Here is a 62852-nt window from a genome sequence, read left to right as displayed (position 1 = left end):
ACTCATTTTGTACCCTGAAGGTCCTTTCCTCGGTGTCCTCACCTGCAGAATGAGGGAGGTTGGACCTCTCTGAGGCACCAGGTGGATCTTCATCTGTACCTGGAGGTCGGGGGGGCAGGGGGAGAGGGAACTACTCCAGCCATGGACTTGTTTGGGGAGGAGGGACATGAACAAGGGCAGGGCGGGGGGGGGTTGTTGGCAAGGGTGGAGGAGGAGGTCTCTGAATGGCTGATGGAGAGCACCCCAGTTTGCAGAGAAGTAGGGGGTGATACTGGGACTAGACTATCCCCATCCCACCCTCGCCCCATGCTCTCAGATCCCTGTGACTCCCCCAAAGCCACACCCCTCCATTTGTGCTCAGTGGGCCTGTCCTCTGGAGGAGAATCGCCCTGTCTATGGCGCGCCCCTCTTCTCCCCCCTCCCAATCTCAGATCAGGTCCTAGAAATGTTGGCCAATGCCTGGTCTTCGCTCCCGATCTCCAAGTGTCCGGGAAGAACTGTAGGGGCCTAATTTGAACACCCAGCTGGGGACTCTGGGAAATTAGGGTGCCTCCAAGAGGAATGAAGTGTCCAGAGACTTCCTGAATGAAAGAACCTAGGGGTTGTCAAGCTAAGGCCAGGACCCCACACTTAACACAGGTCATTGAAGACAGGAGGCCAAGGCAGCCCAGCCCTGGAGAGGAAGGGGGAGCAGCAAAGATCTTCCCCAAGACAGGAAAGAATTGACAGAATGAAAGAAATCCCATTGCCATCCCTGTTTGTGGTCAGCAAGCAAAGTGCTGTTACTTTTTGTACCTTATCTAACATCAAGACAAGTCCATGAGGTCGGTATCATTATCTCAGTGTTTGAAACTCTACTTCCTGGGGGATCCGCAGCCAGGACTCATTAGAGCTGGAAATCAGACCCAGGCCCATCCAAGGCTAAAGTCCAACCCTTTACTGACCTCCCTGAAGATCCTTCTCAACTTTGAGGACCGCTTCCTTGATAAGCAGAAGCCACCAGATTCCCCCTGGGATTCAAAGTGAGAGCTTAACCCAGGCTCCAGATCATTGAATTATGCAATTGTGAGTCAAGTCTCATCTGTAAGCCCCGCCTCACAGAGCTCCCCGGTCCAGGGTGGATCCATGAAGGCACTATGGGACCCTGAGAAAATCCCTCTCCCTTCCCTGGACCTCAGTTTCCCCACCTTTATTGGGGAGGGGCTAGAGAGCTAGCTAATTGATTGCCAGGGTAGTGGCTCTGATGGTTCAGGATTCTGTAAGTCTAATGTTGGACCCAGGGCTTGGCCTGCTCAGCACCTAACAAGGCCATTAGCTCTGGGTCTTTCTCTCTGGGGTGTCAGCAGGAACAGAAAACAACAGAGATAAGGTCTCTTGGCAGCACAGTCTTGGCTTCGGGACTCTGGGGATGGACCTTCCCTCCTGCAAGAGAAGCCATCCTGGGAGGCTGACTGCTCAAACCTGGGCAGCATTCCTGGCTTCCTCCCCTCCTGCCTGAGTCCTGGCTCTGTTCACTGTCCCCAAATGCTCCACCAGAATGTCAGTTGCAAAGGACTGTGTCACAGGCTTACATGCAGGGAGCCTGAGGTTGGGTGGGGGCGGGGGGGGGGGGGGTGCTGGCCGAGGTGCTGAATCATTATTGGCCATCAGGGCAAGGTTAATTTTCCCTCCCTCTGGGACACCTACAATTCTAGCCAGTGTCTCTGGGGAAGAGGAGGTGATAGAAAGCAGAACAGAAATGAGGGGGAGTGAGGGAGAGAGGGAAAGCAGAGAGGCCTTCAGGAGGCAGAGCCTTCAAAAAATAGCAATAGCAGGAGATGAGGAAAGACTTTTATTTTTAAATATGCTCATTTTCCTTTGTTTTTCTTCTCCATCTGGATGAAATTATGTGGATTTTTGTTTACCCCAGATAGAGAGTAGAACAGTTTTCCAACTTTCAAAAATTTGACGGTCGGTTCTATCTTATTTCTGACCATTACGAAATGCCCCCGTTCACCCGAGGAATCCAATGAAGTAGGGAAGAGCTGGCATTTTGGACCAGAGGACCGGGAGCTTCCTACTCTGATGTCATGACAGGGAGACCCTTTCAAGAGGCTAGGGCCAGAGGCACAAAGCCCAGGCTCTGGTGAGCTCTCAAAAACTGTGGGCTGCCATGTGACCAAGTCTGAATGCTGGAGGAGCCTAGAGGTTCCTCCGGCCTAATCCTGAGGCCCAGAGAGGGTTTCTAGCTCAAGGTCATAGAACACATGGCAGAGCCAAGGCTGGAACCCAGGTGTCCTGGCTTCTGGTTGCTGAGGAGGGAGAATGGCCTGCTGAGAGGGCCCCTACCCAGGCAAGAAAAAGGAGCACAGAGGGTCAGCTGGAAGGGGTCAGGGCAGGACTGAGGAGGGTGGGGCTTAGAAGAGAAGAGCCCCCATAACTAAAAGGTCAGTGGGGTGTAGGGGTGCCCTCAGAGTTGAGGACTGCAGCTCCTCAGAAGGAAAGAACAAAGCAAAGTCAGGAATTCCTCTCTGGGGTGGAAACAGCCCAGCTGAGCATGCTGGTCAGCATCACAGACTCCAGAACGTGATGCTAAGAGACCACCTGTCTCAACGCCATGATTCCACAGGTAAGAAAACGGAGACCCAGATGTGACGTCACCTAGGAGGCAGAGCCAGATCCAGACTCAGGTCTCCAGACTCACAGCCATCGGCTCTTTTCATGCAACCTTTAATCTCCCCACTGTGGATTCTGATGGCTCCTCCCACCCCCTGGGAACCTGCAGTCTGAACAGAAGGAGAAGGGGAGTGGCCAGGGTCCCGGCAGCCCCAGGCACCGAGAGCTCTGTACCTTTCTCCATCCTCTCCCCAAAGAGAACAGAGAATTGGCTGGGACCCCAATGGCCCCTCCTCCAGGGCAGAGTCAATTGGTGCCTGCTCACACCTGCTACCTCCCTTACTGGCAACAGAATCAGAGCCAGCACCAGCCACAGCAAGGACAAAGCCACCTGGGCAGCTGCTGGAGCCACAGGGAGACAGAGGTAAGCAAGGGCATTGAGAGCAATGGCCCAAGGGGTCCTCTGATCCCATGGCACTAGAGTCAGCCCTGGTACCACAGGTGGTTTGAGGATTTGGAATTTTTATTCCCAGATAAGAGGCTTTGCCCTCTCACTCCCTGTAGGCTGAGCCCCTGGGCTTGCTTCCTCTACCTGCTGCAAACCCCAGACCTTCCATGACCAAGCTGCCAGATCTACAAACCAGGAATGGGGTCCTGGGGGCAGCAGCTCTTCTCCTGCCACTGGGAGAGGGGAGAAGCAGATAAGGTCCCCAGGAGGTCCCAGGAGAAGCAGAGACCAGATGGAGGTGTGTCTGTCTCATAGGTGTGGACTGCGCATCGAGATCTGAGCTAAATCTGGAGTGAGTCCAGTGACCCTGGACAGCTTTCTGCATTGTCACCTGTGGGTGTCCACCCCTCATTGGTTCAGCAAGAGAGATGGGTGGCCCTGGGCTATGGGGCAACCACAGGTTCTAATGTTCTAGCTTGAGGCAGCTTCATGAAATCTGCCCAACAGTGCCCACTCCCTTCACCCTCCCTCTTCTTCTTTTCTTTTTTAATCGGCCGCACCCACAGCATTTGGAAGTTCCCAGGCCAGGGACTGAATCCAAGGCCCAGCTGCAACCTACACCATAGCTGCAGCAACACTGGATCCTTTAACTCACTGCGCCGGGCTGGTGATCAAACCTGCATCTCTGCAGCGACCTGAGTCGCTGCAGTCAGGTTCTTAACCCACTGCACCACAGTGGGAACTCTTACCCTCCCTCTTCTTTCAGGGGTCTCCCTCAGTCACACTCGTGGAAAGTCCTCCTCCACGCCTTTCATTCCTCCATCAAAACTTAGCCTCCTGCATTCCTCACTAACTTATGGTTTGCAGGGCCTCCCCCCAAAACCCATGAACATAGAAACCTCTCTTAAAGAGTAGCTGTGGTGGGGAGTTCCCATGGTGGCGCTGTGGAAGCAACTCCGACTAGGAACCATGAGGATGCAGGTTCAATTCCTGGCCTCGCTCAGTGGGTTAAGGATCCGGTGTTGCCGTGAACTGTGGTGTAGCTCGCAGATGCGGCTCGGATCCCCCGTTGCTGTGGCTGTGGTGTAGGCTGGCAGCTATAGCTCTGATTGGTTCTCCTAGCCTGGGAACCTCCATATGCTGTGGGTACAGCCCTAAAAAAAAAAAAAAAAAAAAAAAAAAGGAAAGAAAAAAGTAGCTGTGGTGGGATTTTAGCACCACACCAACAAGTGGAAGAAAGATAATAATGAGGATGGGAAGGCAGAGGAGACTTCTTATGATTCCATCTGGGCAGCACTACAGCAGCTGTTACTGAATGGGCACAGACCTGGCCAGAAATGATCGTGGCTCCTATGCACTGATCCAAGCCCTGCTCTTGGTCCAGCCTTCAGCCCTCACTCCCCCTCACCAATACCGAAGAGGCTCATGGTGACACAACATTGCCTTTCTGTTTTCAGGGTCTCCCAGTGGAGGAGAAAAAGAGTATGCATATAATGCTAGAATCAGAGCACTCAGAATATTAGGATCCCAAATGGACAGTGTTAAGCATAATTTGGCCCTTAACACAAGCTTTTGTAATACTTGTCCACCTCCTAGAATTCCCTTGCCTTCCTTTATCTTCCTGTTGAGATCTTACTCATCCTTCAAGTCCCATTCAAGGTGAAGCTGTCCTAGGTGTTCAGGTCCAGCAGAACGCAGTGTTCTGGGCTTGTGGCACTTTGGGTCTTCCATTGCCACTAGACCATGAGCATCTTGAAGCAGGACTCGTGTCCCATGGTTCTGCCCACTGGGGGCAGAGAGGGTCTCAGAGAATGTTTGCTGGCTAGAACTGGTGAGTGTCCAAGCTGGAATCAAGAAAGCACTCCATGTCCAAGTTGGGTGGAATCTTAGAGAAGGAGGATGGTTCCTCCTTAAAGATGCTCAGGGTGAGTCCCCTGACCACCCCCAGCCAGATTCTGCACAGAGAGAACCAGCAAGAGTGAGCAAGACAAGGAACATTGTTTGTTTGTCTATTTTTTTTCCCAATTACAAAATAACTTCTGCTCTCTGCAGAAAACATTCAAATAAACCTAAGATCATAAAGCAGAAAGTCCTCTCACCCTGCTCCCAGGAGTAAACAGCTGTTAACAGTTTGGTGAAGATCCTTCCAGGCATTCCTGCTTATGCACGAGCAAAACTAGATTTTTTTTTTTTCTTATAAAAATAAGTTCATTCTTCCTTTCCTATGAGTTCTGTAAATTTCTGAAGTGGAATTTGTTGGTCAAAAGGCTTGCTCACTTAAAATGCGTCGCTTTCCTAAGTAATTTTTTTTTCTTATAACATGTTCATTGCAGAAAATTTGGAAAATACAGTCAAGACACTCAGAGAAAAATTACCCATCAACCATTATTTGGAGATAACCACTGCTAGCATTTTTTTTTTTTTCTGTCTTTTTAGGGCCGCACCCGAAGCATATGGAAGTCTCCAGGCTAGGCATCGAATCAGAACTATAGCCACCGCCTATACCATAGCCACAGCAACACTAGATTGGAGCCATGTCTGTCTGTGACCTACACCATAGCTAATGGCAATGCCAGATCTTTAACCCACTCATCAGGGCCAGGGATCAAGCCCTCATCCTCATGGATACTAGTTGGGTTCATTTCCGCTGAGCCATGATAGGAACTCCCACTGCTAGCAATTTGAGGATAAGGTTTACAGGGTTTTTTTTTTCCATGAGTATATGCGTTTATTTACAAAAATCAGAATACACTCTCCTATTGTTCCATAGCCTATTTTTTTCTCCACTTGGTAACAGATTGTGTGCATTTTTCCATGTTGTTAAATAGTCTTCTACAGCATCTGTTTAATATGATGAGATTGTTTGACCTTGAGGGGTCCCCTAGAGGCCTGCTTTTCCTGACCCCTTCTGAGCAGAGAGCCTGCTACAACAGTTGGCCAGAACCTGTTGCTCCAGGATGTAACCTTGGCCTACCCCCCACTTTCAGGAAACGAAGGCCTGGGAAGCCCTTGAGCACCTGCACCGCCACCCCTCCTGAGTGGAGGCCCCAACGCCCCATTGATAGGCTCAGATCCCTCCTGTAACTTCTCCACTGCTGCCCCCCAATGCAGTAAGTAGACACCTGCCCCTTTCCTCTGCTGCCTTCCTGGACTTTGGGCTCCTCTGATCCTGGGGGTGGGGATTTAAGTGATCCTGACCTTGAGGTGGAGAAAGGCCTCTGGAATCAGGTCGGGGGTAAAGGGAGGAGTTCCACTTGCCCTTGTACTTCAGCCAGTTTCCCTGATACTCTCCAGACTGGAGGAGGAACAGGAGCAAGTCGTCAGGGAGGGGCTGGGGCAGGAAGCTGAGCCACTTGAAAGCTTTCTAGTTCCCAAAGCAAATACTCCATTTCCCAGCCTAAGCCCATGATCTGTCCCAGGAAGTTACCAGCCAAAGAGCATAGAACTAAGTGTGATCTTGGATAAGACCTTTTTCCCCTTGCTGGTGGGGGCTGGGAGGGGAGCAGGGGGGTGTTATCTTCAGTCTTCTCATCAACATAACATGTGGTTCCTAAGGCACTGTCTCAGCTCTGGAATTCTGTAATCCAATCTGAACCCATGCACTCTTTCCTCTCCAAGCCCCTGCACACCCTATGATTTGTTGAACCTAATTGTGCACCAGGCCTTGTTTGAGGGACCTTTAAGATGAGGTGGATTATTCGCTGTCATCTCCTTTAATCCTCACAACAATCCTGAGAGGAGGTATTACTTTTATGCCCATTTTACAGATGAGAACACTAAGTCCAGAGAGTTAAGATGATTTTCCAATTAAGTGGTAATGCTTAGATTTGAACCCAGGGTTGTGTGACTCCCAAACGTGTGACACTGCCTTACTTGTCCTCCTACCTCCGCACCACTGTGATGTGGGCAGGGAATCAATGCTACAGCTGAGGAAACTGAGGTCAGAGAGGGAAGATGAATTCCTCAAGGTCACCCAAAGCGAGATAAATCCAGGCTTTGTGCCTCCCAGCCCATCCTCACCTCCTGCCCAGCACCTGCTAGTTTTCAAAGAGGGAAGCTGGTGAGTCAGAAACAGCCCAGCACTGAATGAGGGTAGGGAGGTCAGGTGGGGAGGCTGTGTTTGTTCAGCCCAGCCTGGTCCACCCCCCCACCTCCCCAGCTCCATCCAGAGAAGTACTGACTTTGGGCAGGTCCCGAAGGAGAAAAGGTGACACTGCCTATGGGTGGGGATGGGCGGGTCAGAGAAGCCCCTTCCCTACTCTCCTCCTAGACGCCCCACTGTGCTCTCCACTCCCTCGCTCTCCCATTCGGTCACTCACCTGACAAATCCCTATCAAGTGCCTGCTACTGCTGGCGCTGGCGCTGAGCTATGCAAGGACGGGTGCATCCCAGGTGTCTATCAAGGAGCTGATAGGCAGACACAGCACATGTGCTGCGGGCTGGGCTGGGACAGGAGGGGAACCCCAGGAACTTGGAGTGGAGGGGCCTGCTGGAGGAGGTACCATGGAAGCCGAGGCCTGCAGCATGAGTGAGACTTGAGCAATGTATTCCAAGAAGAGGGAATAGCATGCGCTAGGGAGAGGAGGCTGGAAATGAGGTTGTGCAGCTAGGGGTTGAATGTAAGGCAGAAGGGCAGAGCAGTGAGGTTGGAGAGGAAGGCTGGACTGGGTCATGCCATCCTTTGAGCCATCTGAGGGCAATGGGGGCCATGACAAGGAATTAAGCAGGGAAGGAAGATGGTCATATTTGCATGGGGTGGGGCACAGCTGGAGGCAGGGAGTCCAGAGAGAAGGCTGAAAGATGGTAAGGCTGAAGGGGGAGGGGTGGTAAAGGAAGAAGTGAAAGATGGGGAGTTCCCATCGTGGCTCAGCAGTAACGAACCCGACTAGTATCCATGAGGACGTGGGTTTGATCCCTGGCCTCACTTGGTGGGTTAAGGATCTGATGTTGCCCTGAGCTGCAGTGTAGGTCGCAACCTACACTGGGACCTCACGTTGCTGTGGCTGTGGCATAGACCAGCAGCTGCAGCCCTGATTTAACTCCTAGCCTGGGAACCCCCATATGCCGCAGTGTGGCCCTAAAAAGACAAAAAAAAAAAAAAAGAAGAAGAAGAAGAGGCGAAAAATGGAAGAAATGACAGTTCTCCTGAGAAATGTCTAGAGCTGGGTTACTTAGCCTTCTTCCCCTATGTCAAGAGCCCCAGAAAGGACAGGCACAGAAAGCTGGCAGTTCTGTAGAACAAAACTCAGAGCCCCCTCATTGGTCCTGGCACCAGCAGAATCCTGAGAATTTGAAGCTTGCAGTTTCCCACACCACAGCATCCCTGGGTAAACCTGCCCAGAGGCAGGATGCTCACTAGCTCCTCCAGTCATGGAGGTCCCTCCTCACATGGGTCCCCTCCTATCCTCACTGGCCCTAGCTCTGTCCTCCTGGCCCCCCTCTCCAAGGCCTCCTCTCCATAGGACAGCCCTTTAAAGGTCCCTCTGTTAACTCCTTTCCCAAGGACACCTTCTCATTCTTCAGCTGAATAAACTGAGGCAGGACTAGGGGATCCCTCTGCTACCTAAGCACCTTAGCTGACACGAGCAAAGGGTAGTCAGCCTGGGTTCAAATCTTGGCCCTGCCACTTACCAGCTGGGTGATCTTGGGCAAGACACCACACCTGGATAGCCTCAGTTTTCCCATCTGAAAAACAGTGATAATAACAGCTACCCTTGCAGAGTTGCTGTGAGGACCAAGGGAGTCAAACCCATCGTAATACCTAAGGAGAGCTAGACTTTCCCGAGGGACTAGCATATGCCGGGTGTTGTTTTACTGAGCTGGGCCACATCCCCGGCCCATTGCAATTGTTCAAGACATGCTTATTGGGAAGCATGTGAATAGCATGAAGGCCTGGCAGCAAGGAGATCTGGGTTCAAATCCTCCCTTTGCCCCTTATTACCTTTTTAACCTCGGACAAACCAGCCCCTGTATCTCAGCCTCTCTATCTGGTGAGTGGGAATAGCAGAGGCATCTGGTCACATTGGATAAGACAGGATATATGAAGCATCAGGTGTTACCAGCATCTTTTCTCCCCCTTTAAGTCCACAAGCACCTTCTAAGTGCCAAACACTGGAGGAAAATAACTATTGGCTCCTCGTCCAAGGTCGTTCAATCTTTGCCTTCAAGCACGTTCTTGCCCTGAACCATGCCTTCTCCAGACCTGGAACCCTAATACTGTGTGGGCCACAGCTACTGAGGGCAGGGACACAGCCTACCCCTGGGGAGAAGTCCACTACCCATGCCTTGATGCCTCTGTCCCTTTGGCCAGACGTGGGTGGCCTGCAGGCTGCGGTGATCATCATCCCAACCCTGCTCTCCTCGTCCTCTCTGCTGGTCATCAGCTGCATCTTATGGAAGACATGCCGTCGGTGGTCTCGGGTCAGCCACTCCAGCCCACCGTCCATGCCCAGGTAAGCGGCTCAAGGACACTAAGGACAGCGAGGTTCCATTTCTGCTTTATTCTTTGTCTCCTTGGGAAAAGCCCTATCGCATCTTTATTGCCCAAAGGTGGCACATGGGACCATTAGGAGGAGAAACTCTCCTTACTCTCCAGAGGCAACAACAGATGATGATGTGCTGAGCTGGACAAAGCCTTGCAGAGGTCACAACCACGTGTGTGGCCTCAGAGTCTCCTATGCCCTTGTGCAGGTTCTGCTGGGTCTTACTAACCGCTCAAGTCAAGGCAGCCCATTGCACAGGCCCTGTAACTGTGGCCTTAGGTGACTATGAGACAAAGGCTGCCTTTGGCCACATGCCACCCCCCTACCTCCCTGTGATGCCCCTAGGGGGGCCCCATAGGGAACCTTACCAAAGAGCAGGAGGTCCTCCTCCAGGGACAGGATGACAGCACTCCTGCTTTCATCCCAGTTGGGGTGTCATTTATCATATTATCCAAGGCTTGCGGGCCTTAGAACTTTCCACTTCTTTTATCCGAAAACACTCGCATCACCAGTGCTTCCCTGAGGTCAGGGAGTTTCAGTTTATTGTATGGCTCTTAGGAAGAACATAGCTCCAAGGCCTCTGACAGGCAAGGCTTGGATGGTATGGAAACTGCCAGGTCCCTAGAGCCCTGCCCAGCCTGCAGCCTCCCTCCCCCTTTTCTACTGCCTGAGCCCTGGCACTCAGAGGGGCAACAAAGTGAGGAAATGGGTCTCTTGCAGCTAAAACAAAAACCCAGAATTCTCACCACTGACCCAAGATCACAGGACGTCTGCTCCCACTGGATGCCGCCAAAGGTTCATGGCTCCTCTCACTCATCCAACGATACTCAGGTGTGTACCTTGTGCTGGGCATGCCAGGCATTGGGTTTATAACAATAAATGAGGCCTGGACTAGTAATGTAGTGGCCAGAACAGAACAATGACAGCAGAATTTGAGAATCACTTGGTGGGGTATAGGATCCTGGGGGAGCATAAAAAAGAGACCACTGGAATTCCCATTGTGGCTCAGCAGTAACAAACCTAACCAGTATCCATGAAGTTGCAGGTTCAATCCCTGGCCCTGCTCAGTGGGTTAAGGATCCAGCATTGCCACAAGCTGTGGTGTAGGTCACAGATGTGGCTCAGATCCCACATTGCTGTAGCTGTGGTATAGGCCAGTAGCTGCAGCATAGGCCAGTAGCTGCAGCTCTGATTCAACCCCTAGCCTGGGAACTTCCATATGCCTCAGGTGCAGCCCTTAAGATATAAATAAATAAATTCGTAAGAGACCATTAACCAGCCAGGGAAGAAGAGATAAGGAAAGCTCCTTAGAAGTGCCATCTAAACTGAGACAAGAAGGATGACTAGGCACTTGCTGGAAGGAAGGTGGGAAAGGACAATACAGGCAGAGGGGCCAGAAAGCACAGTGTAGGGTTTGGCAAACTATGGCCCACTTCCTGCTTTTATAAGTTTTTACTGAGACATGGTCAAGTCCAGTCACTTACATATTGTCTCCAACTCATTTGATCTACACAGCAGAGTGGAATAGTTTGGAAGAGAAGCTGTGGCTCACAAAGCATAAAACATTTACTACCTGGAGTTCCCATCGTGGTTCAAAGGCTGATGAGCCCCACTAGTATCTGTGGGGACTTGGGTTCGATCCCTGGCCTCACTCAGTGGGTTAAGGATCCAGTGTTGCCATGAGCTGTGGTGTAGGTCGCAGACGCAGCTCAGATATGGCGTTGCTATGGCTGTGGTGTAGGCTGGCAGCTGTAGCTCCGATTCGACTCCTACCCTGGGAGCCTCCATGTGCCAAGGGTATGACCCCAAAAAGACCAAAAAAATTTTTTTTTTGCTGACTCCTAGAGATTAGAGGGCTTAGGCTGACTTTTAGGAATATAGTGGCTGGATGGTTGAGAGCTGCAGTAGGCAGCTCGCAGTAAGTCCTTCTTCCCTTGGTCACGGCGGACTGATCGGGTAGACACACCTGATTTAAACTGATTTAATCAGGTTCTCTCCTCCTAGGAATTTGAAATGTGGAATATAAGACCCAGAAATGGAGCTAAGCTACATTAACGTCTGTGAACCTCTGCGGCTGAGGCCCCTAGAGCTGCCCTGCTCCTTCCCAGACCTGTTAATCAACAATGCCTTTGATTCTAAAGACCCTCACAGTCGATTCCCCAAACCTGTAATTTTGGTTTCCTTTCAACGTCAGTTTCTGATACTTTTAATGAAAAAAACTTTAACTAAAATTAACAGAGTGAGGAGAGATGAAGCTGGTGGTATGTATAGATTCAGTCAGCACGGTCCAGTATATGCATAATATGAGCCACATACATAATTCTACATTTTCCAGTAGCCACATTTTAAAAAGTAAAAAGAAATTAGTGATAATAATTTCAATAATATGTTTCATTTCACCCGGTATAGACACATATTATCATTTCAGTATGCAGTCAATATTTTTAAATTGCTAATAAGATGTTTTACATTCTTCTCTTTGACAATGGAATTTAAGCTGGCATGGGAATCTTAATCATGTTATTCATAAATAGTTCAGTTCTCCAACCCCACCACTTGCTTCTGGGCCTTTGGTAGAAACACCCTTTCCCATCCGCTTGTGGCTGGTTTTGGCCATGTGATTAGCTCTGGCTAATTAGATAGCAGATCCTTGATGGAACATTTAATTGCCAACAAGACCCTCCAGAGTTCTCTTTTCACTCTGGCTCAGTGACCAACAATAATGAGATGGTGGCTTTTCCCTCAGCCGGGGCTACAAAAAGCAGAGTCCCCTGTCAAGCCACAGTGTTCAAATTGTGCAAGCAAGAAATTGATCTTTCTTTGTTGTTTCGAAGCTTAAAATGTAAGCCTTAAATATAAGCCTGAGGAGTTCCCGTCGTGGCGCAGTGGTTAACGAATCCGACTAGGAACCATGAGGTTGTGGGTTCGATCCCTGGCCTTGCTCAGTGGGTTAACGATCTGGCGTTGCCGTGAGCTGTGGTGTAGGTTGCAGACGCGGCTCGGATCCCGCGTTGCTGTGGCTCTGGTGTAGGCCGGTGGCTACAGCTCCGATTCAACCCCTAGCCTGGGAACCTCCATATGCCGCGGGAGCGGCCCAAGAAATAGCAACAACAACAACAACAACAACAACAAAAAAAGACAAAAAAAATATATAAGCCTGAAACACTGGGATTGTTTGTTACTGCAGTACCACCTAGCCTATCCTGACTGATACAACTGGAGGAAAGGACAGTAACAGGGAGAGAGATAATGCAAAATGAAGGACTAAGAGATTTCAGTTCCTGGCATTAAAGGATTGATGTGGTCAGAAGAGGAGGGGGAAATAACTGGAAAGACATGATAGGTATTAGATTCATGGCAAGGTCCGGGGTATGACCATGGAGGGCCTGAGGTGGAGAGAGGACAAGATCTTTGAAGCAAGTAACCAAGAGAACAATGCTGATGCATTAACAGTAACTTCAACTTTTGTTAAAACACAAACATTTATTGTCTCACGGTTTCTGTGGGTCAGGATCATCTGTGTATACTGAAATCATCAAAGATTAAGACAGAGACAAGGCTGGAGAGAGCAACAACCAGAAACTTAAAAAATGTATTGAGTGCCATGAAGGCAGGGACTTTTGTGCTCACTTTTATATCCCCAGTGCCTGGGTCAGTGCCTGGCACAAAGAAGGCACTTAATACATAGTTGCTGAATGAATGACCAAATGAAGGGGACACACTTTGACAAGTAAGTTTAGCTCAGTGAAGAGAGTTCCTTCCAGTTTTTACAGCCTTAATCCTATTTTTCTGCAATATCCCACACCCCCAGACCACAGTGACTGGACTGTATCCAACCTAGAGTCTGCTTGTTGATCTATCTTGTTGTTGCCAGAAATCTCAAGGAGCTACTTTTTAAACTCATCCCCAGTGGCCCGCACGCTGGCAACTCTAGCTAATACCATCCCCCATGCTACCAAACAGTGGTGTTGTTCTCTCCTCTGCCTTCTCCCTCATTCCCACATCTAACTCCATTGCCAAATATCTTCCCTTTTTTTCCCCAGACGTATCTCAAATCTGTCCTCTGCTCCTCACCCCCTCTAACCTGCTTCAATCCAGATTCTCATCATCAATTCCTTGGCCTAGAACAAGTGTCCCTTCCAAGTCATCCTGCTTTTTTTCTTTGCTTCTAATGTCTCTCTATTATCCAGTTATCTGCTGATGCATTAACAGTATCTTCAATTTTTGTTAAAACTTACAAAACCCACAAACATTTATTGTCTCACGGTTTCTGTGGGTCAGGAATCTGGATGTGGCTTAGCTGGGTGCCTCTAGCTCAAGGTCCCAACCATCATGGCCATCATGTGTTAGCCAGGGCCACAGTCATGTGAATGCTTACCTGGAGGAGGATCCACATCCAAGCTCACTCATGTGGCTGTTAGACGTCCTCAGCTCCTCGCTGGCTATTTGACAAGGATATCAGTTCCTGGACACATGGTCCTCTCCATAAGGCAGCTTACAACATGGCAGGCGTCTTGCCTAAGAGCAAGTGAGCTAGAGAGAAAGAGGGGATGCTCGAGACCGAAGCTACAGTCTTTGTAATATAATCTCAAAAATGACAACGCATCGCTTCCAATTCCATTCATTATAATGGAATCAGTAAGCCCAGGTCATACTCAAGGTGAGAGAATCATATCAGGGAGTGAATACTGGAGTTTGCAATCACTGGGGACATCTTAGATACTGCCTGCCACAACTACTTCACTATCTCCATAAGGTGCAAAGCTGATCTCCTAAAATAGTCACCTAAAGTGCAATGCTGGGCTCTTCTCTCCCCATCTCAGAAACTTCTGTTGACTTGCTGATACAGGACAGAACCCTTCATGGTATGCCTCAATTGCTACTTCATTCTCATCTTCATCCTGTACTCCAGTTTCTACGAAAGAGCTCTGAATTATCACCTTACTATCCCATTTCCCTGGTTTGGAAGGAATGCGTCCCTCAATTTCCCCAGACTTTTCTACCTGGCCAACTCCTACTCATCCATTAAGGTTTCTACTTCTATTCACTGCTTCTGCAAGTCCATCCTAACTCTGGAGGCAGTTATGTCTATCTCTAATCAGATTTCCCCTGGCACCCTGTGCTTTTCACTAGCACACCACTTACCACACCAAGTCCTAAGTCATAACCTGGATCCCTCACAGGATCTCAGATTGAACATTTTGAGAAGTTTATTTTTCCTGATTTTATATAAATGAGATTTAGCAGGAGAAAGGTCTTGTAGCCTCACTGTCTTCATTGAAAATGTACAGAACAAGTTCTAGAACCTCACCATCTTAATTGGAGTTATTAAAATACCTAGAGAGGAGTTCCCATCATGGCACAGCAGAAACAAATCTGACTAGGAACCATGAGGTTTCGGGTTCTATCCCTTGCCTTGGTCAGTGGGTTAAGGATCCGGCGTTGCCATGAGCTGTGGTGTAGGTTGCAGATGTGGCTCAGATATGGCGTTGCTGTGGCTCTGGCATAGGCCAGCGGCTACAGCTCCAATTAGGCCCCTAGCCTGGAAACCTCCATATGCTGAGGGTGCAGCCCTGAAAAGCAAAAACAAAAACAAACACAAACACAACAACAACAACAACAACAAAAAACTCAGAGAGCAGTCATTTGGTAATATGGTCCTACTAAATAAACACATGTGCTGCTCTAAAGGCAATTATGTTCCCCACAGGCTTCCATAAGAAGAGGGCTGTGTGATCATGACTGAGAAGCTCCTCCAGAGTAGGCAGAGATGGTTCCCAACCTGCCTCCACTAGTGACTATCCATTGTAGGCAAGTTACTTCATATCTAAGCCTCAGTCTCCTAATTTATAATTGGAAATAACTTAAGTGGTTCCTATGGTGACCAGACGTCGGTTGCGTTTTACGCACTTTAAATATATTAATTTATTTAATCCTTAGAATTAGGGTATGAGGTAGGTCTATTACTCCATTTCACAGATGCAGAAACTGGAGCCCAGGAAACACAGGTAATAACTGGCAGAACCAGGATTTCAACACAGGCACTGAGGGTCAGAGTCTGTGTCACAATATCCACTTCACAGGCTTGTGCGGAGTAAGTGAAAAAATGTGAGGGAAGGGCCTGGGCAGGGCATGGCACACAGTAAATACTCTATTATTTTAAAATGTAAAACACCTTGGCCTCCAGGTCGAGAATTCATTCAAAGCCCATGATTTGCGGCTTTCTGTGTGAACTCATCAGGTGTCTCCTCTCGGGGATGCAATGGATGAGATGAGTGGGGTGAACACTGGAGACGAGCCTCCCAAGACCCCTGCAGCTCTCTGGTCTACTCTGGGATTCTCCTCCTCTGTAAGGGGAAGCGGAAGAAGCTGGTGGGCAGAAGGCCACTTCTGGTGTTCCTTTGGGTCTTTCAAGCGGACCAGGGACCCAGACACCCTCTTACCCACGGCCTGCGTCCTAGGATAACCCCTTGCCCTTGGGGGCCCGCCCCCGGCGAAGGTTCGGTTTTCCATTGGTGGAGGCTGCGTGTTGCGTCTGCTCGTTTTTCAACCAATGGGCTCGGCTCTCTCTTCTCGCCATTTGGTAAAGTCAGCCCTCCTCCGCTCAGGCAGGAGCGCCTAGGAGACTCGCTGACGCGGAAGTGACTTCACGCAACCGCCATTTGGTAAAGTCAGCCCTCCTCCGCTCAGGCAGGAGCGCCTAGGAGACTCGCTGACGCGGAAGTGACTTCACGCAACCGGAAACTCGCTCTCGCCGGGACTTGGGGGTGTGACGGGTAGTTCCGGCTGCCGGTGTGTGCAAGCTTCCGCGAAGCGCTGTCTAAGTGCGTGGTTTCCTCGCTGCATCAGCTCGGAAGCTCAGATGAGAAAAGTGAGCTCCTAGAGGCAGGGGCTCGTTCATATTCACCCAGCGAGAACGACTCCCAAGACCAGCACGCTTCCCAAACGACTCCTCGGAGCAGAGGGATGGCCTTGGGAGTGGTTTGCTCTGCCTGAGGAGTCCCTGATGCAAGTGTCACAGGAATAGCTCCGTTCCGGAGATGGGGAAGACCAACCCAGAGAGAGGCAGGGACTTGCGGGGTAGGGATTCCAGAGTTAGCAGAGGAGTTCCCGTCGTGGCGCAGTGGTTAACGAATCCGACTAGGAACCATGAGGTTGCGGGTTCGGTCCCTGGCCTTGCTCAGTGGGTTAAGGATCCGGCGTTGCCATGAGCTGTGGTGTAGGTCGCAGACGCAGCTCGGATCCCGCGTTGCTGTGGCTCTGGCGTAGGCCGGTGGCTACAGCTCTGATTCGACCCCTAGCCTGGGAACCTCCATATGCCAAGGGAGCAGCCCTAGAACAGGCAAAAGGACAAAATAAATAAATAAAAATAAAATTTAGGACAGTTAAAGTTGAAGTTCAGGTAAATAGCAGTATTTTAGTATAAGGATATCCCTGATAGTGCATGGGTCATACGTTTACTGGAAAAGGAGCCGTCATTTTTCTGAATTCAGATTTAACTGGGCATCCTGTATTTTATATGACAGTCCTACCCCAAAATCAAGAGCAGGGTTATTGAGACATCCTATATGCCCGCCTCCTAGCTAAGGTTCACTGGTTTGTGGACCCATACTCCTCTTTGGTGTAACCCTGAAGCATGCGGGCCCCTGGTCCGTCCCAGTCAGTGGTCAGCCCTTCGTGGGATCTAGGCTGCTGTTCAGGAGCTGAGGGGAAGGGGCCAGATATCCTTGCCTCAAGGTACAGGGGTACCCTCCGTCCATTCTCCAAGACTTGTTTATTCAAAAAGACACTAAGCACTTTGTGCCAAGCACAAACCCAGGCTCGAGATGACACAGGGAAGTAGGAAAAACATTCCCTCTCTTTGTGGAATTAACAGGTTTGCAGGAAGACAAGTAGAAAAATTCACAACACATTGTGATCGACAAGTTCTTTAACACGGGTAAACACTTCAGCTGTGAAAGCGCAGAGAAACAATACCTAGGCATAGAGTTTGAGAAAAGGGAGACAGCCAACCTGAGGCTTGAAAGATTGATGTTATTTATTGAACATCTGTGTGTAGAGCAGTGTTTAGGCCCTAGGAACACAGCAGTAAACAAAATAAACCTATCTCCGTCTTTAAGAGCTTAATTCTAAGTAAAATGTATACCAGATGATGAACTGTGGGGGGAAAAGACTACAGAGAGGATCATGAGATGCTGGGGTGGAGGTGGAAGTGTTACAGTTTTAAAGAGTGTGGTCACAGAGTTTCCTGGTGGCCTAGCTGGTTAGGGATCCGTGTTGTCGTTGCTGTGACTTGGGTTCCATCCCTGGCCCCAGAACTTCCGCATGCTGTGGACTTGACTAAAAACAAACAGAAAAAAATGTGTGGTCAGGAAGGCTCCACTGAGAAGTTGACATCTGAGCAAAGATCTGAAGGTGTGAGGGTGCAAGATCACGGAGCTATTTATGGTTATAAGGAAATGTGCCTGGCATGTTAGAGGAACACAAAGAGGAATGATGTATTGCCTGCAATATGATAGCTTTCTCAGGGATTTTTTTTTTTTTTTTTTTTTTTTTTTTTTTTTTTTGCTGTTTTAGCGCCACACCCTCAGCATATGGAGGTTCCCAGGCTAGGGGGTTGAATTGGAGCTGTAGCTGCTGGCCTACACTACAACCACAGCAACTTGGGATCCAAGCCACATCTGCGACCTACACCACAGCTCATGACAACACCGGACACTTAACCCACTGAGCAAGGCCAGGGATCTAACCCACATCCTTATGGATACTCGTCTGGTTTGTTAACCAATGAGCCACAACGGGAACTATCTCAGGGATTTACAACGATGATTTTAACGAAGTGTTTCTTGCCTTAAATACTGCCTTTAATTTTTGTAAAATGGACTCCTTATAACTAGGTTGGGGGCCACTTTAAACACGGTTTTCAGTCCAACCTGAGAACATGACATTTAACATGAGCCCTTTAAGATGGGAATGATCCACCCGGGAGATGCTGAAAGAAGAGCTATTTTGGCAGAGGGAACAGTGAGCGCAAAGGCCTGCAAGCAGCAAAGAACTTGGTAAACGTGAGGAACTGAAAAGAGGCCAGTAGGCTGGTGTGTGGTGAGAAAAAAGTGGCAGATGAGGTTGGAAAGTGTGAAGATCTTGGGCAATTTAACTTTTATTGGCATCACAATGGGAATCCACTCAAGGGTTTTCAGTGAGGAGTGATTATCAGATTCAGAATGATCCCTCTGGCTGCTAGGAGCCTATATCAGATAAGTTTGCTGGTTAAATTTACCCAGGCTTAGCTACTCATCCCATAAGTGCCAGGAAGAGGGTTTAAAATGGAGCAAAGGGGGAGTTGCCGTCGTGGCGCAGTGGTTAATGAATCCGACTAGGAACCATGAGGTTTCGGGTTCGGTCCCTGCCCTTGCTTAGTGGGTTAACGATCCAGTGTTGCTGTGAGCTGTGGTGGTTGCAGACGCGGCTCGGATCCCACGTTGCTGTGGCTCTGGTGTAGGCCAGTGGCTTCAGCTCCGATTCAACCCCTAGCCTGGGAACCTCCATATGCCGCGGGAGCGGCCCAAGAAATAGCAAAAAAATAATAATAATAATAAAATGGAGCAAAGGGTGAGTAGGCGCTCCCATCCTGTTGCCTTCCCTGTGGTCCCTTTATAGCTGGAATGAATTGGCTTGGGCCAGTGGGTTTCCCAGAGGAGGGTGACACCCAGAGAGCCACCATCTCCCTCCTGAGCAGGGATGGACAGAGATGACAAATTTTGTCCCTCGGACTCCTATCAGGCCCCCAGCTGGACCTGCCTTAAACTGGCCGGTGGGTGAAGGAAGAGCACGCCACCAGCAGCCTACCAGGTTTTCTCCTTCTGTCCCTTTTGAATACGCTTTCAGTTATCCTCTCAAAGCTCCTGTCATGCTTCTGCTCCAGAAGCTTATAGGGCTCCCTACTACCTGCAGAATTAAGTTCAGACTCCTTGCTCTGTTGTTCACATTTGTAAGACTGAGCCCTTAACCTGTGGGATGTGATTCTGTCTCCAGGTAGGTAGTGTCAGAATTGAGTTGTGTTGTAGGGCACCTGGCTGGTGTCAGAGAATTGGTTGGTGCTGTGGGGACACACACACACTGTACCCAGTGAGAAGCTCAAGTGAAGATATAAAAACAATCACAGTGAAATGTCTGCACCAGGCAAATCCACCGAGACGGAAAATAGATTACTGGGTGTCGGGAAATGGGGAGCGACTGCTAATGGGTAATATTTGAGGTGATGACCATGTTCTAGAATTAGGTAGTGGTGACAGTTGCACAGACTCTGTGAATATACTCAAAACCACCATTCTACACCTTGCAAGGGTGAACTTTAAGGCCTGAAGATTATATCTCAATTTTTTTTTTATTGCGCAAAAAAAAAAAAAAATCTTTAAGATCACCTGGAGGTAACCCAGTAGCAGCTGGGGGAACTCTAAAATTTGAACTCCTTTGCTAAGCAGCCCACACAGCCCAGGCACGCACAGCTTGAGACCCTAGTGCTGCGAAGTCACCTTTGTCCTGATGCAAACTGCCAGTCTGAGGAGACATGGGCATCGGGGCTTGGCACTGAATGTGGCAACACATTGGCCAACCACGTTCTAACAATTACTGCCTGAATAAGCAAAACCAACCAGCAGGTAGCTGCATTATTCTGATTGCCTTGCTGACCTGCAAGGAGAGGAAGTGTACAGAGTCTCCTCAAAATCTGCCAGATACCTATCTTTTGCTCTTTACTTTTGGTGTAAATTTCCAAAAGCAGTGTCACATAATGGATTGCCCCCACTTTGGGCCAGGCCTCAAGCTGGATGTTGGGTTCACACAGAGGCCCTGATCGCCACCCCAGCTCTCCTTTCCTCATGACGCCAGGCATGGAGCCTTGTGAAGATGAAAGAGATGGTTCCCAAAAGCTGGCCGCCAGTGGGAGATGCCCACACTGTAGCCGGGTCAGGACTGAGTCGGAGGGCGCAGGGTCATCAGTGTGGGTGGGGAAATCTTGGCCCTGGCCTAACCCAGGCTGCTTTGTGAACTGAACTGCTGGAGTCCACTAGAGTATTAAAAAACCTAAATATTTATTTGTTTTATATTTACAAAGAGGGGGAAGGAGACCACGGGAGACCCCCAACTACACCCCCACACCTGGCTGACCAGGCCCCTTGCGCTGCAGAGGAGGCAGACACAGCTGGAAGGGACAGGGTTTATGTTGCATACTTGAACTACAGCGAGTGTAAGACTGGTCCTATTTACAGGGCAGAAACACTACAGGCGGAGCGTGGGGGGTAGCAGAGCGAGCACCAGAGTCCTGGCCAGAGGTTGCCCCTGCTCGCCAACTTCCCCACCTCTCCCAGAGGCATCTCTGCGGCCCCGCTGGGGTTCTCCAGAGGGGAACGGGGCCTGCTCACATGATGCTCGCCGGAGTGAAGACAGGGCCCATGCACAAGGTGTCTGTGATCTCCCAGCCACAGGACAGAGGCTTGCACATGCCCTCGGTGTCCTCGTCCTGTTCTGCAGGCAGCAGCTGCCCTCGCAGGGCTTCCCTGCAAATGAGAGGGGGGTCCCTGGAGGCAGCCAGCATGGGCCCCCAGGCTGGGAAATTCCTGATGGCGCCTGCACCAAAAAACCTGAGCCATGGGCCCTAGAACCCGGGGCAGGGGAGGCCTGGTGACCCCTCTTTCTCCACTGCTCCCTTCTCCCCATAGTCTACCCCGTAAGGGAGAAGAACCCATCATTGTGCCAGGAACTTCACTAACAGGGTCTGACTGTATCTTCCCCAAACCCTGTAAGGGTGACATTACATCCCCATTTTACTATGAGGAAATTGAAGCTCAGGAAAGTTACCTTCCCAAGGTCACATCCCTAGAAAGTGGTAGAAGTGGGATTTAACCCAACACTCACTTCAAAGCCCACATCCTTCATACTCCAAGCTTAGGACTTAAAAAAATCTGATCTGCCCCCCTCAGAAATCCTACAAGCTGTTTCTCCTGCATCCCCACATTAATAAACAACTCAGACTCCAGCCGCAACCTGGAGCTCTTGTATCCACACCCACACCCAGTCGATCCCTGCTAAGCCCAGCCTGGACACCCTGACAGGTACCCATTTCTCTCCATTCCCGCTGACACCACCATCTCCTGGTCTGCTCTTGCCCCCTCCAGACAATTCTGACCAAGGTTCTTTTATTTATTTATTTATTTTTATTTTAAGGCCATACCTGTGGCATGTGGAAGTTCCCAGGCTAGGGACTGAATCAGAGCTGCAGCTGCCAGCCTACACCACAGCCACAGCAACGGTGGGATCCAAGCCACATCTGCAACCTACAGCACAGCTTGTGGCAATACCAGATCTTTAACCCACTGAGAGAGGCCAAGGATCTAACCCGCATCCTCATGGATACTAGTCGGGTTCGTTATTGCTGAGCCACAGCAGGAACTCCCCAGGCTAATCGTTCCAAAAGGCAAATCCTTGCTTGTGAGTTGCCAGTGGTTTCCCCCCTACTCTTAGGCCCCATGAGATTGGTGCCCGCCAGCCTCTCCCACCACGCACGACAGTGTCACCTGCTTGCCATCCACAGCAGCCATCTTCTGAGCTCACACACATCTCATCCCAGGCGTGTGCACATCGGCCTCTGCCTGCACTGTCAACCCTTGGCTGAGTCCCACAGCACAGTGCTCTCCCTGATACTACAAAGGTTCCATGTCTCTGTCTCTGACATTGCTTCAATGACAGCAGCGCAAGGGGTCATCTGAGCTACTGCCTTGTGCCCTCAACAGCAGGCGACACATGGTACACTTGATGGGGGTGGCAGGGGGACGCTGGGTGGGAGGACAGGGAAAAGGCACTGGTTTCGGTGTCAGGAGGCCTGGGGGTGGGGGCAGCATGACAGCCTGTCCTTTACTTCGGCCAAGTTCTGCTTTCCCACAAGAGCCTCCCTCTTCTCTCCTCCCTTCCCTCCTTTCATACTTCAAACCTATTCCAGCCCCCACCTACAGGAAGGCCTCCCTCTTGGCCAGCGTGTGCACTTCAGCCACAAATCAGCAGGCAGTATCTGCACCCAGTCCAGTCAGGCCATCTCCTTTCAGGTGGGAGGCTTTCTGGGCCAAAGCACCCTCTGCCTGAACTCTGTCTTGGAGACAGCTTGTGAAAGCTAAGTTTCACCCCTCACTGGCTCCCTGCTACCTTCAAGATCAAGTCCAACCTGGGCCTCCAAGGTCCTTCTTCATCCAGCTTTTTTCCCCACATGCTGCTCCAGCCAGACAGAGCCGCTTAAAATTCTTTGGATGGGAGTTCCCGTTGTGGTTCGGTGGTTAACGAATCCAACTAGGAACCATAAAGTCTCGGGTTCCATCCCTGGCCTTGCTCAGTGGGTGAAGGATCCAGCGTTGCCGTGAGCTGTGGTGTAGGTCGCAGACGCAGCTCGGATCCTGCCTTGCTGACTATGGTGGAGGCTGGCAGCTGTAGCTCTGATTGGACCCCTAGCCTGGGAACATCCATATGCTGCAGGTGCGGCCCTAAAAAGACCAAAAAAAAAAAAATTTTTGGACGAACTGGACTCTGAAGCCCTCACCCCTTTCAGCCCAGTCCATACTCCTGTCCGCTCACCTGCCCTCCTGTGCCTGGCAAACTCCTCAGCCTCCTGAGAAGCAGCCCTGACCACCCTCCCCAGCCTGCTGGCCCTCCCTCATCACCTTTGCACACTCTGTGCCACCATCTGTGTCTGCAACCTCGGCTCACCACGTTCTCAGATGCTCTTTTACCTCCCAGGACCCAGCCCAGGGCTAGGCTCTAAAGCAGGACATTTCAACGAGGCCTCTTTGATATGAGGAATTTTTTTTTTTTTGTCCTTTGTCTTTTTTTTTAGGGCCACACCTGCAGCACATGGAGATTCCCAGGCTAGGGGTCGAATTGGAGCCACAGCTGCTGTCCTACACCACAGTCACAGCAACGTGGGATCCGAGCCAGGTCTGTGACCTACACCACAGCTCACGGCAACGCCGGATCCTTAACCACCAAGCGAGACCAGGGATCGAACCCATGTCCTCATGGATACTGTCGGGTTCATTCACCACTTAGCCACAAGGGGAACTGTAGATATGGGGAAGTTTTTGACAAGGCCATTTCAATACATCAGATTTTTTTGTTCCTAGTCATGAGTGTATCTGATTCCTTGCACCTCACCCACCTGTGTTTGCTAATGATGAGCCAGGATGGGAGAAGAAAGCCTGTGTGCTTATTGCTTTTTTAAGATTGTCTTTCCGGCCTTGTCAAAACACCTCTGCTGTCAGAATGGCTACATCCGCCTAGCCTGTACCCCTCCCTGCAGAGCGTAGGAAAAACAGAGGTTTGTTGACTGGATAAACGACACTTGACTTTGATCCTGAGCCCCATCAGGCCTGGAGTGTGGTAGCATTGTTCCTGCGGGCCCTCAAGGACCCAGCATGTCCCTGGGGACACAGGTGGCACTCACTCCTGAGGGCCCAGCACAAAAGCTCCTGTCCTCTGCAGCCATCTTCCCAGCCCCCAAAGGGGGGCCTTTTCACCACGGACCTCTGTTTGTGTATGGCACCGACCCCATGGCATTTTGTGTGAGTAAAAGGAAACCGTAAAATGCCTAATGTAGGACCTGACGGAGAGGTTCGACAAACGTGACGTTCTTTTTTTCGCCACACTCAAGGCATGCAGAAATTCCTGGGCCAGGGATTGAAACCCATGCCACAGCAGTAGCAACACCGAATCCCTAACCCACGGAGCCACCAGGCAACTCCCAAATGTGACTTTCTTTCTGTCTTGCCTCACTGGATCCCTATGCTAGCCTGGCGAGGGCAAGCTCAGTGAGCGGGCTAGTCTTTCCTGGGTCACAGAGCAGCCACCCGACGGGTCGGCTCCATCTGCATCTGCTCTCGTCCCTGCTTAGTCCACCCAGTAGTTAGCATGGTCTTTCTAAAATCTTAATCAGGAGTTCCCGTTGTGGCTTAGTGGTTAACAGACCCAGATAGTATCCATGAGGATGCAGGTTCCATCCCTGGCCTCGTTCAGTGGGTTAAGGATCTGGTGCTGCCGTGAGCTGTGGTGTAGGTTGCAGATGCAGCTCGGATCCTGCATTGCTGTGGCTGTGGTGTAGGCCGGCAGTTACAGCTCCAATTCAGCCCGTAGCCTGGGAACCTCCACATACTGTAGGTGTGGCCCTAAAGAGACAAAAGACCAAAAAAATTTTTAATTAATTAAAATCCTAATCAGACCACGTTCCCCGATTTCCAGCCAGTCCCTGCTTGCCAGTGCTCAAACCTCCTCACAAGCCTTCAAGGCCCTTCCAGATCCAGCCCTGCTTCTTCTCCAGCTCTGACCAACCTCATATAGTTTCTTGAGGGCATATTTGCTCCCAGTTCCTTCTGCCTGGAACCCTCCTCCCGCCCCTCCTGCCTCCCACCACCTAGCTCCCACTCCTCCACCTGGCTTTGACCTCATCCTTCCTCAGGGAATCAGATCTGGGCCTTGGGAGTGGGGGTAGGGGTGGGGGTATGGGTTCTAAGCCTCCAGAGCCTGCCCCTCTACCCAGCCCTGTATTATCAAGAGTGCCTTCTGTTTCTGTGTCTCTCATAGGACTCTAAGCTCCTCGTGGAAAGTTCATTCCCATTCAAGGCCATGGCCAGGTGGCCTTATTTGGCACATGTCTCACTTGGAATCAACAGCCAAGAGCTGCTCGTCACATTAGATGACATAGGAGCAGGGTCCCAAGCCTCAGGGTTCCCCACATAGTTTCTGCCCAGCCTGGGCACTTCTCCTCCCCCCACTCCATTTCCCAGCAGGGCCCCCTTACCAGGCCACCCGGGACATGGCATAGGTGATGCGGCAGGTCTGGGCCCCCCCGAGGAGGGAACCCATGCCCACGGTGTAGGCGCCCATGTTCTCAAAGACCAGCCAGTCCCCTACATGTAGTGATGGCAGCCACAGGCCCTCAGCTACGCAGTCACAGCCATCGACCACTGGGCCCCAGAGGCTGCTGCTGTACAGAGGCTGCTCCGGGGATGGTTTCTGCAGGAGAGAGGGATGGCCACGTTCAGCTTCCCTGGGCACAGGTGCACAGCCCGAGCACTCCCTCCCTCCAAAGCCTTCCTGGCTCCCAAAGCCAGTGGGAAAAAGAAAGTGGGCCTCCTGGCCTGACATTAAGGCTCTCCCACTTCTCAGCATCCATTGCCTTGTACATTCTGAAGCCACAGTGCCTGGTTTTCAATCCAGGCTCCAACACTTGCTAGCTGTGTCACCTTGGGCAAGATATGTCATCCCTCTGTGCCTCAGTCTGCTCATGTGTAAAATGGGAATAATATTACCTATCTCCTAGGGTCACTGAAAGGATAACTGAGTACAGGTAGGGCGTTGAGGACATCATCTGTCACATGGCCAGGTCCTAGTAAGTTAGCACTGTCATTATTGTGGGTGTTGCTGTCACCTCCTGGCTTCAGTCTTTTCTGCTGTATCTGCCTCTTTCCAGACCCTAGGGGTGTCCCCACCCTGCAGCCCTTCCTTCTCCCTCAAATAGAGAGGTCCTCCGAGCCCAGCCCTGAGGTCCTTTGACTGTCAAGGCCTCCTGATCCCCTCCTCCCACGCGGGGCCTGGTAACAGAAGCTGGCAGCACCCCAGTGAGCCAGACCCTCCTCCCTCGGGCTCGCAGTCTGATGAGGAAGACCGGCTTCCCACAGTCCCAGGGTGACCTGACAGAGGTCACAGAGGACCTCGCAGGGTAGAGAGAACTACTCCCATTTCAGGGAGACTAAGGTTCTGAGAGGTTGAGTGACTTGCCCAAAGACACAACTCACAGTAACGCAAAATTTTAGTTTTTTTCTTAGGTGACTTCACATCTAGAAAAGAAATCTGTTGACACAGACCATTGGTGGACAACCAAGATATCAATACAGTTTGTCACAGCGTAGGGATCCTGCCAGGCAGATCCTGGAGGAGGAGCCATGACTGAAGGGTGGATGTGAGCCAGTCCTGACTGACTCCTGCCCTGGAAAGCCCCTCCTTCTAGTTAGTCCAGCTGCTCTGGGCTCCCAGGTAAACGCTGCTTCCCTTCCCCAACCCCAGCCGTCCCCATGCTGTTCTCTGTGGCCTCAAACCTGCCAATTCCTAATTTTCCTGTAAATTTCAGCTTCCTCATAGAAACCTTTCCTAAGGCTCCCCAAGCTTTTTTTTTTTTTTTTTTTTAAAGGGCCGCACCCTCAGTATATGGAGGTTCCCAGGCTAGGGGTCTATCCGGAGCCATAGCTGCCAGTCTACGCCCACAGCCACAGCAATGCCAGATCCGAGCCACATCTGCGAGCTACACCACAGTTCATGGCAACGCCGGATCCTTAACCCACTGAGCAAGGCCAGGAATCAAACCCGCAACCTCATGGTTCCTAGTCGGATTTGTTTCTGCTGTGCTACAATGGGAACTCCAAGGCTCCCCAAGCTTAACCTTCACATGTTTACTCCAAATTATAATTGGGGATTTATGGAATGTATCTACCCAGGCCTGCCTTTCCTGTCAGACTGCAAACCCCATGAGTCCAGAGATCACAGCAGTCTTGTTTACCACCCTCTCCTCCATACCTAGCGGTCTGGCATACAGTAGGTGCTTTTGTGAATAACATTTCTTAAATGAAAGGACAGGAAAGGTATGAGTGACAAAAGAAAGAGCAAGAGTAAGGAACAGGAGTTCCCGTCATGGTGCAGTGGTTAACAAATCCGACTAGGAACCATGAGGTTGCGGGTTCGGTCCCTGCCCTTGCTCAGTGGGTTAACGATCCGGCGTTGCCGTGAGCTGTGGTGTAGGTTGCAGATGCGGCTCGGATCCCACGTTGCTGTGGCTCTGGCGTAGGCCGGTGGCTACGGCTCCAATTGGACCCCTAACCTGGGAACCCCCATATGCTGTGGGAGCGGCCCAAGGAATAGCAAAAAGACAAAAAAAAAAAAAGAGTAAGAAACAGAGAAAAAGAAGGTATGAATAGAAGCCATCCAAAGAGCCTAGAAGGAGGCAATGAAGATCAATGGAGGAAGCGGGAAAGGTCTTTCAAAACCTCAGCCAGGAGCAGGGCTGAGTCAAACTGAGAAAGAAGAATCCCAAGTTCCGTAAGCAGAGCTAACACTCGTATTTGACAAAAAGTTAATGAATAAGCCATCGTCTCATTAATCAAGAAAATCATGTACATGCTATTAAAATCAAACATGAAAACTATCCTACGCTCATGAATTCATTTAACAAATACTTATGGAGAACCTACTATGTGCCAGGCTCTGATCTAGGAGCTGAGGATGCATCCGTGAAGACAAAAACAAAGTTCCTGTGCTCGCGAAGCTCATGTTCCAGGAAAGGAAGACAAATATATCCTTGTCCATAGAACTTAATATGCTTGTTCACAGGCTTCTTGTTAATGAGTAATATTCATCTCAGGGGCTCTGAATTATTTCCCTTAGCTCCAATTGCTAAAAACCATTAAGCTGACTTTTAAAGACTTGTGAGGGAAAATGCTGTATAAATGTATCCATGAGGATCCTTGAGAAAACAGGTTTCAAAGGTTCTTCCACAATATACCCTTGAGTTATAGTCAGAGTTCTCTCACTTCTTATTAGTAGTATAAATTAGAGATTGCTGGGTGGGGGAAGATTTTAAAACTTCACAAGAAATAATGCAAAGCTACCTTGTTACTATTTTAAGTCTTTTTTTAAAAAAAAGGAAACAACAGGCAGTTCCCCGGCGGGCTAGTGGTTAGGATTCAGCGCTTTCACCATTGCAGCCCAAGTTCATTTCCCGGTGTGGGAACTGAGATCAAGCCACTGCACACAATGGCCCGGGGGTGGGGTGGGGGGAATGAGGAATTTGCAGAGTAAGTATTCCAAAAGCATGTGGCAACAGGCTTCGAAGTCTCAGCTCTGTTTATGAGCTGGAAAACTGAGTGAAAATGGACAAGCACCTGTAAAAATACAAGATGCCCGGTCTGCTACTAGGGCCCCCTCTGAGGGAGTGGGCAGGAGGTTCCTAGTGCACAGAGCGTGGCCACCAGCACTTTATACCTCACCGGGGAGGCAGTTGCAGTTCCCATGTTACAGAGGAGAAAACTCAGAAGAAGGGACCCGCTCCAGGTTCTGGAGGGAGTTGGTATCGGAATCACTAGTGGTCCCAGACAAGGCACCTTCTTGCTGCGCCCAGATGGCTGTCTTCCTCAAAGAGGCCCAATAATGGACTTCCCATCATGGCGCAGCGGAAACGAATCTGACTAGCATCCATGAGGGTGCAGATTCGATCCGTGGCCTTGCTCAGTGGGTTATGGATCCGGCGTTGCCGTGAGCTGTGGTGTAGGTAGCAGACGTGGCTCAGATCTGGTGTTGCTGTGGCTGTGGCGTAGGCTGGCAGCTATAGCTCCGATTAGACCCCTGGCCTGGAAACCTTCACATGCTGTGGGGGCAGCACTAAAAAGACCAAAAAAGAGGCCCAATAAATATGCAGATCCACAGATGAGACAAGGTGAAATATTTAAAATGGCACATGTCTCTGATGGAATCCCTGAATGATGCCCCAATTTTAAAAGAATTAATCAATTCCTATACTGGATACAGTTTACAAAGATATTTTAAAAGGAAAAAAGGGATGAACAAGGCAGCACACAAAAAGGGAAAAAAGGAAAGTGCACAAAAACCTATGATCAAAATCTCACTTGTGAACATACAGGCAGAAATCCCAAATGAAACCCTAGTTAATCAAATCTATACTCGTTTTCAAAGAATCACCTTCAGTGATCAGATAACTTATCTCTAAATGGAAGGCAGGCATGATATGAGCAAGGTGATCACAGGTTTCATCATGATATGGGAAATATAGATACAATTCAAATTTTACTTTTCTGAATACATGTCAACATGGCATTCAATAGCCTGCGCCATCTCTTCTTAAGTAAAACTACAGATAAAACTAAACCCCAAAATGTAAAGAAACTATTTAAAATAGGGAGCTGATTCTAAGTGAATGAAGATACACTAGAATGGCCTCATTTCAAAACCAGAAGAGACCTTAGTAATTAAAGTTCGGCCCCCTCATTTTCCAGAAGAAGAAATGAGAGAAACGGGGCCCAGGGAGGTTAAGTAACTTGCCTAATGTTGCTCAGCTATTATATGGCAGAGCCAGGACTCGGAGCCATGTCTTTTGATTCCAAATCGGAAGCTTTCTGTCATCATTTGTCATTATTTCTATTTTATATAGCATGAGAAATGCTGGAAATTACTATTAGGGGAAAAAAGAAACAGAAAGGTATAATATAGAGAAAATGAAGAAATAAAATATCACATTAAAGACGTTTGCCCACCTGGAAAACCAAAAGGGGGATGTAGTTACTAGAGATCAGTGAGATTCAGCTTGCAAGTCAGTGTCTCCGCTCACAAAGTAATGAAAGCATTATGTTACTAAACTCTGGGATGTATTTGGACCATGATAATAATACATACTCAAAGAAAACAATAAAACTATAAAAGGAGAAATAAAATACAGGAGCCCTATCCTCTCCTGGCTGGGTAAACAGAGTAAAGCAAAAAAAGAATTCTCCCTGATTTAATGAATAGATTAAATAAGCTACTACTAATTAAAATCCCCAGGACATTTTTTTTAAATGTTAGAAATAATACGATAAAAGAATAAACATGAGCCTATCAGAAAATATGAATAAGCAATAATGCTGGACTCAATTTTTTGTTAACTATGCAATTTGTACAAAAGACTATTTGTATCATGTGTAAAATAAAAACAATAACAATAAAATGAATATCTGTGTACCTACTGCCCAGCTAAAGAAATAAAACATTTCCTGTATCCCCACCCCAATGACAAACTCCTCCAGAGGTAACCATTATCCTGAATTTTGTTTTCATTATGCTCTTTTTTCTTTCTTTTTTTTTTTTTTTTGTCTTTTTGCTATTTCTTGGGCCGCTCCCACAGCATATGGAGGTTCCCAGGCCAGGGGTCGAATCCGAGCTGTAGCCACCGGCCTACGCCACAGCCACAGCAACGTGGGATCCGAGCTGCCTCTGCAACCTACACCACAGCTCACGGCAACGCCAGATCGTTAACCCACTGAGCAAGGGCAGGGATCGAACCCGCAACCTCATGGTTCCTAGTCAGATTCGTTAACCACTGCGCCACGACGGGAACTCCTATGCTCTTTTCTTCATTTTCCATGAGTATACCTAACCCTAAAAAGTCTAGAATTTGATTTTGCGCACATTTTGAAGTGCATGGGAATGGAATTATGGGGTATGTAATCTCTGCAACTTTTTTTTTTTTTTTAGCCACACATGCAGCATTCAGAAGTTCCTGGGCCAGGGATCGAACCCATGCCACAACAGCAACCCAAGCCACAGCAGTGACAACACTAGATCCTTACCCCACTGAGCCACCAGGGAACTCTGCAACTTGCTTTTTTTGTTTAGTAGAAACCTACATTCCCAAATTTATCCAATGGATGCATGCAGACATGATTCGCAATAAGCTGCATGGACCTAACTTGTTGTATGGAATACACCGTAATTTATTTATCTATTGCACTGCATCAAGACAACATTAAGGTTGTTTCCAATGATTTGTATTATATAAACTGCTCCTGTAAATTGCTCTTTTTTTTTTTTCTTTATACAGCTGCACCTGCAGCACATGGAAGTTCCCAGGCTAGGGGTCGATCAGTTGGGGCCTAAGCCACAGCCATGGCTACACCAGATTCAAGCCACATCTGCAACCTATGCCTCAGCCTGCAGCAATGCTGGATCCTTAACCCCCTTAACAAGGCCAGGGATCGAACCTACATCCTCATGAACACTATATTGAGTTCTTAACCTCATGAGGCACAATGAGAACTCCAATTCATAGTTTTAAAGTTTACACCCCCCCAAATTAAATTAATCAATATCTTTACCGTCTACTCAAATAATTCAAGATCTCAGACCACCAACTTGGTCACTCTACCTCCCAACTTTCATTCTATTGCTATCCACTGTTTTAGTCTACCTTAGGCTTTGTCAATTGAAGCTGCTGGAAGGACACTGCAAGGACAGACCAAGAAGAAACTTTCCCTCTTTCAGCTTGCTCTTTTCTGTGTGGCCACTTATGGTTCAGGGTATGGGGGTCTGGTTGCATTTGCCTCAGCGGCCCTCACAGTCGGCTTTGGTCTGCACAGTCCAACAAGCTTCCCTGCACTCAGCAACAGGCTGCTCCTGTGTTTCATTTGTGCTGGGAACCATCACAACGTTTCTTTGCCACTAGTAGGCTGCATATCTTTGTAACAGGCATGGCCTCTCCTCAAAGGTTTCAATCTCAGCCTTGGAGGGAGAGCCATCCTCTGAGTTGCTTCCTTTTTCTCCCTCCCTCCCCAGGGGTAGTTACTGCATTTACCCATTTTACTCATTAACCATCTTTAGAGATAATTCGTTGAAAGCTTAGGTCCAGGCTTGAGGTTTTTCAGACTACCTAATTAATATGAATTTCAGCAACAGATCCAAGAAAAGGTGGACTTATGGTTTCAAACTCTCAATTTTTTGCCTCTTTCCAATCCTAACAATATCAGAACAGACGAGTTTTCTTGCTGTGCTCCTAGGTGGGAGTTTTTTTCTAATATTTATACTAATGATGGTGTATTTTTTTAAGGCTCAAAGCTTTAGGTAAAGGATCTTACCAGATTCTCTTTCTTTCTTTCTTTTTTTTTTTTTGTCTTCTTAGGGCTGCGCCCATGGCTTATGGAAATTCCCTGGCAAGGGGAACAATTGGAGCTGCAGCTGCCAGCCTACACCACAGCCATATCAATGCCAGATCTGAGCCACACCTGTGACCTACACCACAGCTTGCAGCAATGCCAGATTCTTAACCCACTGAGCCAGGCCAGGGATCAAACCCATATAGATTCTAGTGGGATTCTTAACCTGCTAAGCCACAGAGGAAACTCCCGATTCTCTATCTTGACTATTCCCTAGTAACGTACACGACTATCAAAACTGAAGATCAGTGTAAAAGAATACAGTACACACCCTCGGAGAGAAAGCCAGTTTCAGAGTTAGGTTTTCTCTCTGGAGTAATTCACTTAACACGTATTTGAATAGTCACTGTTGTATGTGCTTAGGACAGAGTAGTGAACAAAACAGACAAAAATCCCTGCCCTCATGGGGTTTATCGTCTAGTGGGATGGGGGTGGGGGACAACAAAATAAAGCAGTAGGAGTTTCTGTTGTGGCTCAGTAGTTAATGAACCTGATTAGTATCCATGAGGACGTGGGTTCCATCCCTGGCTTTGCTCAGTGGGTTAAGGATCTGGCGTTGCCCTGAGCTGTGGTGTAGGTGTAGCTGTGCAGCTACAGCTCGGATTCAACCCCTAGCCTGGGAGCCTCCAGGTGCGGCCCTAAAAAGACAAAAAAAAAAAAAAGTAAATTATATAGTATGTTATAAAGTAATAAGATCGGGTGGGGGTACAGGTTGTAGAATTAGATACAATGACAGGGTGAGGGGAGGCCTTACCAGGGAGATGACCTTCAAGGGAAGACCTAAAGGAGGGTTCGTAGCAGAGAAGTGATCCAGGTCGAGGAGGGAGCTGATGCAAAGCTGAGGCCAGAATAGGCCTGGGCCTATTCTGTTCACGGAACTGCACAGAGGCTGGTGCGACTGGAGTGGAATGAGCAAGGGGAGGAGGATGAGGGAGCTGGTCAGAGAGGAAACAGGGTCCGATCACACAGGGCTCGGGAGCTATGGGAAGGGCTCTGGCTTGAATCTGGAGTGAGACAGGAGCCGAAGCAGAGTTTAAGGTAGAAAAGATCCATGATTTGACTTCCATTTTAAAAGGATGTCTCGGGGTGATGGGGTGACTAGTTTTTACTCTAGCGAAGGGAGGTTCTAGCTTTTACTTATTTTTTGACCTGGGAAGATCCCCTGCTATCTTGTGAGTCAGGACACAGTTTTCTTTGTTCTCAGTGGGGAGGCTGTTTGGATACTTCATCTACTACATTGCTGGAAACAGAAGGCACCCTACCAGTTTTCTAAACATAGCACAAAGCTATTATCAAAACAGTGTGGAAAAGGCTGAACAAAGAAAAAAAAATCAAAAGAACAAGATAAAAACTAGAGATCATTGAATAAATAAAACTAATGTACAGTATGGCAAAGCAGAACCGCATATGGAGGTTCCCAGGCCAGGGGTGGGATCAGAGCCACAGCTGCCGGCCTACGCCACAGCCACAGCCACAGCAACACGGGATCTGAGCCATGTCTGCGACCTACACCACCCCTCACAGTGACGCCGGATCCTTAACCCACTGAGCGAGGCCAGGGATCAAACCCACAACCTCATGGTTCCTAGTCAGATTTGTTCCCGCTGCACAACAGGAACTCCCAGAAATAAATTTCTTAAAAGGGATAGAAATCATTACTTAAGAATTTTGGGGAGTTCCTATCATGTCACAGCAGAAACGAATCTGACTAGTATCCATGGGGATGCAGGTTCAATCCCTGGCCTCGCTCAGTGGGTTAAGGATCTGGTGTTGCCGTGAGCTTTGGTGTAGGTCACAGATGCAGCTCAGATCGCACGTTGCTGTGGCTGTGGTGCAGGCTGGCAGCTATAGCTCCAATTGGACCCCTAGCCTGGGAACCTCCATGTGTTGTAGGTGTGGCCCTAAAAAAAAAAAAGAAAGAAAGAAAAAAGAATTTTTAAGACCAGAACTAACCGGATCCAGACGTGACAAATGCTATAGCAATACATTCCAGAGTCATAGTTTTTAAACCATAAATAATTAGAATAAACTACAGTAGTAGGTAAGAAAGCCTAATCTTGGCAATGAAGGGAGGGTATCTCTATACAGAGTGGGGTGACGAGAGTTTATACCCTGAATTTTGCTTCTGAGATTTTTTTTTTTAAAGAAAAGTGATTTTTTTTCATTTTTTTATTACTCAAATGAATTTATCACATCTGTAGTTGTATAATGATCATAACAATCTGATTTCACAGGATTTCCATCACATAGCCCAGGCACATCCCCCCACCCTGCTTCTGAGATTTTTGTAAAACTCCCACAGTACTTGCCCCCTTTATGCCCCTCCCCACATCTAACTATACCTTGCATTTATGAGGGGCTAATACACATTTATTGAATTGCAGCTTTACACCCCAAAATATGTCATTTTAGACCACTCAGGGAACATTTAAAATGTTTAAAGATAAAAAGTCCACCCAACATAAGAGTATTTAAATTCTCATAATATTTTTTGAAGTTAAAAACAATGTGCACTGTGACACTTTAAAAAAAAGGAATCAAAGTAAATTCTAACAACGGTCATCTCTGAATGGTAGAATTAGTGACTTATTTTATCTTACTGTTTGTGTTACATTTTCTCCAATAAATGTTCTATTTCTTATATATGTACTACATATAGTAATCTATAGTCTGCAAAGCAGGTAGAAAGAGACAAATTTCCTTATTATTAAGATACTTGATAGTATGTTGCAACTTCTATGAAAAAATAACAAAGCATCACAAAATTAGAATAATAAACTATCAGACTGAGAAAAATATTTGCATCAGATATTATATTAAATACACATATGTATATGCAAGCCTATCTTCATTTGCAAGGAAAAAAAACTTTAAGACCTCCCAAATTAGGTGAACAGAGGATATAACAAAACATCGACATCAAAGGAAATAAAATAAACCCCCCAAAATTGCTTTGTCCTTATCAAAGAAACACAAAAGAAATACTGAGGTGTACCATTTCAGATATATTAGCAAATAAGAAGGTCACAGCCCATAATGCCTATGAGCTTACTGTGAAATGACTCAACTGATAACAATATGTATTGGTCCAAGCTTTGAGGAAAACAATGACAATACATATCAAGAGACATAAAAATGCTCAAATCTTCTTACCTAGTAGTCCTATTTTAGAGACTCACCATAAGAAAATTGTTTTCAAAAATGAATATACTTTAAGCACGTACACTGAGCCAGTCATGCAAAGAGACTAACAGAGAGCATTCTAGGCAGAGAGAATATTCATAGAAACATGAATAAGGGTAACCCAAAATTGAATGTAAGTTGGTACAACCACTATGGAAAACACTATGGAGGTACCTTAGAAAACTATACATAGATCTACCATATGACCTCGCAACTCCAGTCTTGGGCATATATCTGGAAAAAACTTTCCTTGAAAAAGACACATGCACCCCTATGTTCACTGCAGCACTATTCACAATAGCCAAGACATGGAAACAACCTAAATGTCCACTGACAGATTATTGGATTAAGAAGAGTGGTATATATACACAATGGAATATTACTCGGCCATTAAAAAGAACAAAATAATGCCATTTGCAGCAACATGGATGGAATGAGAGACTCTCATACCGAGTAAAATAAGTCAGAAAGAGAAAGACAAATACCATATGATATCACTTATATGTGGAATCTAATATACAAACAAATGAACCTTTCCACAGAAAAGAAAATCATGGCCTTGGAGAATAGACTTGTGGTTGCCCAGAGGGAGGGGGAGGGAGTGGGATGGATTGGGAACTTGGGGTTAAAAGATGCAGACTATTGCCTTTGGAATGAATAAGCAATGAGATCCTGCTGTGTAGCACTGGGAACTATATCTAGTCACTTACAGTGGAGCATGATAATGTGAGAAAAAAGAACGTATACATGTATGTGTAACTGGGTCACCTTGCTACACAGTAAAAAATTGACAGAATACTATAAACCAGCTATAATGGAAAAATAAAAATAATTATAAATGAAAAAAAATAACCCAAAATTAGCAATGCCCAAATACCCAATGATGGAGAGATTTTATAAGGAGGCAGTCATTTTTTTTAGGGCAGCAATCATTTTAGAGGAAAGCAGTTAAGAGATTGTTCTTTGGCAACAAGCATAATCAGAGATGATTAAGACATGAATCCTATCCCAAGGGTCTATAATTTAAAAACTCTTTATTTATTTATTTATTTTTTGGCTATGCCCACAGCATGCAGAAGTTCCCAAGTCAGGTATCCAACCCACACCACAGCAATGACCTGAGGCACTGCAGTGACAACTCCAGATCCTTCAACCCACCAGCAACACCAGTAAAAACCCTAATCTGTATTAATGGTGTGACTTTGACTAAATTTGCTTCATCTCATGTCTCAGTTTTCTCATCTGTAAAATCAACTATAAAAACCATTTATGAGGTAATTGGAGATATCTGAGCACTAAATAGATGACAGGGTTACTGTGGAATTGCTTTCTTTGATTTTTTTTTTTTTTTTTTTAGTTTGAGAATATTGTGGGTTTTTTTAAGTCCTTATGTCTTAGTGATAAATACTAAAACATTTTTGAAAAAATTGCAGTAACATTTGTTTTGTAGTTTTTGTACTTTTCTCATGACACTGGTTTGTTCTGTTTTGATTTGTTCATCTTTTTAGGACCACACCCTCAACAAATGGAGGTTCCCAGGCTAGGGGTCAAATTGGAGCTGTAGCTGCCGGTCTACACCACAGCCACAGCAACAGAGGATCCGAGCTGCATCTGCAACCTACACCACAGCTCATGGCAACACCAGATCCTTAACGCACTGAGCGAGGCCAGGGATCAAACCTGTGTCCTCATGGACACTAGTCAGATTAGTTCGCACGGAGCCACCATGGGAACTCCTCTCATGACACTGTTGTAGTTTGCATACTACTCTCTCTGTCTCTGTCTGACTCTGTCTGTCTGTCTGTCTCTCTCTCAGACACACACAAAGCAGGATTGTATTTCTTTGTTTTTGCTTTTTTGTTTGTTTGTTTGTTTTTTAGGGTCTAACCTGCAGCATATGTGAGTTCCCAGGCTAGGGGTCTAATCGGAGCTACAGCTCTGCTGACCTACACCACAGCCACAGCAACGCCAGATGGGAGCCAGGTCTGTGACCTACACCACAGCTCATGGCAACTCCAGATCCTTAACCCACTGAGCGAGGCCAGGGATTGAACCCGTGTCCTCATAGATACTAGTTGGGTTCATTAACCACTGAGTCACGATGGGAACTTCAGGATTGTATTTCTAAGGCACAGACAATTCTTCCTCACCTTAACTTGTGCAGACCTAAGCACAATGTTTTGTATGTGGAGGGCGCACAAATATTTGTTGATTTTTTTTTTTTTTAAGGCTGTATCCACAACGTATGGAAGTTCCTGGGTCAGGGATTGAATCTAAGCCACAGCTGAGACCTATGCCACAGTTGTGGCAATGCCAGATCCTTAACCCACTGCACTGGGCTGGGAATTGAACCTGATCCTCCACAGTGACCAGAGCCGCTGCAATTGGATTTTTAACCCACTGCACCACAGTGGGAACTCCTATTTGTTGAATTTTTAAAAAATTAAAAAGGGAGTTCCCATTGTGACTCAATAGGTTAAGAACACAACGCTATCTCTCTGAGAATGTTGGTTCAATCCCTGGCCCTTCTCAGTGGGTTAAGGATCCAGCATCGACTGAAAGGTGCAGTGTAGGTAGCAGAGGCAACTTAGAGCCCATGTGGCTGTGACGTAGTCCTGCAGCTGTGGCCCTCATTCGACCCCTAGCCTGGAAACTTCTCTATGCTGCAGGTGTGGCCATAAACAAACAAGAAACAGACAAAAAAGGACCAAGCATATTCCAGTGATGAGAAAGAATACCCTGAACCAAGAATTATGTTCACTACACCTTTTCCTACCTGAGGCCCAAAACCAAAGTCCCTGGGAAGGAAGAGCCGGGCACAAAGCTGCCATACTGGCTAAGGAGGGGCGCTTTCTTGGGGGAAGAAAGGGCCGATACCTCTAGCCAGCCTGGGTCCTCCTGACACACTCCCAGCACACCTCTAGTTAACTTACTGTGTGCTGTCACCTATACAGTATCGTTTCCATGGCTCCACTGCAAGCCCCACCCTGGGTGTGGTCACCTGGCAGGACTCCTAAGTGGTCTGCACACCCATCAGAGGAGCTGCAGCACAGACCACATGGAGGGTCAGTCACTTCCTGGTGTCCAAGTCAGGAAAACCAACCGGAGGCTGATCCGCCAAAGCGCCCAGTGCAGGAGCACAGCCCTGCTCCTCTGAGGAGCTGAGGAAGGGCCCAGGGTCGGGGCCTGCCTGCCTGCCACGGGAAGAAGGGACAGGGAGGGGAGGGGAGGGGGACAGGAAGGGAGAGTCACTGGGAAGCAGCTGCTGCATGCTGTGTAACCTGGGGCTTGGTTGGCCGGTCCTTTCGCTGCGGTAGGATGTGGGAGACCACAGGAATGCAGGCAGTGCTCAGGCCTCCCCGTAGGAAACGGAATTCCTGAGCAGGTCAGGAGATGCGCTCAGACAAGCTCAACCCGCGGTTAACCATGCAGCCGTGGAATGAGGACAGGAGGACCCAGCAACTCGGGGGGCGGGGGGGGGGGGGACCTGGAGGGAGGAGGGGCTCCCTCTGCCTGCGGTAGAGGAGGGGCAGGAAGAACTACAAAGAGCTGCTGACCGCTGATGGCCCCTGAAAAAACTAGGCAGGAGGGAAAGGGAAAGAAAAACAAACACGCATACTGAAAGATCATGATGGTGTGAGTGCTGGTTCTGCAGTTCAGTTTCTTTCCTGAAGCAGGACCACACAAAGGCCTGGAGATGTGAAAATATAAGACCGCATTTTCTGGTGGTGTCTGATTTTCTTTCCCCTCTTTTTTTTTTTGGTGGGGGGTGTCTTTTTAGGGCCGAGCCCTTGGCATGTGGAAGTTCCCAGGCTAGCAGTCGAATGGGAGCTACAGCTGCCAGTCTATGCCACAGCCACAGCAACACCAGATCTGAGCCTTGTCTCTGATTCGACCCTTAGCCTTACACCACAGCTCATGGCAATGCCAGATCCTTAACCCACTGAACAAGGCCAGGGATCCAACCCACATCCTCATGAGTACTAGTTGGGTTCATTACCACTGAGCCACAACGGGAACTCTTTCTTTGTCCTCTTAATGAAGCCCACTAAAGCTGCCAGAGACCCTGGGCTGGATCCCACAGGCTAGGAGGACTATTCTGTCTGTTCCTGTTCCTTTGTTAATGTGGAAAAAGTCCATTAAAGATGAATTTTTACTTCTTGGAATTTACCCCAGAGCAGTGACCAGAGATAGAGGTCAAGAGGAACTCATAAAGCTCAAAAACAGGAAACCAAGTGAACAATCACAAGAATTAGATGGGTTAAAGTATTATGTAGTCATTAAGAAGTGCGCTGTCCAGACATAGAGAACAGACTTGGGGTTGCCAAGGGGAGGGAGTGGGATGGACTGGGAGTCTGGGGTTAGTAGATGCAAACTATTATATTTAGAAAGGATAAGCAATGAGGTCCTGCTGTACAGCACAGGGAACTAAACACAGTCTCTTGGGATAGACCATGATGGAGGATAATATAAGAAAGGGAATGTATATATATGCATGATTGGGTCACTTTGCTGTATAGCAGAAATTGACACAACATTGTAAATCAACTATACTGGAATTTAAAGAAGAAAAAGAGGAGTTCCTGTCATGGCTCAGGGGTTAACAAACCCAACTGGTGTCCATGAGGACGCCGGTTCGATCCCTGGCCTCACTCGGTGGGTTAAGGATCCATCGTTGCCATGAGCTGTGGTGTAAGTCACAGATGCGGCTTGGATCCCACATTGCTGGGGCTGTGGTGTAGGCTGGCAGCTACATCTCTGATTCGACCCTTAGCCTGGGAACCTCTATATGCTGTGGGTGCGGCCCTAAAAAGACAAAAGAAAAAGGAAAGAAAAAAGAAAAGAACAGTGCTGTCAAAGACTGGTTAATGGCATGGAAGAACACCACACGAGGCTAAGTGAAAAAAAAAATTAGGTTACAAATTGATAAGACCCCACCCTTATGGGAAAAAAAAGTATAATACATTTTCTAAAAGATTAAAAGGAGATCTAATGTTCAAGGCATCTTTCTTTCTCTACATGGTGGAATCGGGGTAACAACCATCTTCATTCTTCTTGTCTCCTTTCTACAATGAATATGTTTTACTTTTTCAAAAATAGGTAACAACACACAAAGAAAGTCATTTAAATGCACCCACTTGTATAGACCTGGCTGTCCAGGATGGTGGCCACTAGCCACGGGTGGCCGCTGATCACTTGAAATGTGGCTGGTTATCAACTGAGGTGTGCTCTGGGTGAATTTCAGGGACAGCAAGGAAAAAGAATACAACATATGGCAATAATGTTTTTAGATTGGTTACATATTAAAATAATGTGTGGGATAGACTGGGTTACGTAAAATATATTGAAATTGATTTTTAAAAATAAATAAATGCACCCACACAACGGAACACAGGCCCACGTGGGGTTGGCTCACCTTCGGCAGGACAGGGGTAGGGCAGGTGTTGTCAAACAGGACTGAGTTGAAGATTCCGTACACGCCCTCACCGAGGTGGTACACGATGGTCCTGGGGGCGGAACCGGTTTCCTCTGCGGGGAGGGAGGGGGCAGGGGCAGCACAAGCGGGAGCGTGAGGCGGGGTGGGACCGCGGAGGGCTCCGCTGAGAGGACAGGCTACTGCTTCCTCCTGTAACAGGAGGTTCACTGCGGTGTTGGAAACATCCCGTAGCTGAGCAACCCTGCCCGGGACACACTCCGTGCCTGCAATCTGAGCCCTCAATGTCCCAGCAAAGGCAGAAGAGCAGCCCACCCAAACTCACGACCCCTCGAGGTTAAACCACTGGCTCAGAGGCCTATGAAGGGGCAGTGCATGAGCTAGAATGAGAAGCCAAGGCTTCTGGCTAGACTAGAAAGTATAGTCCCCCAGATCTACAAAGGAGGCCAGAAAAATCAGACACACGCGCATATGTGTGCACGTGCACAATACGTCATTCCACCTGGAGCACCCCCTCACCCGCACCACGCCACATCCCTCAATATGGGTTCTCTCTGGGGAAGAGCACATAGACCTCGGGTTCTTCTGCCTGGAGGTTGCAGCGCAGAGAACAAAACCTCCAAATCAGAGTCAGACCTCTCACTCAAGGGTCTGCTGGGAGGACTGATCCACCTGGAAGGTCAGGGTGGAACACTGCTGTTGGCAGTGTGGACAGAGAAGCCTTGAGTCAGCCCCGCCTGGACTTGAAGCCTGGCACTGCCCCTTATTAGCTGTGTGACCTTGGGCAAGTGACTCAACCTCTCCATGCCTACGTTCTGTGGTCTGTAAAGTGGGCTTAGACAAATGTTAAGTTGTCATTGATTATTTTCATTTTGTTATGAGAAGCAGCAGGGTGAGGAAGAGCCTGTACTTTGGGGAGAAGACAAACATGGGGTCAAATGCAGGCTTGACCACTTACTAGCGATGGAGCAATTCACTTGTCTTCTCTCTGGCTCTCAGTTTCCTCATTGGTACAATGGGGTTTATAAAGTATCTATTCTCCCTAAGGTTGCTTTGATCTCAATGTTCATAAAATATAAACATGCATAGGACAGAATTTGCTAAATAAGCCACTTGGGGTGAGAACACTTGATTATAAATTTCCCTAAAGCAAGGACCCAGTCTCCAGATTCCCCCACCCCCTAAAATCAGACCCTGCTCAGCCAGCCACTGCCCCTGGTTTTGGGGAAGAATGAGGCTCCGCTAGCACCTACCCTCCCTGCCAGGCTGGTCCAGAAGAACCTCCTTCTTGGCGATGATGCTGACTGCCAAGGTGAAAGCCGAGGTCACGTAGTAGCGCCCCAGCTTGGCAAGGATGTCTATACCACAGCCCTCTGGGAAGTACAGGTCCAAGGCTGAGTTGATCACAGAAGCAATCTGGTGATGAGGGGCACAGTTACACATTTGAAATACGGAGCTTATGCTAAAGACTTGCTACGGCACCCAGTCTATTTCTTTTTTTATCTATAATTTTTATTATAGTTGATTTACAGTGTTCCTTCAATTTCTGCTGTACTGCAAAGTGACCCGGTCGTACATGCATATACATTTTTTTTTCAATACTATCTTCTATCATGTTCTAACATAAGGGATCAGACATAGTCCTCTGTGCTGTACAGTATGACCCCTAGTCTATTTCTTGAAAGCCTCTTTGATTTCAGAAAGAAGGACTTGGCAGCTGCTAAGGCCCAGCTGGTAACTGCAGACATCTGGCCAAAAAGATAGGCAGAGACAGAGCTGGGTCAAGATCCTTACACTTGTGTAAATCACCCTCCTCAACGCCTCCACAGTGGGAAATGCACTCTTCATCTAACTTGGTACTCAGATTCCAGAAGCCCTGATGTGGCTCTTTCATGAATAACCAATATGTTAAATAACACTTTTTTTTTTTTTTTTTTTTGCTTTTTAGGGCTGCATCCATGGCACATGGAGGTTCCCAGGCTAGGAGTTGAATCAGAGCTATAGCTACTGGCCTATGCCACAGCCACAGCAAGGCGGGATCCGAGCCACGTCTGAGACCTACACCACAGCTCACGGCAACACTGAATCCTTAACCCACTGAGCGAGGCCAGGGATCGAACCTGCATGTTCATGGATTCTAGTTGGGTTCGTTAACCACTGAGCTGTGATGGGAACTCCGATACAAGCCTGATCTTTTATTATAAACATGTTAGGGCTATATGTGCATATGTTTTTTTAACCTGTTTTAGCCAATAAACTGAATGACCTCCCCATGTGTGTAAATGTTTTCACCATAACAATGTACCATAATTTAACCAATCCCTGATTGTTAGATGGACTAGGGAAGTCCACTGGACTTTTGTTATGAACAATGCTGCAGTGCTCATCTTTGAAGCTAATTTTTTATTTCCCTTGTGGATTATTTTCTTAGGGTCAGTTCCAAGATGTGAACAGTCCAGGACAAGGCACTTATTGGGGGGAAAGTGCCCTCTAGTTGTTGAAATGGGGATTGCAATGACACATTTTCCTGATTTCACCTTATCCATCAGAAGGGACTAGAAGTGGATGGAACACTGGCTTTTCCTTCCCCCGCCTTCCAACATTATTTCTCATCAGTCCCCCAGAGGGTGAATAGGGTATAACCAGACCCTCAAAGAGCCTTATGACTTATGCAGATATGGCCTGGTTAAGCCTCAAATATGTGCATGGCTGGCATCAGGCAGAGCTGGCTGTGCAGCCTGCTCTGCCATGGACTCAGGAAGTGAAGTGACCTCTATGAGCCTCATTTGTTCAGCTGTAACACAGAGTTAACAATAAGATAACCCAGGTAAAGTACCAAGCATAGCACATGGGACCCACTCACAACGGGTTTCCTAGGATCATCATAACCCTCCCTGCCCCCACCCGCATCCCCACTGAGCCCAATGTGACACTTGGGACCCCAGGTTTACCTCTTCGAATCTCACTTTGGCCCCCTCCACTTCAGGGAAGCCGCCGCCGAGGTCCAGGATGTGCATCCTGTGGCCCAGCTCAGCACCCATTTCAAACACAAGCCGGGCATCTGCAATGGACTGAGCGTAGGCCTGAGGGTCTGGACAGCCACTGCCAATGTGAAAACTGGGAAGGGAGGAAGAGTCTCAGCTTACACAAAGGGGCCCAAGTACTGCCACCTCAACCCCAGCCAGGAGCCACCTTGGACAAGCAAACTGGATGCTGTGCCTATTTTCTGGATGTAGTGACTGATGGCCTAAAAGGTTAAGTGCATTGTCAAGGGCTGTGTGGCAAGTGAGGAGTAGACAGGAGACTAGATCCAAGGTCCCTTGGCACTTGGTGCCCCTCCCCTCCCCCCACATTGCCCCTGGGGCTGAGCTTTCTGGGATGAAGGGTAGGGCCCCAGAGGCAGCCAGATCCAATGTAGAGCTCAGTCAGCAGTGTGGCCTGCCTGCTTTAATTCCCCAGCTATAATGTGAAGATCCCACAAGGTTACAGGATAATGTCTGTGAAGCATTTAGCACAGTGCCTGCTACATCCTAACTCCAGATCAAAGAAAGCTATATTAAGTCATTGCTCTTACTTCTTGCATATCCCCACCAGAAAAGAGGCAGAGCCAAGACGTGCCTGGACCACCTTTGGCCTCAGGCTGGAAAAACTCCTGCAAAGCCAGGTCCCTCCTAGAACCTCCAAGGACAGGACATTCTGGGGACTGTAGGGCTGGCGCAGTGGGACATTCCAAACCTCCTTCTTCTTTTTTTTTTCCTCTTTTTTTTTTTTTTTTTTTTAACACAGCTGCTCCTGCAGCATATGGAAGTTCCTGGGTGAGGGGTCAAATTGGAGCTGCAGCTGAGGCCTACACCACAGCCCCGGCAACACCAAATCTGAACCACATCTGCAAGCTACACCACAGATTGTGGCAACGCTGGATCCTTGACCCACTGAGCGAAGCCAGCCATCGAACCCGCATCCTCATGGGTAGTATGTTGAGTTTGTAACTCACTGAGCCACAACAGGAACTCCCAAACCTTCTTTCTAAAGGGAGGAAACTCTCGCAGGGTAGAATTCCAGCCCCATCTTGGAGGCCCTGGGGGAGGTCTCACACACCATTGACTAATTCCTGGGAAAGAGCAGTGGGCCTGACGGGGTGGGCGGGACTTCCAGGCACTCACCTCACACCCACCACCTCCATGTGGTTCCTCTTGGCATTTTCAAGCAGGTGTCTGCAGGATTTCAGCGACGCCCCAAACTTGAAGCTCAGGTGGCTCAGGGAGTGGGAGTCATCGGTGGCAATGCAGAGAACCATCCTGAGGAGACACGCAGGGCACCTCTGCAGGGGGGACCCTGCCTCCTACAGCCCAACCAAGTCTCCCAGTCAAGGGTGTGAACCCTGGTAGCTCAGAACTACCCAACCCATAGGCCCCCTGACCCCTTCCTCTCCCTGCGCAGCCAGTCAGCCTTTGAATCCTGTCCAATCCATTCCCTAAACATCCCTGGGCCTTTCCCTGGACCCCTGCCCTGGTCCTGACCTCACCAGCTCTCCCCTGGGCCACCCTACTTCCCCCACATCAGCCTTTACACCAACCAGGCTTTTCCAACTTCTCTTGTATGGAGGGGAACCATTTTTTAAAGTCTTATTGAGAACCCTGATATCTTCAATGCATACAACAGACAAAATGAAAGCTGCTTTGGGTGAACCAGAGCGACCGACCCCCTGGCTCCCCGGGGTGCCTGATGACCAAGTGAGAGCCACAGCCTGAGCCAAAGGTCCAGCCTAGACCCTTTCCAAAGCCCACAGGCATTGGGTCCCTGCCCCCTGACTAGCATCATTCACTGCCACCTAAGCCTCTTGCACATGGTATGTTCCAGCCACACCAAATTTCTTCTTATCGCTTAAATGTCTCCTGCTGCTTCCAACCTCCCTGTGTTTGCTCACGCAGCTCACACGGATGTGCTATGTATACATTCCCGGATGCTGTCCGCTCCTCAAGGCCCATCTCAAATGCCCCCTCCTCCATGAAACTTTCCCAACCACCCCGCCCCTGCTCTCTCTGCCATGACTTTGACCTCCACAGTTCAGTGGGCTTTGCTCTGCCTGGGCTGTAATCCTACCTTTGTCCTGATCAGGCTCTGGCATCCTGGGTTCAGTCCAGGAGGGCCCGCTCCAACCTCCCGTGACCATGGCCGGGTCCAGGGCAGGGTCCTCAGCCCCAACCCAACTCTGCCCACTCCCTCCGCCCTTGCTTGCTGCCCAGCCTCCCACATGAGTGGTTCTCAGCTTACTTGGCACTGGGGTGGCTTTTTACCACCTTTGCCAGCTCCATCTCGTTGTCAAAGCTCAGCAGCTGGACCCCATGCTTGGCAGCATACTTGATCTGTGCAATTTGCTTACAGGGGTTGGCGTAGATGATCTTACTGGTGGGGACACCAATATGCTGGACCAACTCCATCTCTGCCTGTGGGGTCCCAAAGGTGGTGGTGAGAAGGTGCCAGGCCCACTGGGCCCACGGAGGCCAAAAGAAGCACAGATGAGGAGCAAAGTCATAGCTCTACCTGGGGAAGTCCATGAGAAGTGGGCCTCCCTTTTAGACAACAGATATACAAAAATCAGGACTCACGCTGGTTCACCATTGACAGGCAGGGCTGCCATGTACAGTCATGCAGGTGGTGCACTGCACAAATCCTAGGGAGGGTGGGGCCCCATTCAGAGAATATATGGTAGATCTGCATGTTTATTAGAACTTCCTGGAGTTCCCATCATGGCTCAGAGGTTAGCGAACCCGACTAGCATCCATGAGGACACGGGTTCGATCCCTGACCTTGCTCAGTGGGTTAAGGATCTAGTGTTGCCATGAGCTGTGGTATAGGTCACAGACATGGCTCAGATCCCGTGTTGCTGTGGCTCTGGTGTAGGCCAGAAGCTATAGCTCCGATTTAACCCCTAGCCTGGGAACCTCCATGTGCCACAGCTATGGCCCTAAAAAAGACCAAAAAAAAAAAAAAAAAAAAAGAACTTCCTAACAGTATAGCACCTTATTCTAACAAAATCAGTATATTTATTTATAACAACTAAGTGTTTTCAGGAAAGGATACATTTTCTTTTTTTTCTTTCTTTCTTTCTTTTTTCTTCTTATGGCCCCACCTACGGCATATGGAAGTTCCTGGGCTAGGAGCTGAATTGGAGCTACAGTTGCAGCCTACACCACAGCCACAGCAATACCAGATCTGAGCTGCATCCATGACCTCTGCCCATAGCTTGCAGCAACACCAGATCCTTAACCCACTGAGCAAGGCCAGGGATTGAACTGGCATCATCACAGACACTATATTTCAGTTCTTAACCCATTAAGCCACAACGGGAATTCCAGGGATACATTTTCTAATTCACACAAAGGCACTATACAGATGCAAGGTCCTGAAAATAGATTTTGGACACATTTTCCTGGCAGAGTTGAATGTTTTAGAGAATATCACTTGATGTACTGGAAAGTTTACCAGACCTAGAATCTTTTTGAGGCAGGTCATCCAAGATCCAGAGACCTGCCCTCTACATGGCACTGTGCTGGGGGGCTCCGGCAAGGCCCTCTCCCCATGGGGCCTCCTCTTCCTCACATTTCTAGAACAGTGCTCCACCTGCCTGTTGCGTTAATGATGCAGACGACAATGATGATGATAGTGAGAGCGGCCGTGGTCACTGAGCACCGACCAAGCAGCCCCCAGATGAGATGCTTCATATCAGGTGCTGGCAAACTTCTTCCAAAAATAAAGGGCCAGAGAGGAAATCATTTGGGCTTTGTGGGCCATACAGCTTCTGTACAACTACTCTACTGCCTTTGTAGCACCAAAGCAACCCCAGATAATACATAAGTGAATGAGCATGTCTGTGTTCCAATAAAATGCTAAAAAGAAAGAAAGAAAGAAAGAAAGAAAGAAAGAAAGAAAGAAAGAAAGAAAGAAAGAAAGAAAGAAAGAAAGAAAGAAAGAAAGAAGAAAGAAAGAAAGAAACAGGCAGTGGCTTGAGTGTGGCAGATTGCCTTAGAGTAACTTTTGTTTTTGTTTTTGTTTTTGTCTTTTTACCATTTCTTGGCCTGCTCCCATGGCATATGGAGGTACCCAGGCTAGGGGTCTAATTGGAGCTGTAGCCACCGGCCTACGCCAGAGCCACAGCAACGTGGGATCCAAGCCGTGTCTGCAAACTACACTACAGCTCATGGCAATGCCAGATTCCTAACCCAGTGAGCAACGCCAGGGATCAAACCCGCAACCTCATGGTTCCTAGTCGGATTCGTTCCACGACGGGAACTCCATAGAGTAACTTTTTTATTTACTCCTTACAATAACCACATCAGAGGGGTATTAGACAGGTATTCCATTCTATAGAGAAGAAAACATGCTTAGAGAGGCTGTGTAGCAAGTAGAGGCAGAACCAACTTTCAAACTCAAGCCTGCCTCTCCACGATCAAAGGAAGGAAGTCAAGAAGGAGGCAAGTTTGAAACATGATATGAGACACGGGGTCATCTTCAGATCCTGAGTTTGGAAAAGGACTGTAATTTTAATGTAGCAACTTTTTTTTTCTTTTTACGGTTGCACCTGCCCCAGTCCAGGGGTCAGACTGGAGTTGCAGCTGCTAGCCTATGCCACGGCCATGGCAATGCCAGATCTGAGCCACGTCTGTGAACTAAACCATAGCTCACAGCAACACTAGATCCTTAACCCCCTGAGCGAGGACAGGGATGGAACCCATATCCTCATGGACACTATGTTGGGGCTCTTAACCCACTGAACTGCCACAGGAAACTCCTTAATGTAGTGATTTTTCAGCACCAGGTAGCTATGTGCATTATCTCATGTGATGCCTGTAACTCTCCTATGCAATATGTATTGGCCACACTTCACAGAGGACAAGATTGAGTTCAAAGAAGCTTATCTGCCTGTGGTGACACAGCCAGTGAGTAGCAGAGGGAGACACAAAGGCTCACCTCCAGAGCTGGAACTGCTGTCATCACAACTTGCTTGCAAAGACTCTGAGTCTGAGCAGATACGAAAATGTGGTCTCGCTCCCCACTTTACTCACAAGGTGAGAGGAAGCGGCAATGGTAGCACTTTGGGGACCTGTGGTATAGCTGTGATTAGAATTATTTAAATAATACCCATTGTTGTTCATTGAGGGGTTACTGTGTGCCAGCCATTGCATTAAATATTTTATAGATATTCTCATTTCATCCTCATAATAATCTCATGAGACAGGAAAGAGTGGCTCAGAGAGGCCTTAAATGGCTTGGACCAAAGACACGCAGCCTCCAAGTGGCACAGCTAGAATTCTAAGCTAGGACTGTCCGACTTTGGCACACCAGCCCTTACCCACAGCACTTCAACGGCGAAGACACCTCCAGGCTGAATGGACGAGTATCTCTGGAGCATCTATTGAGTTGTCAGGCTCTGTGACAGGTGCTAATGAAAACAAGGAATGAGTAAAGCAGACAGTCTCCGATCCTGTGGAGCTTTCTGGCAGATGGAAATGAGGGGAGGAATGAATGAGAAGTGCATAATGATAGGATTACAGATGGGTAAGAGTCATGGAGGAAAAGCACCGGAGAGCAGAGAACCTGGGATGGAGAGACCTGGGTCTGGGGGATGATGGACAGCTCTCTGAGCATCAGAGATTTGGGCTAAGGAGAGGGTGTGGAGAAAAGGGAACCCTCCTACACTGTTGGTGGGAATGTAATTAGATGCAGCCCCTATGGAGAACAGTATGGAGGTTCCTTAAAAAACTCAATATAGGAGTTCCCACCATGGCACAGTGGTTAACGAATCCGATGGGGAATCATGAGGTTGCAGGTTTGATCCCTGGCCTTTCTCAGTGGGTTAAGGATCCGGCGTTGCCGTGAACTGTGGTGTAGGTCACAGACGCGGCTCAGATCCCACATTGCTGTGGCTCTGGCATAGGCCAGCGTCTACAGCTCCGATTAGACCCCTAACCTGGAAACCTCCATATGCCGTGGGAAACGGCTCTAGAAAAGGCAAAAAGACAAAAATATATATATAGAACTACCCTATGATCCAACAATCCCACTCCCAGGCATACATCTGAAAATGATGTAAACTCTAATTTGAAAAGATAAATGCACCCCAGTGTTCACAGCAGCACTACTGACAAGAGCCAAGACATGGAAGCAACCTAAATGTCCATCAATAGAGGAATGGATAAAAAAGATGTGGTACGCATATACTATGGAATACTACTCAGACATTTAAAAAAAGAATGAAATAATGCCATTTGCAGCAACACAGATGAACCTAGAGATGATCATACTAAATGAAGTAAGTCAGAAAGAGAAAGACAAATACCATATGATATCGCTTATAGGTGGAATCTAAAATATGGCACAAATGAACCTATCTACAAAACAGAACCAGACTCACAGACATAGAAAACAAACTTATGGTTGCTAAAGGGGATGACAAGGAGAGGGATAAATTGGGAGTATGAGATTAACAGATGCATACCACCATACATAAAATAAACAATAAGGATTTACTGTATAACTACACAGGGAGTGTAGTTAATATTTTGTAATAAACTATGGCAAAAAGAATCAAAAAAGAATATATATATTCTTATATATATATGTATAACTGAATCACTTTGTCATACATCTGAAACAAAATGATATTATAAATCAACATATATAAGTTTTAAAAAAAAAATTTCAGCTGAGCCCCACAGGAGGCTTTGGCCAGGCTCAAATGGAAGGAAAGAATGTTTCTAGAGGAAGCAGCCTATGTGGCAGTTGAGCAAAAATGTGCCTCAGAACACATTCTTGATCAAGGGACAGAGGATGCTGGGGTGGCCTGGGTGGGGTGACCACAGTGGGGGAAGATGAGGGTGGAGGGAGGCAGGCAGAGCTAATGGGGAGACCAAGAAGGCCGATGGGGTTTATATTTGACCCTGAAGGCCGTGGGAACCAGTTTGAAGGGTCTCAAGAGAGGAAAAGACATGATCGGATGTGAATTTTGGTTTGTTTGTTTTCTTTTTAGGGCCACACCCGGGGCATGTGGAAATTCCTGGGCAAGGAGTTGAATCAGAGTTACAGCTGTCAGTCTACACCGCAGGCACAGCAATACCAGATCTAAGCCACATATGCAACCTATGCCACAGCTCACAGCAATGCCAGATCCTTAATCCACTGAATGAGGCCAGGGATTGAACCTGCATCCTCATGGATATTAGTCAGGTTCTTAACCCACTGAGCCACAATGGGAACTCCCCAGATGTGCATTTTGAATGTAAGTTCTAATGCATATCATTCCAGCAACCACGTGAAAATAGACCAAGGAAGGGCCTTGGAGAATTCTGGGAGATAGTCACAACCGCCCTTGGAAACATGACAGGCCGTGCTAGGGGAGGGGAGGAGTTCCAGTCGTGGCTTAGAGGTAACAAAACTGACTAGTATCTGTGAGGACATGGGTTCGATCCACTTTGCTCAGTGGCATTGCAGTGAGCTGTGGTATAGGTCACAGACGAGGTTTGGATCCCAGGGTTGCTGTGGCTGCAGTGTAGGCTGGCAGCTACAGCTCCAAGTCAACCCCTAGCCTAGGAACTTCCATATACCAAGAGTGTGGCCCTAAAGAAAAAGAAAGAAAGACAAGAGGGAGAGGTATGATCTGGAGATAGGGCTGGCACACTTGGTGACGGATTGCACATGGGGGTGTGGGGTAAGAAGCCTTCAGGGACTCCTTGCCCAGCAGATCCTGGGGCCCCTTGAAGGGAAGATCATGAGTGTGTCTGAACAGGCTGGGTTCCAGGCATCCTGTGGCATCAAAGTCAGCATCTGGGTAGGTAGGGTTTGGTGGGCTGGAGATCAAAACGGGTGAGGTGGTGGCATATTGGGGGTATTTGAAGCCATGAGAGATGATGAAATCCCCTAAGAAGACGGAGGGTTTACAAGAGAGGGGAGCCTGAGCTGGAATCCAGAGGAACTCCCCAAGTCAGAGAGCGGGAAGAACTGGCACAGGACCTGCAGAGAGGGGAGGAATGAGTGACTCCAGAAAAGGCAGAACAGGATGAGGGTGATTATGCCATTTCTTTTTTCTTTTTCTTTTCTTTTTTCCCCCTAATGAATATTTATGACCTGAATTCTTTTTTTTTTTTTTTTTAAATTTTTTCCGCTGTACAGCATGGAAACCAAGTTACACATACATGTATACATATTTTTTTCCTCCCATTGTTGTGTTGAGATGTAAGTAACTAGACATGGTTCTCAATGCTACAGAGCAGGATCTCATTGTAAATCCATTCCAAGAGCAATAGTTGCATCCGTTAACCCCAAGCTCCTGATCCCTCCTACTCCCTCCCTCTCCCCATATTACGCCATTTCTGTCTAAGCAAATGCTGTCTTGCAGTTTGAGTCTGTGCAGGAGCCATCAGAGGCACCCTGGGAAGAAGGCTCAGCAGGCTCACAGCAGTGGCCACTTTCATTGACTACACTTCCAAAGCTTGTAAAACTAAGAGCACAGTTATTGTGGAGTATAGGCAGATCTCATTTTATTTCCCCTCACTTTTTTGTGCTTCTCAGATATTATGGTTTTTACAAAATTGAAAGTTTGTGGCAACCTTGCATCCAGCAAGTCTATTAGCTCCATTTTTCCAACAGCATTTGCTCACTTCATGTCTCTATGGCACATCTGGGTAACTCTCGTGATATTTTACATGTTTTCAGTGTTATATTTGTAATGGTGATCTGTGATCAGTGATCTTTGATGTTGCTATTCTAATTGTTTGGGAAGACAAACCGCACTCATTTGAGACAGTGAACTTAATGGATAAATGCTTTGTGTTCTGACTGCTCCACCCACCAGCCATTGCCCATCTCTCTCCCTGTCCTTGGGCTTCCCTATTCCCTGAGACACACCAACCCAACAACATTGAAATTAGGCCAATTAATAACCCCACAATGACCTCTAAGTGTTCAAGTGAAAGGAAGAGTCTTATCTTAAGAAGTTGCCATAGGAGTCCCTGCTGTCGCATAGTGGGTTAAGAATCCAGCTGCAGCTGCTCAGGTCACTGCAGAGGTACAGATTTGACCCCCAGCCTGGCACAGTGGGTTAAAGGATCTGGGCATTGCCGCAGCTATTGGTGTCGGTCACAGCTGCAGCTCGGATTCAGTCCCTGGCCTGGGAACGTCCATTTGCTGCAGGTGCTGCCACAGCCATTAAAAAAAAGAAGTTACCACAGCTGCCCCAAACTTCAGCAACCCCCACCCCGATCCATCAGCAACCACCAACATCGAGGCAAGACCCTCCACCAGCAAAAAGATTATGATTTGCTGAAGACTCAGATGATAACATTTTTAATAGTAAGGGATTGTTAAATTAAGGTACGTATGTTGGTTTTTTTAGACATAGTGCTATTTCACACCAAATAGACTATAGGATAGTGTAAACATAACTTTTCTATGCACTGGGAAACCAAAAAAAAATCAGGTGACTCGCTTTATTGAGATATTCATGTGATTGTAGTGGTCTGGAACCCAGCCCGCAATATCTCTAAGGTATGCCTGTGTTTTTATTTTTATTTATTTATTTATTTTTGTCTTTTGTCTTTTTAAGGCTGCACCCGCAGCATATGGAGGTTTCCAGGCTAGGGGTCGAATCGGAGCTGTAGCTGCTGGCCTATGCCACAGCCACAGCAATGAGGGATCGGAGCCATGTCTGTGACCTACACAGCAACTCACAGCAATGCCAGATAACCCACTGAGCGAGGCCAGGGATTGAACCCACGTCCTCATGGATACTAGTTGGATTCGTTAATCACTGAGCCATGACGGGAACTCCTGCCTGTGTTTTTTAAAAGAACGTGTTGTGAAGGGGGAGCTGCTATTCAATGCACATAAACTGTCAGTTCTGCAAGAGGAATAAGTTCTAGAGAACTGCTGTACAACGCGGTGCCCGTAGTTAACAATTCCACGTTACACAGGTAAAAATATAAGAAGGTAGATCTCATGTACAATGTTCTCAGCACACACACGCAAAAACAAAAAACAAATAAAATAACCACCTCTTTTATGGTGAGAACAAAAAGTAGAAGGACCAAGGAAAGTACCCTACAAGGTCTAAATACATCAACACAGACAGATCGCCAAAATCTACTGGATTTAAAGCCATTGTGTTCCAGTACCGACCACATGAACATCTTTTTTTTTTTTTTTTCACAAAATCACAAGACATTTTGTATGTTTTCTATGGATCATATTGGTAAGTGTTTTTTGAATACTAGTTACCCACCAAACTCGAACTCAGGATGGCGATTATCTTTGGAGAGCTAAAACTGATATTCTGCTTTTTTTTGCAAATAAATCAATGTATTATTTGAATAATTCAAAATGAATGTTTAAAATAAAGTGCTCACTGGATCTGGGAGATCGCTGGGGACTTGGTAAGAGGAGATTCCTTGAAATGATGAATGGAGGACAGGGAGCAGTGGTTTAAGGAGTGGAAACGGGCAAGTGTAGACAATTCAGTTTGGCCATGAAGACAGAGCAAGGGATTGGGCTAGGGGACCATGTGGTGTCCAGGGAAGATGGGAGGATGCTGAGGGAAAGAGCAGGAGAGGACAAGGGAGGGGGCGGGAGAGATGACAAAGTCCTTGGGAAGCGGTGGGGGGAGGGGGGACACAGAGCCCTGTGCAATGCCTGCCGGGTGCCCTTGACCCTGGAGCCTGTCTGATACATGCATGGCTGTACACCCAGCCCCAGCTCACACCTAAACCTAGGTCAGTGTCTGCAAAGCCATGGTGCAGTACAGCCTGGCCACCACTACAGCCACCAGAAGAGGGCAGCCTCGGCCTTCCAAGAAAAGCTGTGCCTCCAGGAGCCACCTCTCAGTAAATGCATGCACCCAAGAGCGACGTGACCCCACCTACAGGGAAGGGTCCCGGTTCTGCCATCCCCTCCCCGAGGACCTTGGAGAAGACAGCAGCAATAGAGTCAGAGACCCTTGTCATACTTAAACGACCCCTGCCTAGTGCATCACTCAACCGCTGATGTCCCTCAAGCCTCCTTTCCTTATAGGGTACCTGCTTCCTCACAGGGCTGTTGTCAGAATCACGATGCTAATAATTACCTCACAGGGTTGTGGCGAGAATAAAATGAAATCATGTACAGAAGATGCTTGGCAAAGCGCCTGGATCCCTTGGCAGACCAGAGATGCTTTTAATGTCCTCCACTGACTTCTAAGCCCTAGCACCCACGGCTCTGCCCTTCGGAGGCCAGCCCTGGGGGCCAAGAACAGTGCCCCCCCTCTCTGGGTTTTCAGAAGCAGAAGACTCTAGTCAGTGGGCTTCAGTCCTCTTCTTCACGCCTAGACCAAGGGGGCAGGAAAAGAGTCCCCTTCCTCCTCAGTCAGAGTGGAGGCTTAGCATGCTGCAGGGGGGAACATCCTAACCCTGTGACCAAGGACCCAAGGACTTCCCAAGTATGCTGCTCTGCAGCTGGCCCCCAGTTTCCTCAACTGCAAAATGGCCATCTCTCCCCTTAGACACCTCAAGGAGCTTTATGTGGGGCATGCATGAAACTAGCTGTGCAGAGCAAGAGCTGAAGCAAAGGGGCCCTGCAGGTGACATGAAGGAGGCCCATTGACCACTGAGGACGTTAACATGCATCTCTGATAAAGGCGAATCTGTGTGTTCCACCATGGTGCACACTGCTCTCCCCGCTGGAATCCCTGCATCCCTGTATCCTGCCCAGGCAAGCTCCCCTTCTGTTTCCTCCAGAATCCCTTTCTAGAATCCTCCTCACAACACCCAGCTATATTGCTGACCAGGGCTTAAAAGGGGTTCTTCCTCAAAATAATCATGACTAATCATTGAAAAATAACAGTAATAATAATATCACAAACTAAATGCCCACCAGGCTTGCTGCCACCTCAGGGCTTTTGCACTTGCTGGTCCTTCTGCCTGGACTGCTCTTCCCCTGGTTATCCACCTGGCTGGATCCTTTGCTTCCTTCAGACCTTCGTTCAAATCTCAGTGAAGCCTTCCCTGGCCAAACTATCTCAGAGCACAATCCTCTCTCCCAACATTCATGTCTCTCCCCCACTTCCCTTTCCCCCTTTAATCTTCTTCACAGCTTTTACCATCCAAAATACCATAGATTTTCATCATTTAACTTGTCTGTTCTTTAGAAAGCAAGCGCCACGAAGGAAGGGCTTTTTTTTTTGCTTTGTTTTGTTCCCTTGCTAAATCCCCACCTAGGAAAGTCCTTGGCCTCACAGCAGGTGCTCAGTAAATGTTTGCTGAATGAATAAGTATGTCCAGAGCTGTACGCTGAGAAAACTTTATAGCTTTAAAGGCTTTTATGAAGTCAGAACAAAAGGAAAATAGAAAAGTGAAGCCTTCAACTCAAGGACCAGAGTCTATTTCACTCCACACTGTATTGCCAACTCTACTTCGCAGTGTCTAGCACAGTGTGGGAGTTTCAGAGAATGAGAGTAAATAAGCAAAGTAAGAGAGCAGGAGGGTATTAAGACAACAGTGTTCATCAAATTAGAAATGCAGAACTGGCAACAACAACAAAACTCTAAAAGGATTAGTTAAGAAAATGTACAGTCACTTATTAAGATTATAAAAGAAAAAACAGGAGTTCCCATCATGGCGCAGTGGTTAACGAATCCGACTAGGAACCGTGAGGTTGCGGATTCGGTCCCTGCCCTTGCTCAGTGGGTTTGCGATCCGGCGTTGCCGTGAGCTGTGGCGTAGGTTGCAGACGCGGCTCGGATCCCGCGTTGCTGTGGCTCTGGCGTAGGCCGGTGGCTACAGCTCAGATTCAACCCCTAGCCTGGGAACCTCCATATGCCGCTGGGAGCGGCCCAAGAAATAGCAACAGCAACAACAACAACAAAAAGACAAAAAAAGAAAAAAAGAAAAAACAAAACCAATGATTAAAAAAGCTGGTTTGGTTTGGTTTGGTTTTAATTGGAAGCATACCACATATAGTCCTGTGCTGAGAAATCTGCAAATCCAAAATTAAAAAGGTGACCCACCTACCAAGGGACACACGTGCTGAGAAGTCTGCAAATCCATTAAAAAGGTGACCCGGAGTTCCTGTCATGGCGCAGTGGTTAACGAATCCAACTAGAAATCATGAGGTTGCGGGTTCGATCCCTGGCCTTGCTCAGTGGGTTAAGGATCCGGCATTGCCTTGAGCTGTGGTGTAGGTCACAGATGCAGCTGGGATCCCACATTGCTGTGGCTCTGGCATAGGCCAGCAGCAACAGCTCCAATTAGACCCCTAGTCTAGGAACCTCCATATGCCGTGGGAGTGGCCCTAGAAAAGTCAAAAAGACAAAAAAAAAAAAAAAAGTGACCCACCTACCAAGGGATGCACTTGGTTCTGATTTGGAACGTCAAGGCTGGCAAATTCTAAGCTTGTTTCTCCCTCATCCCTTAAACCCCTCTCACATGGGTGGCCCTTCCCAGGAGGGCAGGGGCCAATTGCAGGTCCCTCTGCTTCAGGTCCACCCACAGCAGCCAGGCCACGTGTGTGTTCAGTAGGCAGCGAGGGTCAGTGCACCAGTGGGGGGCAGGGGCTCACCTTGTTGGCACAGCTGAAGCCCAGCCCCAGCTCAGCCAGGACCTTCAGCACGCCTGGGCTGCTGTTGCACTTGACAGCGTAAAAGGGTCGGACTCGTGGCAGGCACTTCAGAAAGTAGAAGTGCTTCCTCACTACAGCACCCAGGTCGGCCAAGAAGAAGGCAGAAACCTTGTCCTGTACAACAACAAGGGTGAATATGAGACCCCACCCAAGGACCCCCCAAGCCTCCTGCCTTAAAGTTCTCTGGGGCTCCCTCCCCAAGCCTACAGTACATCCCAGGCTCTGCCATCCAGCTCCAGCCCCTCCCCTCAGGGCAGCTCAAACTCCAGCTCTATCCTAGCCTTCATTCCCACCTGCCCTCCATGTAGAATACCCTTCTCCCACAACTGTCTGGCAAATTCCTAATCTACCTTCAAGATTTAGCTGAAACCCTGCTTTTTCCCAAACCAATAAGGCAACTCTGCCTTTAATGCTCTCATTGCATTTTGTACATACTTCCAAAGTAACAGAGCTGTGTATATATACATGCCTCCTCCAGAAAAAGATTAATTCCTTGAAGACCAAAGCTAGAGCCTACAGTCACTGGCTTTCAATGAAGTCTTGAGGTAGTCCCACTGCCACAGCACCCATGCCCTCGGACAACTGGCTGTGGAGGGTTGAACATGTGTGTGGCCATGGGTGAGATCACATGACTTAACCCTTTCCTGGGATGCAGTTTCCCTTCTATGCAACACTTTTTTTACTGATGCCCACTTGGTGTCTAAGTGTACTTATCAAGTATGCTAAGTAAGGTACAGAAAAGACCAGACAGGGCTCTAGTTCTGAAAGGGCTTCGGTCTGGATGAGAACTAACCCTTTAAGCAATTACAAGCCCATTCAGTAAATACTAAACAGGAGTTTCTACAAAATGCAGTGGGGGCTATGGAGAAGGAAAATACAAAATCTGCCTGGGGTAATCAGGAAAAGGTGACCCAGATGAGTAATAAGCAATGAATGAAAGTAGGTAAGAAAGAGAGGCTGGGAGATGGGTGTTCCAGGGAGAAGCCTGGGCAAAGGAGTGATGGTGGAGCACGTGGAATCACTGGAAAATATGAGTAGACTGGCCCAGCTCTGATGGAAGATAATATATACTGTGGGAAAAGTCAGACATGGGGCTATGAAGGCAGAGGGTTCTGACTTGGATCCTGTCGGCAGAGGGAAACTCCCAAAGAATTCTGATTATTATTATTATTTTTATTTTATTTTTTAAATTTATTTCATTTTATTTTTTTGCCTCTTAGGGCCGAACCTGTGGAAGTTCCCAGGCTAGGGGTCAAATCAGAGTTGTAGCTGCTGCCCTACGTATGCCACAGCCACAGCAATGCCAGATCCAAGCTGCATTTGCAACCCAGAGCAAAGCTCACAGCAACACCGGAACCTTAACCCACTGAGCGAGGCCAGGGATAGAACCGGCATCCTCATGGATACTAGTTGGGTTCTTAACCCACTAAGCCACAATGGGAACTCCCAAGAATTCTGATTTTGAGCAGAGCTATGATAAAGTTGAAGGGAGTGAAGTGAGGGAAAGAAAAGATTAGGGAGCCTTTAGAGATATGAGGCCTAAACTACCAAGTGAAATTCCAGAAGCGCACACGGCAAGGTAATTTAAGGAGGCCGAATCCACAGAGCTTAGTGGTGCCCAGCTGTGGGAGGGGGATGTAAGGACTCCCAGGTTCCTGACTTAGAAGGCTGGGCAGGTGATGGTGGTGTGGTTTATGAAGGCGGGGGACACAGGAGGGGCAGGTTTAGGGACAAGGACCAGGAATTTGGAGATAAAATGAGCCTCTCGCAAATACCAAGGACTGAATACCAAATAAGTGAAAGAAGATGAGGGCCCTAAGGGGCAGCTTGGCCTGCTGGGGGAACAGAGGGCCCACCCCCCCACTCCCAGACCCTCACCGTGGTGGCCTGTGAGGCCCCCAGAGTGAGCTCCTCCAGCAGGTCTCTGGTGCTGAAGCCCTCCTCCACCATCACAAAGTCCGTTTCACTCAGGTAGCCAGCCATGCCGAGGAGGAGGAGCCGGTGGGCTGGATGGAGTTGCCGATGCCTCCGGCCGCCTTAGAAAGTATGCAACACACTGCGGGGGAGAGTGAGGGGGCCGCTGGGGGCCTGGCCTCCGCTGCGCCCCTCACCTCCCCAGGCCAGGGCGCCCCGTCCTGTCACACCCTGCCCTCAGCACAAGCCTGGGGAGCTTAGGTTCACTGGGAAGAGTGGGGACGATTAAGAATCCTGGACCGGGACAAGGCATTATCTGCCTAGATGTCATTGCCTCTCTGAGCCTCAGTCCCCCATCTGTAAAATGGACGAATTGTTTTGGTGATCTTTTCCAGTTCTGAAATTCGAGTTTTAGCAAAAGGGAAAGAAAGAGAGAGAAAGGAGCAGGAAAGCCGAGTAGGTAAATTTCCAGGTGCCTCCCGCCATCCTGACCACGCCCACCTGAAGTGGCTGCGCTTGGCCCCACCTAGGCATCTCCACTCGAAAGCTGAGGTTAGGGTCTGCTCTCTTGCCGCGTGACCTTGGGTACGCCCCGTCCCCTCTCGGAGCCTCAGTTTCACCGTTTCGAAATGGGGGTCGGGCTGGTCCTGACATGCTAGTATTCTAAGCGTGCATGGGGGTTCCACCTGGTGGGTGGGGGCCCGGGCTCCCAGGCAAGAACCCAAGGCTGAAATTCTGCCCAGGTGAGCCTTCCCGAGTGCAGGGCCGAGGTCCCGCCCCCCGAGGTCCGCTTACCAAGCCCCGTCCTCCTTCGCGGGGGCCAGAACCAGGCGCGCTGCTAGGGGGGGTCACCGGTAACCTCGAAACTTGTGCAACACCCCGAGAAGGAGTGGCAGTTGCGGAGCCGAGGCCCCTGCTGAGAGGAGGCAAGAGGGGCCGGGGAGCAGGTCAGCACTGGAGCCGCGAGCGCCCGCTCCCCAGGCTCCCCGAGCCACTCCCCGCACTCGCCTTAAAACGCATTTACACGGCTTCGGCCCATAGGTCTCCCCAGCGAGTGAATCTGCTCCTCTGCGCCTCCGCTCGCTCGCTCCCCCGGGCTCGGGCCCCGCGGCCTGCGCCCCGCCCGCCCAGCAGCCACTGACCCCCACGCCCCGCCTTCTACCCGCAGCCCGCTTATATAAGCCCCGCCCAGACCCCGCCCCTGGCATCCAGGCCCCGCCTCTGCTCGGCCACCCTCCGTAGCCTTGGCAACTGGGTGCCGGCATCCCATTGGTCGATTCCGACATAAAGCATTCAGCTCCGGGGGTCCGCTCCGGAAGGCTGACCCTCAATCCTGCCGAGACCCCTCCACCGCTATCCTGCACTGGGAAATCAGAACTGCAGCGCCGCCAGCTCAGAATCCCGACCATCTATCTACACGGTGGGACCCTTAGCTTCTAAATCTTGGATCTTAGAGTAAGGAGGAAGCCAAGGAGGTTTCCTGTTTGCTTCCGCCTTTTCTGGGACTACCTCAGCTTCATGGTGCCTCTCCTCTCTAAACCGGTAAACTGCCCACTCCTCCCTGGAAGCCGAGGTCAAATGATATTTCCTTGTATTACCTTCCTAATAAAATCCTTTTTATTTGACTATTCCAGCATCTTCTTTGATTCCTCCAACTCAAAACCCAGATGAAATGGTCTCAGAATTCCTTCTTGTGACTTTCCCAGCTCGGGGCAACCCCTCCCTCCATCCTACCTTCTGAATCTGGCAAACTCCTACTCCTCAAATAAAATGTGTCTCCTTCTCCGAGAAGCGTTCTCTGACTTCCTTAACTCAAATCATTTCTTATCTTTTACATCTCATGAACTCCTGCTCCTGCACATCCATCAAAGTCCAATATGTCACCTCCTCTGATGAGCCTCCCATGACTTTCCTAGCCTGGAGAAGCGGTGGAACTCTCAACACATATTTGTATGGACTCTTCACTCTTCTGGCTTTTGTCACCCATGGTGTGAGATTCCTGTTGTTTTACACTTCTTGTTGGGTTACACTTCCCAGCTAGTCTGTGAGCTTCCAGGGACAGGAACTGAGTGCCTGGCTTCTCAGAGCACCCAGTGCCTGGCGTAAAAAAAAGAGTGCTCAGTAAGAGTCACTCTCTGTACTACTCAAAAGCTAATTCAGAAGTTAATCTGAAACAATAATTGTACAAGAACATCCAAGCATTCTTGAAAAAGAAGAAAGAGGACATCCTCTATTTTATACGGTTCTGGTCTTTTAAACAGCATGGTGCTGGCACAGGAAGAGACAGTGGTAGAACAGAATAGAGTCTAGAACATGCATATTGAAAAAGTTTGGTATACGGTGAAGGCAGCATTTCCAATCAGTGAGGCTTCTGGTCTAACATATGTGTTCATATCCCCTGTTGAGCTGTAGGCTTCTTGAAAGCCAGAGGCACTTCTTGTTCTGTGTCTGTATCTCCTTAGGGCACCCCACACAATCTCATCAAAGCATCCTCAGCACACAGATGGTATAGAGCAGTGACCACAGAGTCTAGAAGAGCCATTTTCTGACCGCCACGGCCTGGCCACATAACTGCTGGATGTCCTTGGTTGGATCATCCTACTGACGCCACTTCTACCTGGCTTTATTTCTCCCTGTGAACTGAAACTGTCCATGCTGAAAGATTTCTCTGGGCCCTTCTGCCTGGAACGTTCTTGCTTCCTATGCACAGGAACAGCCTTTCGGGAGGCAGTCACCCTCACAGGAGGGGTCATTTTCAGGCCCAGTCTTCGAGAGATCTGTAGCCATTTGCATCATGGTATTAGTGACTGAAGTTCTCCTAAGAACAAGCATCTGCTGACAGGGAGGGAGTAGACCAGAGTGGCCATGGCAAAAACCTCAAAGAGAGCCCTCAAGAAGAGATAACAGGAGTGCCCGTCATGGCGCAGAGGATAACGAATCCGAGTAGGAACCATGAGGTTGCGGGTTTGATCCCTGACCTTGCTCAGTGGGTTAAGGATCCGGCATTGCCATGACCTGTGGTGTAGGTCGCAGACGCGGCTTGGATCTGGCGTTGCTGTGGCTCTGGCGTAGGCCCACGGCTACAGCTCCGATTAGACTCCCTAACCTGGGAACTTCCATATGCCACAGGAGTGGCCCTAGAAGAGGCAAAAAAAAAAAGAAGAAGAAGAGATAACAGTAAGAGGAGGGGAGAGGCACCCAAACAAACTTTGGCTCTATTTTTTTAAAAATCATTCTTTGCGCTGATTTTATTTGGATGCCATGGTCTAAGTCTGCCTCACTAGCTCTTTTCATCACCTGGCATATAGTAGACACATAATAGGCACATTCGATATGCTTACTGAATGAATCAATAAAGGTAAAAAGAAACA

At 48.4% G+C, this 62852-nt stretch overlaps 1 protein-coding gene across 12 annotated transcripts; it reads right to left on the bottom strand.

The window, feature by feature from the left end:
* Positions 1 to 13023: 13023 nt before the first annotated feature.
* AZIN2 (antizyme inhibitor 2) lies at positions 13024 to 60613 on the bottom strand. 12 transcript variants are annotated; one of them, XM_047793144.1, is made up of 11 exons: positions 60490 to 60613; positions 60277 to 60397; positions 57508 to 57681; positions 46201 to 46373; positions 45090 to 45224; positions 43878 to 44043; positions 42180 to 42342; positions 40909 to 41021; positions 25361 to 25575; positions 20949 to 21083; positions 17546 to 17865 (listed from the first exon to the last, which is right to left on the bottom strand). In XM_047793144.1, exons 4-11 carry the CDS (start codon positions 46365 to 46367, stop codon positions 17790 to 17792), a joined length of 1170 nt encoding a protein of 389 aa, XP_047649100.1. In that variant the 5' UTR covers positions 46368 to 46373; positions 57508 to 57681; positions 60277 to 60397; positions 60490 to 60613; the 3' UTR covers positions 17546 to 17789. The 12 variants fall into 12 exon arrangements, with proteins under 12 accessions (XP_047649099.1, XP_047649100.1, XP_047649089.1 ...); XM_047793133.1 differs by lacking the exons at positions 25361 to 25575; positions 60490 to 60613 and adding exons at positions 40631 to 40722; positions 59446 to 59623 and having other exon boundaries at positions 60277 to 60368; XM_047793132.1 differs by lacking the exon at positions 60490 to 60613 and adding an exon at positions 59446 to 59623 and having other exon boundaries at positions 60277 to 60368.
* Between the last annotated feature and the right edge of the window lie 2239 nt (positions 60614 to 62852).

This window comes from Phacochoerus africanus, chromosome 8, assembly GCF_016906955.1.
Source record: "Phacochoerus africanus isolate WHEZ1 chromosome 8, ROS_Pafr_v1, whole genome shotgun sequence".
NCBI lineage: Eukaryota > Metazoa > Chordata > Mammalia > Artiodactyla > Suidae > Phacochoerus > Phacochoerus africanus.
The sequence above is the reverse complement of the archived record's forward strand: the minus strand, read 5'-3'. Positions and strand labels throughout refer to the sequence as shown.

Bases quoted from the DNA above. Each gene is read 5' to 3' on its own strand.
- AZIN2 (XM_047793132.1), bottom strand. From the start codon at position 59,550: ATGGCTGGCTACCTGAGTGAAACGGACTTTGTGATGGTGGAGGAGGGC. The intron at 45,225-46,200 runs GTAAGCTGAGAA...GTGTCTCCTCAG, and splicing joins AAAAGCCACCCCAGTGCCAA to GATGGTTCTCTGCATTGCCA. The intron at 42,343-43,877 runs GTAAACCTGGGG...CCTCATCACCAG, and splicing joins CCAAAGTGAGATTCGAAGAG to ATTGCTTCTGTGATCAACTC.